At 30.8% G+C, this 72089-nt stretch overlaps 2 protein-coding genes and 2 long non-coding RNA genes across 4 annotated transcripts; 2 read left to right on the top strand and 2 right to left on the bottom strand.

Annotated features, from left to right (window-relative positions):
- Positions 1–8026: 8026 nt before the first annotated feature.
- On the bottom strand, positions 8027–8530 carry LOC150038496 (uncharacterized). Its single transcript, XM_090313413.1, has one exon. It carries the CDS (start codon positions 8528–8530, stop codon positions 8027–8029), a length of 504 nt encoding a protein of 167 aa, XP_090169539.1.
- A 13174-nt stretch (positions 8531–21704) lies between these two features.
- On the top strand, positions 21705–24930 carry LOC120070260 (glutamine synthetase cytosolic isozyme). The gene is made up of 12 exons (XM_039022154.2): positions 21705–21878; positions 22501–22540; positions 22651–22754; positions 22856–22904; positions 23019–23125; positions 23338–23425; positions 23540–23668; positions 23763–23837; positions 23923–23976; positions 24130–24167; positions 24254–24413; positions 24542–24930. Exons 1-12 carry the CDS (start codon positions 21805–21807, stop codon positions 24692–24694), a joined length of 1071 nt encoding a protein of 356 aa, XP_038878082.1. The 5' UTR covers positions 21705–21804; the 3' UTR covers positions 24695–24930.
- Positions 24931–61302: 36372 nt separating this feature from the next.
- Positions 61303–62163, top strand: LOC150038495 (uncharacterized). The gene is made up of 2 exons (XR_016532073.1): positions 61303–61411; positions 61554–62163. It is a non-coding gene; the product is annotated as an uncharacterized LOC150038495 (long non-coding RNA).
- A 75-nt stretch (positions 62164–62238) lies between these two features.
- Positions 62239–63621, bottom strand: LOC150038494 (uncharacterized). Its single transcript, XR_016532075.1, has 2 exons — positions 63428–63621; positions 62239–63308 (listed from the first exon to the last, which is right to left on the bottom strand). It is a non-coding gene; the product is annotated as an uncharacterized LOC150038494 (long non-coding RNA).
- Positions 63622–72089: the final 8468 nt, after the last annotated feature.

Here is a 72089-nt window from a genome sequence, read left to right as displayed (position 1 = left end):
TAACCAAAGTTTGATTATGATTAGGACATTATACTGCCATGTCCCTTGTTTGGTGAAGGACAAACAAGTCAACAAGATTATTGTAATGTTTTATTTTCTTTAAAGTCACGAATACTATTAAATATAAATTATTACGTAGTTGAAGTCATTATTAATAAAATATAATTACTACTAATCAATATTATTGTATAAATATAAGTAAATAATAAAAATATTATATTTCTTAAAGGCAACTCTAACGATAAAACCAGAAAACCATTCCATATTACATAAGCATAAGCTAATAGTATTGTAATATATATATATATATATATATATATATATATTGTAATACAATAATGTTGGTAGTTGCAAAATTTAATGAGTTTCAATGGGGAACAGTGGGTGTGACATAAATGCAACTTTTTTCAACCTCATATTTTTCCACTTTGATATTTTTGTATGCTTATTAATAATGATAATATAATAATAATGTTCCTATTAAAATGACATTTTAATAAAATTTTATGAGAACTCCTTTTCTCTCTCTCTCTCTCTCTCTTTTCTGATAAGGAATTACTCTTTTTCTTATTTTGGTCAATCAGTAGGAGTTAATTTTAACTCTAAATTTTAAATCGTATTCAAAATTAGCCTGCTTTAGATTTTTTCCCCTTTTTTTTTTAAGATTTGTGACCAATAATTATGAGTTTTTTTAAAATATATATATTTGATTATTTTTGAGGTCTTGGTTTTTTTAATTATGTTGCACACTTTTCGCTAGATTTAGACATTTTAGATCTCTTTTGATAATTATTTTATTTTATTTTATTTATTTTTTAAAATTAAATCTATGAATACTACTTCTACCTTCAATTTTCTTCCTTTAGTATCTATGTTTCGCAAATGATTTAAAAAATCAAGACAAATTTTGAGAATTAAAAAAGTTGTTTTCAAAAAATTCTTTTTGTTTTTAGAATTTAGTTAAGAATTCAACCATTGTACTTAATAAATATGTAGATCATTGTAAGACATGTGAATGAAATAAACTTAATTTTAAAAAACGAAAACAAAAAACCAAATAATTATCAAACGAAGTCTTAGTGTTGAGTTTGTGCAGTTTTTTAGGTTACAGTATCATTTTAACTTAGTCTCAATATTAGAATTTTTGTTCCATTTTAGTTTCTATATTTTTTATTGTCTAATTATAGTCCATGCAGATGTAAATAAATATTAAAGATTAGTTGGTGCGGTAAAGTTTTTTATTGTTGAATTCTTTAAAAAAAATAGTGTTTATGACTATGAAATTCTGTTCACATTCTATCTTTTACTCCATGAAATGAAAATTATTGTTATGATTTAACCAATTTCAATCAAAAATAATTTCGAATGACTAAATTTAAAATTTATTGAAAGTATATAAGTTAAAATTGGACAATTAAAAATATAGAGATCAAAATAGAACAAAATTCAAATTACTGAGACCCAAAATGATACAAAAAAATTTAATTAGTGCATGTTTGAAAGTGATTTTGAAATTATTAAAATCACAAATCATGTTCAAAACACGTCTTTAATCATTTAAAATTTATTGTTTAATTTACATTTTTAAATGCAATTTTCATATCATCAAAAATTATTTTGAATGATTAAAAACATGTTTTAGAATTATTTTGAAAATGAAAAAAGTGATTTTAACCATGTTAGAATCACTCTCAAACTTACTCTCAACCATTTGTTTTAATCTGTTAGGCCTGGTGTTAACCATTTATTTTAATCAATTAGCCTTGTTAGGTAACTATTTTTTTTTTTATTTTTTATTTTTGAAAATTAAGTGTATTTTCTCTAAACTTCTTACAATTGATTACATATTTCTTAAACAAAAGAGTTGAGTTATTAACCCAATTTAAAAAATAAAAACAAGTTTTTAATTTTTTTTATTTATTTATTTACAAGGTAAACAGTTACAAAGCAAGAAATTTAAAAGATAGAATGGGTGTTTGTAAGTTTAATTTTTAAAAACTAAAATCTAAAAATCAAATAATTACTAAATAGATATTAATTATTTAGTTTGATTTTGAGAGTTTTGCTAATGGGATAAGTATTGAGATCTTGTTTCTATGTACTCCAAAAAAAAAAATAACAATAAAGTAAATATTGTTTCCCCTTTGCACTAAAAAATAAAATAAAATAAATATTGCTTCTTAGGGTTTTAAGCTTTAATTTTACTTCTATGTTCTTATCGTTATTTTTTGTATGTTCAACAGCATTACATATAAGATAGAGGATTCAAATTTCTAAACTCTCGATAGAGGATAAATATCTTTACTAGCTGAACTAAGTTCAAGTTGACGAAAAAGTAAATATATCTTAACAAATAAGTTATACTCATTTAGATTTTTTAATATGTGACAACAATTCATATGTTATACATATGGTCGATTATGCTAAATAATTGTATTAGAAGAAAAAAAAATCGAGTGTATAAAATATTGTTAGAACAATTTTGCGAGGTTGAACCAAATTACATGGACCCATTTGAAGTTCTAATAAAATTATACTAATTAATTCAAGCTAATTAAACAGGGAATGTATTAATTAAATTGAAACATTAAAAAACATAGAGATGAAGTTAAAATCATGTTTAAAGGTGACAAATTGTAATTTGACTCTAACTTTTTAATTAAAAAAAAAAAAAAAAGAGCCTTACATTTTGTCAAACATTAAATCATGCATAGCCACTTATTTAGAATGAATGGAAGGAGAAGGTTGTTTTGGCCATTTTACAAAGTTTTTTAGAAAAAATAAATGATGTCACAAAAGCTGAAAATGAGAATCTTGGCACATGCATTTATTATCATTATTAATATTATTATTTAAAAAAAAAATAAAAAAGTAAATGGAAACTTGTATAAATCAAACACTTTCAATTACTAAAAAAAAATAATTAACCAATCAAATGGTGTCACTAAGAGTATGTATTAGCTAATCATTTATTTAGTTCAATGAATAAATTGGTACATTGACTAATCATTTAATACATTTATTTAGTTCAATCAACAAATGGGTACATTGACTAATCATTTGATTGGTTGGTTTTTAAAATTAAGTTTATTTCATATACATTTATTTCGAGAATTTTTTTTTCTGAAGTATAATGATTAAATTATTAACCAAATTCCAAAAAATAATTATAACTTTTTTAAAGCTATTTTTTTAATTCTTTAAATTTGACTAGGTTTTCTAAAATTAACCGGAAAAAGTAGATAACAAATGAAGAATTTTGGAGATATATACTTAATTTCTAAAAATAAAAAAATAAAAAACAAAATAATTACCAAACAGAAATTAATATTTTAACAACTAATTAATCATGGACAAGTTAAGAGCCTTGTGAACTAAGGTCATTGATATATGTGTGTGTGTGGAGAGAGAAAGGTCTAAATATAAAATAGTTTGTTAAATATTTAAAAGTAAGATGTGTAGCTTTATTCACAAAGAAGAATATACTGCAAATATTGAATCTTGAATTCAATATTCCAATTTTATGGTCTTTAAATGAAATTGGTTTTCTTAAATGTTTTTTTTTTTATTGAATGGTAATTGTCTCATGTATGATTTCAAACTAACTCACAAAGTTATTTTTAATATATATATATATATGAGATTTTTTAGAGGAAAATTAGTCGAGCAGCTATATAAGCTAAGCTTGAAGAAGAAAAAAGTTGCAGCAGAAGATGAAGATTTGGGAGAGTAATTTCTATTCACTTTTCTGTATATTTGATTTTGTATATTAAATCTTTTCCCCACACATAATACAGGGTAGTGATGTATAGATATATACACTTAGGTTTTAGAATAAGGACAAAAAATAACTAACAAATCTTCTGTACAGCTAGTAGAGAATAATTATATGTCAGAGGCTGTTAGGAGAGCATACACATCAGCATCAGCGAGAGTATACACACCAGCGACACCAGCGATAGCATACACACCAGCGATACCAGTGGGAGCATACACACCAGCGAGAGCATACACACCAACGAGAGCATTCATATCAGCTTCTACATGGCTCCTTATCATCTGCTGACGAGGCAATTTGTTCTTCCTTGACATCCTCCCTCAAGTGAGAGGGTAAGTTTTTTAGTCCGAGCTTGCTTCGAAGGTAGACAAATGTATCAAGGGGTAAAGGCTTAGTTAGGCAATCCACCAATTGTTCTGCAAAGGGTACATATCTAACATGAAGTTGATCTTGAAGGACAAGGTCATGAATGAAGTGCACGTCTATTTCAATATGCTTAGTTCGTGCATGAAAGACAGGGTTGGCAGCTAAGGCACCTGCACCCATGTTGTCATACTAGAGAACAGGTATACCCTTTGAAGAGAAACCAATCTCGGTTAACAAATTTTTCACCCAAATGATCTCGGTTGCAGCATGAGCAATAGCTCGATACTTGGACTCAATACTAGAGTGAGCCACTGTCATTTGTTTCTTAGATGACCAAGAAATGAGAGTCGATCTAAGATAGAGGTAATAAGTAGGTGTAGATTTTCGATCATCAATACTTGAGGCCTAATCTGCATCAGAATAGGCTGTTAAATTGAGGTGAGTATCACAGTTGATGGTTAGGCCAAAATGGAGAGTCCCTGCAAGATATCTAAGCACACGTTTGACAGTTGACCAGTGAATATCAGTAGGAGCTTTGAGGATTTGACTAAGCTTATTAACAATGAAGGCAATGTCCGGTCTTGTATTAGTGAGGTATTGGAGAACACCAACCGTGTTGCGATATAGAAATGGGTCATGGAGGGGTGTTCCAATGCTCAAGGACAGAGAGGTGCCAGGTACTCCAGGGGTTGGACAAGGTTTCATATGGTTGAGGTTTTGTTTAGAGAGAAGTTCAGCTATGTATTGAGCTTGATGCAGATGTAGGCCGGAGGGTGTATAAGAGATTTGGACACCAAGAAATTGGTTGAGCTATCTTAGATATTTGAGAGAGAACTGTGTATGCAGTTGGGCAACAAGATGATCGATGTGAGTTGGATCACTACCGGTGAGTATCAAATCATCTATATAGACTAGCAGCAGAGTGATAGAGGATGAGGTATGCATATAATATAGAGAAGTGTCTAGGGAGCTTACTTTGAAGCCGAGTTGACAAAGAGATGCTTTGAGCTCATCATTCCACGCACGAGGAGCCTGCTTGAGACCATAGAGAGCTCTATTGAGCTTGCAAACGTAATGTGGGTAAGTTTTGCTTTCAAAACCCGAGGGTTGAGACATGTAGACAGTCTTCTTCAGCTTGCCGTTGAGAAAGACATTATTGAAGTCAATTTGGTGAAGTGGCCAGTGATGAGACACTGCCAAAGTAAGCACAATTCTAACAGTAGACATCTTGACAACAGGACTGAATGTATCAAAATAGTCAAAGCCAGGGTGTTGATGAAACCCTTTGGCAATAAGACGTGCCTTATACCGTTGAATAAGTCCTTGAGCATCACGTTTAATACGATAGACCCATTTGCAACCAACAACAGTTTGATCAGATGAAAAAGGTATCAGTAACCAAGTATTTGTACGTTGCAATGCAACAAGTTCTTCATTCATAGCTTCTTGCCACTGTGGAGCTGTAAGAGCCTGAGAGACTGAAGTTGGTTCACTCTAAGTAAGGTCTTCAATACATTCAGCAACCCAAGCCTTGGGTTTGAAAATACCAGCCTTCCCTCTTGTGACCATTGGATGAGTGCCAATGAAGGATTGAGTGGTAGGTTGTAGGGATTGCTGTGGAGGGGAGGGTAGAGGTGTTGTTAAGGGTGACACTGTAGGGGATTGAGAAGTAGTTGAGGGAGACAGTAATGGGCTAGGATGTAGGGAAGGTAAACTTGTGGCTGGTGTAGGAAAAGTGTGAGGAGATTGAGGTTGGATAGAGGGATTTGTTTCAGGTGAGGGTTGTGGAGAGGATGAATGGGCAGGAGGTGAAGAGAACCATGTAGAGATTGATGGAGCTATATTTGTGGGAGTAGAGGTTTGAAGGTTTGCAAAGCCTGTTTGGAATGGAAATTCGTCTTCATTAAATATGACATGGCGAGAGATGATGACCTTCTCATCTTCAGTAAGACATCTGTGACCTTTGTGTATTGGGGAAGGGCCAAGATAGACACATTTGCTGCTGTGAAAGGCAAACTTATGGTGCTGGTATGGACAAAGGTGTGGATAGCACACACACCCAAAGACTCTTAGAGATAGCAGGTCCAATTTGCTTCCAAGTAACACTTCCATGGAACTGTGACCCTGAAGGATAGGAGAGGGAAGAGAGTTAATAAGATAAACAATAGTTTGAAAGGCATACCACCATAGGTGCAGTGGCATCTTAGCCTGTGCTAAGTGAATAAGACTGGTTTCAACAACATGGCGATGTTTACATTCAACTCGTCCATTTTGTGCTGAAGTGTAGGGGCAGGAGACCCTTATTTGAATTCCAAGCTGATCACATAAATGTGCCACTGCTTTGTACTCACCCCCACCATCCATTTGCAATATGTGAATGGATTTGTTGAATTGATTAAGAACAAAGGCTTGAAAGTGTCTAAAGGCAATTGTAGTGTCACTTTTCTGTTTTAACGGGTATAGCCAAGTAAATCGACTACAGTCATCAACAAACAACACATAGTATCTATATTCATCTGCAGAAAGCATTAGGGCTGGCCCCCATAGATCAGTATGCACTAGTTCAAAAGGTGTGCTTGCATGGGAAATAGAGTCATAAAAGGGTAAGGCATGAGACTTTCCAAACTGACAAGCTTCACAAAATGACTTCTCATTATCAGTAATTTGTAAATTACATCCACTAAGTACTTTTGACAAAACTTTAGAGGATGGATGGCCAAGTCGCCTGTGGAGAAGCATTGTGGTTACTGTCTTGCTGGTTTGAAAAGCAGACTGACGTGAGAACTCTTTGGATGGAGCAGTCAAGCGAGCATCTAACAATCTTGAAGTAAGTGGTGCATTATTTATAGACTGGTTGACATCCTCCAGCTGGTATAGCCCATCTTTAAGCCAGCCTTTCAGGATTGGTACTCCCGACTCCATGTCCTTGACCACACAAAAGTCAGCATGAAATTCAACCACTATATTGTTGTCTTTGGCAAGTTTGGATACACTTACCAGGTTCTTAGCTATGGCAGGCACATAAAGAATATTTAATAATGACAGAACACCAGAACTAGTAGGTATATTTGTATGTCCATAACGAGATATAGGAAGGGATTTATCATTCCAACCACTACATTGACATTACCTGTATAGGCAGATGAGGATTGGAGGAAGCTTGGATTTTTGGTGATGTGTGAGGACGCCCCACTGTCTACATACCAGTTGGGGTCAGCAACTGACTCAGATGAAGCTACAGCTGAATGAGTAAAAAAAACAGAGGTGTTCTGTTATTGACTTCGATTTGGTGGGAGTTGAGTAGATTCAATACGGGTGTGAGTTTTTCTAGGTTTGTTGAACTCCTTGTTGTATCTGAAGTAGCAAACATCAGTTGTATGCCCAAGTTTTTCACAAGTTTGGCAGGTTGGTCTAGTTGTGGATGCATTATTCCAACGACCACGACCCCTGTTGCGACCTCCTCCACCCCTAAAATTTGGTTGTTGTGTATATCTAGAAGAGTTTCGAGGGGTGTGTGCTGAAGGATTGGACTGATTATGCACAATGTTGGCTGAAGGTGGGCTGGGTGAGAATGAGACATTAGCTATTTCGGTAATTCCTGTCTTGACAGTAAGTTGATACTCAAGCCTTTTCTCATATGTCAGCAGGTCAGGTTGCAGATCAGACCAATGTGTTGTTCCTTTGCTTTGGATTGCTACTACAACTGGGTTATACTCTTCATCAAGACCAGCTAGCACTTGTGAAGTCAGATCAGAGGAGGAGACGGGGGAACCTGCAAGGGCAAGACCATTAGCAAATCGTTTCATCATAGCAAGGTACTCACTCATTTTCAATGCGCCTTTGCGAGTTGTACTCACTCATTTTCAATGCGCCTTTGCGAGTTTACTGAAACATTCTTTTGAGGTAATCTATTTCAGCTCTGGATTGGACTCCAACCAACTCTTGGATTGCTTCCCAGAGTTCTTTGGAAGTTTGAAAACCCATCCCTTGTGTTGCTATCTTCTGGTTCATTGAGTTATAAAGCCAGCTCAAAAGAAGTTGATCCACTGCTATCCAGGCATCATAAGCTGGATTTGATTGCATTTCGACATCAGGGACTGAGACAGTGGTTGGATCTGCACTGGAGCTTTCACCGGATCGACCACTGGTTGGAACTTGAATAAAACGATCTGGGCAAGGAGTTTCCCCAATTAGATAACCTTCCAATCTGTAGCTTCTTAGAATTGGCCACGCAAGATTCTGCCAAAGCAAGAAGTTCGACCTATCCATTTTGATAGATGTCACTTGGTTGAGAAGTTGATTTAGGGGAGGACCTGCGATGGTTCCACTGCTGGCAGCTCCAGAAAAAATAGGTGAGAAAAAATTTGTAGAAGGTTGATTTGCCATCGCTTACCTGGGGCTCTGATACCAAGTCGAGCAGCTGTATAAGCTAAGCTTGAAGAAGAAAAAGGTTGCAGCAGAAGATGAAGATCTGGGAAAGCAATTTCTCTTCCCTTTTCTGTATATTTAATTTCGTATATTAAATCTTTTCCCCACATATAATACAGGGAAGTGATGTATAGATATATACACTTATGTTTTAGAATAAGGACAACAAATAACTAACGAATCTTCTGTACAGCTGGTAGAGAATAATTATATGTCAGAGGCTGTTAGGAGAGCATACACATCAGCATCAGCGAGAATATACACACCGACGACACCAGCAAGAGCATACACATCAGCGACACCAGCGAGAGCATACACACCAGCGATACCAGCGAGAGTATACACACCAGCGACACCAACGATAGCATACACACCAGCGAGAGCATTCATATCAGCTTCTACATGGCTCCTTGTCATCTGCTGATGAGGCAATTTGTTCTTCCTTGACAAAATTAACATAGTTTAGTTGGTATATATATTAACATTTGACTAAAAGATCAGAGGGTCAAATTCCACCCTAAAAAAATAATTGAAATTTACACTATCACTATTTGTCAATTATTGATTATTATATTAAATAATTATCCTCTTTTTTACATTATGTAGAGTGTGGAGATTGAATCTCTGATATCGAGATCAATAGTATATGCTTAATGTTAGTTCAAGTATGACTTATTTTAACTATCTAAGCCAATATTTAGATTATAAAATGTGCGTTTGAGATTGCTTTTGAGAGAGATAGAAGTGATTATAAAAAAAACTTGCCTTTTGGATTTGGTAAAACATATTTGAATTAAATATGTTAGAATCACTTTTTAAAAACATGACAATTTCACGTCTATTTTAAAAGCAGTATCCTACAAGCTTGTAGATTCTCCTAAAATTATGTAGAGTTTTTAATAAACATTTACTTTTCAATTTTATACTTTAAAAATGAGATTTATTTTATATATTTATCAAATCAAATCTATTTTCTAAATTTTCACAAGTTTAATGTATCATTTTTTAAAAACATATTTTAGTGATTTTTTTAAAATAAAGTTATTCCCTTTAATATTTAAAAATTAGTCTATAACAAACAAAATATAACATTCTAAACAATTATTTAAAATTTTAAATTAAAAAATAAAAAGTTATTTATAAATCTATTTTAGTTATTATATCTCAAATATGTTGTTTTTGTATTTATTTATCAAACACTATAACTTACTATAATTTACTTTTTCAAATTTAAGCTGTAATTTACTGAATACCAATTTATTTCATTCAACAATTGATTTTTCTAGAAGCACATTTGACGGTAATTATTTTAAAAATTACAGCAACTTCAAACATCGATATCTAAAAACATGGGAAGTTATGCTATAATTAATACTTACCCAGGTACCAGTATTTACTGAAAGTTACTAATGTAAGCAAGTTATTCACTTGTTTTACTTTTACCATAAAAAGTCTTCGGCGGAGTGGTGAATGAGACACGGAAAAATGTTTGGTGACCGACCTCATGTCCGGAGAACGAGAGAACAAAAATATTTTTCAAAAACTTCATTTTTATTTAAATATTTTTGATAAAATCGTTTAAAATACATTTCAAAAGTTAAGTATTTATCGAATACTCTAATTTTTTTAAATAATTAAACATTTGAAAATGTAATCCAAACATATTTGATTCTAAATCCAACGTAATGCAAAGTATTTACTTATTTACATCACTGGACAATCTAAAGTTTCGAGATGGTATAATTCTTTACATTTTAAATTTTATGTATAATAACTCATACATGTCTCACATTTTTGTGAATGCCCTAGAACTCGCAGTTTGTATTAAACATTCTATTTTATCAATAATATTGACTTGTTGATTTTGCATCTTGTTATGAAAATCCAATAAACTTATCATTGGATATAGTCTGAATGCTGTAACTTTATGTAATGACATAAACAGGATCAAGTTGACAGTATATAGCCTAAATGGTCTAATAAGTATATGGATGAAATTGAGTATCTCATCCTGGTAAACACTATTGGATATGACCCATTTTGTAGTTGTTACAAGAAGTTGTAAGGTGCTACAAACGATGTGATCCACAAATCGTTTATGTTGAGACGTGAGAGTGGGGGCATCTTATGCAACAAGTTTGCATATAGACTGGACCACGAAAATAGTCACTTTTCTTTCTAACGACCGTTTACTGTTAAAACTGATATTTCATTTATTATATAACCTAAGTTAACTCGATTTTAATCCTGAGCTAGCTATGAACTTCTATTTGTTCTAGATTATCCTTTGATCTGCAAACCGTGAAAGTAGTCCAACAGCACTACTCAATAAGCTTACCATTTTGGGATAAGACCAGATGAATAGCTGGGGACATAGCCTTGCAAGATGAAATTCACTCCTACCTTATTTAGGGTTAGCAGATAGGTTGTTCTCTTAAGTATTGATTCCAGGTCTTGAACAATCGATGCCCCGCCTTCTTATGATAGAGAAATGATTTGATTCATAAAGATTATGAATCAAGATTGTTCATTAGAGGATCTACAGTGAGGGAATTCAACTATGGGCTATAGTGGAGTGTCCCATTAGTTAACGAATGGGGGTTAGATTGTACTAATGAGTTTAGCCGATTAATCTCGAATTGTTAGAGCCCATGATCTGTAGGTCCGTGAGGTCCCCATACTAGCTCGCATATGGATAAGCTTTAGACTAGCTTGAGAAATTAATTTGAAACATTCAAATTAAACGCAACAGGAGAATATATATTTAAATATAATTTAAATATATGAAGATGATTATTGTACAAAATTGATTTAATATTTGATATTAAATTAATTTATGAAATTAAATTTAGAAAATCATTTTTCAATTTTATTATCAAATTTTTTTGAAACATTTGGTATTTTTAAAAGAAAAGTGAAAATTGGATTTTGCATGTTGCACAAAATGGAGAATTCATTTTTTCCATTAACTTCATCTTCATGCTCATACAAAAGCCATTAACTTCTCTTCATTAATTCTCCAAGCATGAGCTGCAAGCCATGCATTTCACTTCTTTACATGTTCATTTGCAATATATAGAGAAGTTTGGAGTCATTTGAGAATAACTAATGCATAAATTTTGAGAAAAAAATCTTTGTGAGAAGAAACTGTTTTTCCTACCCGACTGCTGTGTGTTCTTCACCGTTCTTCACCATTTCAAGTTGTTCTTGAGTCCCACAACTCTGTCTAAAGCTCCAAGAAGATAGTAAGGAAGACTTTGAGGTAGTTCATGGTGATCTCTGGTGAAGACTGCTGCTCATTCGGATTCTTGGAGTGTTCTTCAAAGGTATGATCTTAAAACTCACTTTTTAGAAAAACATGTTTTAGTTTCTGCCAAAATTAGTGAATTTGAATACTTATGGATTCTTGATACTTTCGCGGCATGTTATTTAACTCTTTCAATCTATTAATTTTCGATTTTGCATTCTCAATAGGTTTGATACATATTCAATTTTTTTAAAAGTTATTTATTTTATTTGGCCAATTAATTTTGACAACTAATATATATAGGCGACCAATTGTATATAAACTTAAAACCACAACAAACTATCAATCACAAAATAAAATAAAAAATTAAGATTTATTACACGCATTATGAAGTTCAGAATCATATACATACACAAATTTAAAATACATGAGTTAAATTTCAATATTATATGAATTTGTGCTTTTAACATGAAGTTTTTAAATCAATCACTAGTGTAGCCCATGCAAGTATTCGATCATTGATAGAAATAATGCACAAAAATGTACAAAATATATTTATATTCAAAGTATTAAATTTTTGTCGACATGTCAATATTTTCACATTTACATGAGTTCGATATCTAAATGAGGGGTGAATTGATATTTCGTAAAAAATCCACGAAACATAAAAAATAGACATCAAAATACTACTAATATAAATAATAGACATGTTAACTGGATTGACAATCATAAAACATTTATTTGCTAATTTAAATTTATTCTTTTATATATTTTTTATAATTTTTTTAAAAAATATCCATCAAAATCAATATATAATCGATATTTTTATCAAAATTTTATAACATTAAAACTTCGATATTTTTCATCAATCTCGATATTTTAAACGTACCAATAATTCTTTTTCTAATTGATCTTTTCTATCTCAACCATATTTTAACTCAAATATTAATATTGGAGAGAGATGCATCGATATTCTAAAGTCAAGCTTGCTCACGTAAGCCACGAATTCACAAAAGCAAATGGGGAGAATCAAGTGAAGAAATAATAATAATAATCAATAATAATAATAATGTGTCAGGTTTACTAATATTTGAATCTTATTCTATGATTCTTACACTTTCAAAAAATAAGTGTTTTAATTTTTAAACTTTTAAAAAATATTTATTTTAGTCTTTATTATTAAGAATTTATTAACTTTGTGATGAAATTACATCTAATATATACTGAGAAAAATGAAGGTGAAATAAAATATCAACAACCAACGCGTAAAAATACTGAACGGCCAAAATCTTAAATGCAAAATGACCTTTGACTTCTATAAAAAATCGTTTTACCACCTAATTTAAAATTGTAACCCCATATTTTTTTAGCGTGACTAACTTATTTGATTTAAAAATATAAACATTTTCATCATTTGGTACGAGAGTTTTGAATTTTAATAGTAGAAATCAAAGTAAACATTTTTTAAAAATTAGTTGACTATATTATATATTTTTATAAATTTATGAACTAAAATATAACAACATGGTTTAAACAACAACAACAACATAATAATAATAAACAGGGCCCACAAATGATGAGAATTACCAGACCTGTCCCTCCTTAAAAAAATCAAAATTGAGATTTAAGGATTCCTTGATAAACACGTCCACTTTTTTTTTGTTCTCCACCGTACAACCACCACGTGATCCCCCCACCTCCACTTTTTTCCAACCGCCATAATCTATATACTTTTAATTAATATGTGATCGTGAATGGAGGTGTTCAAAAAATTCGATAACCCAAAAAAATTGATTAACTCAACATAATTCGTGTAGTTTAGGTTGGATTATCAACTCATTTGGATTAGTTTGAATTTAAATAAATGAAAATTTTATGGGTTGGGTTGGTTCATAGGTTCACCTAATATAACTTAAACCAACCCGAAACAACCTAAATTTATTATTAACTTTAAAATATATATTTTTTTTTATTTATAACACAATTATTTGTATATATATTGATTTTAATTTTATTTAATTCTAATTTTTTTAATAATTTATTGTTCAAAAACTCTTAAATAGTTTCTTTATAATCTATAAAGAAAATTTTCACCATATAAAATGAAATTGGGTTGTTAATCTTAATTCAATATATGAAAATAATTAAATTAGATTTTTACATATTTACGTTTTGCTTCTTTTAATAACAAAATTTTAAATAAATGACCTGATTAACCGAACTAGCTCAACCCAAATATTTCATGTTGGGTTGAGTTGGGTTCATTTTTTAATAAGGGTTATTTGGATTGAAGAAATTTACAACACGAACAATTGTGTTAGGTCTAACAAAATTTTCAACTAAACCCAATTCAATCCATGAACACCCGTAATCGTGAACAATTGAAACTCATTTTATGGTACAATATAAATATTATACGAGTTAACCTAGACTCATTTTAGATGTAAGATTTATCGAAAACCTTAACAAAGTGAGAGTTTTTTCTCTGATACCATTTTAGATGTAAGAGAGAAAAATGCACAACCAATTTTATTCAACACTTCCTCAAAAACATATACAATGTTACAAAGAGATAAATAGCATAACAACTACGAACGGACACATGTCCTTATGCCATTGGATACAACTTAACAAATAAAATATATTTAGTACGATACAAATTGAGCTATACTCATTTTGATTTTTTTTTCTTTTTATCCTTCACGTTATATATCGAAGAGTTCGAATTATCGAAGTGTAAATATGGTAGTTTAATAATTAATATTCTAGTCATTAACCTAAGTTTAGATTAACTATTTAGCCTATCCTCTTGTATTGAACTAGAATTATAAGGTTTGGTTTGAAATGATTGTAACTATTAAAATAATTTGTTGATAATTATCTTTTAGAAAAATAAGCTGACAAATATAAATACTAAATTATTGTATTTTAAATATAACTAGCTTACTTTTAAATTTTGCATTTTTTGTAATTTATTTATTTTTTTAAATAACGGTTTAAAGTGTTATATTTTCTTGGGTCTAAATTAATGGTTATGTATTGAGGGAAATAATTTTAATATTTTAATAAAAAAAGACATCAATATGGTATGATTTTAAAATAATAATTATAATAATTGACTTATGAAAAATATGAGATAAATTCGTTATGTGAGAATTATAACAAATATGTAAAATAAATTTTAATTTTGAAAATTTATTAAAGTGTCCTATGATTATTCTTTTGGAATATAAAAGAAAGTATCGACTTATTTTTAAAATGTTGTGAAATGAAGGTGTGTTTGAGGAATGGTTTTAATGAATGTAGTAACAATCTCTTATATTAAAGAAAGTATTTCAAATACGCTCTAAAAAAATATATTAACTGAAGCCTATACTTTGAACTTTTTTATATTTTAATCCATATATTTTTCGTTGTCTATATTTGGTCGGTATACTTTCAAGAAATTAAAAATTGATTTTATCAAGATTTGGTCAAAGAAATAGTATTAATTTTCATTCAATAAAAAATAAAATGTAAATATTTCGTCACCTTTTTCCCACTCTCTAAAAAAATTTGAAACAAAAAATACAGGCTCTTTTCATAGTGCTTGAAACCCTTCACTTTCTTGAATATTTCCGATGTGGGACGAGTCCATTTTTAATATTTTGTCAAAATTTAATAATTAACAAGACACTAATAATATGGATTAATTATTTAAATTTACAAGAATTACGATAGAAGTCTATAACATATCATGAACTAAAATGGTGTTTTAACAAACTTTTTTTATTAATATAAATTAACTAAAATTGTTGGTTTTAATATAGCCTAATTGATTAAGTGATTATTAACCTAATTTATAAAAAAAATGTAAATTCCTAATCTTATATTGTAAATACTTCTCTCTTGTTTATTTATTTATTTTTTTTCCCATTTCTTTCTTTTGGTTGGAAGGGGAAGTACATTTAAATACAAGTCCAAGGTAATAATAATAAATAAATAAATAAAAATCATATTTCTTATGTTTAAGGAATATCGGAATTTTTATAGATAAAAGCAGAATAAAGTCAATAAACAATAATTTTACCAAATTTATTTGTAATTAAATTACAAATTTAATCTCTAAACTTTTGATCTTAAACAAAGAAAAACCTAAATGAAGAATCTCTTTCTTTATTTTATTATTTAGCTGAAAATTATAGACTTAATAAAAAAAAAAAAACTGAAAAAGTCATCTATAAATTATACAAAATGACATGTAGTCATAAAAATTCAAGAACTAAAAAAGAAAAAGTAGCTTTCGGAATTTGAAACCTCCATGTCATTCATAAACATACAATATTTCTGAAATAAATGATTTTCAAAATATATCTTTTTGATAAGATATCTCATTTGATTATAAAGATTAAAAAAAACACACAAAATAATAACCATTATAACAAATGGAAGGAAAAATTATCTTTTTAGTTCCCAAGTTTCAAATAATATATGCATTTGATCTTGGGTTTTAAAAATATAATTTTTTTAGTCCAAAGTTTATAAAAACAGGTCTATTTGATCCCGAGTTTTCATAATATACCTTTTTAATTTCTAAGTTTATAAAGATGAGTTTAAAAGGTTCTTGAAGTATTTTTTGTTTGATTTTTTAAAAAATAATTATATGATTTTAATTTGGAAAAAAACTAGTTTTAGAGAGAAAGTGATTTTTAAAATTTATTCTTCTAATATAAAATGTAATATAATTATTCAAAATAATAATATAAAGTTATTCAAAAGATCTTTTAAACCTATTTTTACAAATCTGGAAACTAGAAAAAATACATTTTAAAAACTCGTAAACTAAATGAGTTTATTCTTATAAATTTGAGACTAAAAAAAGTATATTTTTAATATGCATGGACCAAACATATAGGGGTGTTTGGAGCAAGTACTATCATAAAATTATAATAACCACCTCTTGTTACAATAAATACTATTTCAACCTTAAATTAGCTACCATCAATACTATTTTAGAATCTCAATTTGTTACGATATTTACTCTTTGTTACAACTTTTACTATTTTACATTCCCTCATTTTTCTTTATTTTTTACTATCGTGTTTACTATTTTTTTAAAAAAACTAAAATAATTTACACCTCAAATACATGGTATTATAATCGAAACTAAAATAGTCTACACTCCAAACACAAACTATTAAAATCCAACTATAATAACTTTAGACTATAATAACCAACTCTTTGTCCCAACCGTATATTTTTCAAAATTCGAAATCTAAAAAGGTAATTTTCCCTCCGTACAAAAATACCAACGAAATAGAAATAATCTAAATTAATGGACATCCTAAATAAATAATAACGATGATGTAAACATTTACTAACCATAATTAAAGGGATGAATGTCCGTACGGTAATGGTGTAAATTGGAAGTAAAGTTGTCGAGGAAAATATATACTTCACCACAATGATTAATTGTCCTTATTTTGGAAAATTGAAAACTCATCATTGTCAACATATGATGTGATTTTGTTTTAAATAGATTATTTGTAAATATCTTTCTTTAGTTCTTCTCCTTTTGTTTTAATTTTATTTTTAAAATTAAAGGTAGTGATACTTTATGAACTTTAGAAATTTGTTCTAATTGGGGGGGTAATTTCAAATATTTAATTTTAAGTTCTGTTGTTATCGTAAATCTTAATTTAGATTTTTTTTAAAAATAAAATTTGATCAAATGATAATATTTTTAATATTTATAGAAAGTAAATAAACTAAAATGAAACAAATTTCAAAATATATATAACAAATTGGTATTTGGACCTATTTAATATCACAGAAAGTGTAATAAAAATAGAAAAACTTGTTTTTTTAAAAAGGGAGTGATTTATGATTTTAAAGAATTAAAATCTTGTTGAGATTGACCAGTTTGTAATTTGTTATGATTTTTGGAACATGTTGGATGCAAAACAATGGTTTATTATTTTTTTTTTTTTAAAAAGACATATTGAGATTAAATCCGTTAAAATTACGTTTAAAACACATTTCTTAACTATTTGAAAAATAGTATCCTACTAAATTCTCTAAAATCATATATAATTTTCAATTAATATTTAGTTCTCAATTTTATGCTTAAAAATAAAAATTAATATTCTCAATATGTCACCTCAAGATAATGTATCTTTTGGTGATAATATGGAGTTTCATCTCAAAATTTATAATGTGAGATCTTTTGAATTTTCCAATATAAGATTTTTGACTATCGATTAATCTAAAAAAACATTTAAGACTAGTCAATCAATAAAATATATTTTCTTAAATAATAATAATAATAATAATAAATCCATAAAATTTATTACTTAAGAATATTTTTTTAAGATATGAAAAATGTAGAACCATTTATTTTAGGACAAAAAAACAAATGTTTAAAGCCATACCAAATATAACATGTGAAAAACAAAACAAAATATCATATATTTAGGAAAGTTGTTTTTTAGAAGTTGAAAAGTGATTTTAGATCAATCAATGAAGAATCACTTTTACGAGTTGAGATTCTTCTAGAATTATTTTTTTACCTCGATTTCAAATGCACTATTAATTAGATTTTGATAATCAACACAATTAAAAATTTAGACTCCGTTAAATAACTATTTCATTTTTAGTTTTATATTATTAAAAATTAAATCTATTTTCTCCTCATTTTTTACAATTATATGCGTTTTTCTTAAATATAATGGTTGAACTCTCTACCAAAATCAAAAAACAAAAACAAATTTTTAAAAGCCATTTTTTAGTTTTTCAGTTTGGTTTTTCAAAATCGTTGGTAAAAAATATAATAAATAAATAAATTTGGAGGTGAAAGTAGTGTCTACATGCTTAATTTAAAAAAAAAAATAAACAATAAAAAACCAAATGGTTACCAAATGGGATCTAATTATATCAAAATTTATCCCTTCATTTAATAAAAGATTAAAAACGATCCTATACAATAGTTCGAATCTCCTAGTGTCTATTATATTTAAGGGAAAAAATCATTTATCTTATATTAGTTTTCATTTAAAATTCGAAATGATTATAACCTTCTTAATGCACATTTTTGTCGTGTAAAAATATTTAAATATTATATTTATAGATATGATTTCATCTCTATTTTTTGTTTAATTTTCATTTGATCGCTAGATTTCAACATATGATTTCAGTTTAGTCCTTAAGGATTGGGTTATAATAATCTGTGTTTAGAGCTATAACAATATATATTTGAAGTGCATACTATGTTAGTATATGTTACAAATAAAAAAGAAAATGGTTACAAAATAGCTTTAAATGTATCTAAGCGTTAATACAATAATCGAGAATTTCAACTATTACAATGGACAAGCGAGGCATTAAGTGAGTTATAATACTTATTCCATCTATGCAAGCTTAAGTTTCAAATGGTTGTAATTATAATCTCGGATTTTGTTTTAATTTGGTAGCTAAATTTCAACAATTACATTATTAACCTCGATTTTTTTACTAAAAACTCACCAAATCTTTAATATAAATATCTATTATTAATTTAAAATAATAATGAATTAAGTTTTAAAATTAATTTTAACAAATAATGAAAAATAGTGAAATTTAATTTATTATAATTAAAATATTAAAAAGCTAAGTGATTATTTAATAAAAAATTGAGGTTAAAAACTCTGAAACAAAATTGAAACAAAATAAAACATAAAAAGTAAAATTGCAATATTTTCAAACTTCCCATTAAATCTCGAAGTTAGACTCAAAAGTGTAAAATTTTAAATTTAGCAATCAAATACAAATTAGTCCCAAAATTTGTAATATATAAATATATTTAAAAAAAAAAAAAAAAAAAAACAAAGAAAAAGAAAAATAACACGATCCCAACCATGTGGCAAATGACACGTATTGGACAATGTTTATGACACGTGGCAGTTAATAGTGGACACACATTTTTATGCAGAAAAATAGATTCTCTTAGTTTTTTATTTTATATTTTTTCATTTTGATTCGTTCGACCAAAATAAATAATTCATTTTAAAAGTTTTAAGCGTTTTTTTAATGAAAAATACCCCACAGATTTTTTTCGACCATGATTGTTTTGAGTTTTAAATCATTGGGTTGGGTTATTGGATTCAAATTATACTTCTAATCAAATATTAAAAAAATAGTTATCTTTGATAATTATTTTGATTTTAGTTTTTAAAATTAAAATTTATTTTTTCTCTAATTTTTATGATAATTTACATTTTCTTAATTACAATAATTAAATTTTTAATCAAATTAAAAAGAAAAAACAAAATTTTTAAAAACTTTAGGTAAATTTTTAAAATTTAACTTGATTTTTTAATGTATTAGTAAAAAATAGATAACAAATGAAGAATTTTAGAAATAGTCGTATTATCTATATGCTTAGTTTTTTATTTTATCAAATGCAGACTCAATTTTTATTTAATATATTTTTCTTATTTATGAATTTATTTATTTTATTATTACCAAAATTTGAGTCAACGTTTTCAAAAGTAAATCTGTTTGATAATTATTTACGAAAAAGTATATATTTTAAAAATGAAGGGATCTTCCTTGATTTTTTGAAAATTAGGGGATCTTTCGATAAATATTTGATTTATTGTTTATAGTCATTGAAAATTAAGCTTATAAAAATTCATTTATCTCTCTCTAATCATTTAGCTTTTATCAATATTTTAAAAATAAAGTCGAGTTTCGAAAACTAAAAAAGTTTTTTTTTTTTTTTTTTTTTTTTTTTTTTTTTAAAATTTAGTTAGAAATTCAATTTTTTACTTAAGAAAGATGAAAACCGTCATAAGAAATTGAGAGAAATATGCTTAAATTTTTTTCTTTTAAAAAAAATATGACTCCGTTTGGTAATCATTTGATTTTTTTATTTTCGGTTTAAAAATTGGCACAACTTTCATCTTCAAATTTCTTAATTTATTATCTAATTTTTTTTTCAATAGTTTAAAAAATCAAGCCAATTTTTTTAAAATTTTTAAAATGTAAATTTTTATTTTTGGAATTTTGAAAAAAATCCAACCATGATATTAAGAAAGAAGTCATTATGATAGGAAACCGGGAAGAAATAGAATAAATTTTCTAAAAGCAAAAATAAAAAAAAGAAAGAGTTACTAAACAGACCAGAATTATTACCAAATATAGTTTAAAAATAAGTAGATTTTAAAAACTAATTTTTAGTTTTGAATTTTGGTTAAAAATTAAACTACTATTCAAAAAGTTTAAATACTATTTTGATCCTTGGATTCTGAATATTGTTCTACTCTAGTCTCTAAACTTTAAAAAATGTCTGTTTTGGTCATGAACTTTTAAAAGTGTTCATTTTGGTCCTTGCTATTTAACTTTTAAAGATGCTATTCAAAGATGAAATTACATTCAACATGGGTAAAGTAAGATGAATGAAGTAAAATGTCGCTGACCAGCGCCCAAATAGTGAAACTACCAAAATCTTGAACCCAAAATAATTATTGAAACCCTATAAAAATCGCTTTACCACCTAATTCAATTTTGAAATCCTAGATTTTTTAGCATGACTAATTTATTTGGCAACATAGAAAATATAAGTCATCCCAATATTTTGTTTAAGAGTTAATTTTAATAGTTAAGATCAAAATAAACAACTTTTAAAAATTTAGAAACTAGAATGGATACTTTTAAAAGTTAAAAGGAAAAAAGTAGAACAATATTCAAAGATGAGGATCTTTAAACTTATTTAAAGATATGAAAATCATTTATTATTAACCAAATTATTATTATTATTTATTTATCTATGAAAAGTAAACTTTTGAATAATAGTTCCAAAAGAATGGTAGTGCCTTTTTTTCTACGGAGCTTCTCTATAAAATCCACGCCTCTGCTCTTAATTTCTCTGCAAAATTTCAACGTCGGCAAGAAGAGCGGGAATCGAATCATTCCCTCTCTGAAAATTCATTGATTTGTGTGTACTCTTTCGTTTTCCTTACAAGAAACTATGTCTCTGCTCTCCGATCTCATTAACCTCAACCTCTCCGACTCCACCGAGAAGATCATTGCAGAGTACATATGGTTAGTTCTTTTTCAAATTTTCATCCTCCGTTCTTTTCCTCCTCTCTTTTCGCCGATTTTCTTGATGGGTTTTTGTTTATGAGGCTGGCAAACTCACCCTCTTACTCTTACCACTACGCCGGTTTCTTTTTATTTTTTCTTCCTTCTTTAATCTGTTTTCTTGCTCCATTTTTGTTTTTGTTTTTTGCTGTTTGTTTCCCCAAAAAAGATTTTGGGAAATGGGTTGGAGTTGAGTGTTTGTGTTGTTGGAGTTTTGAAACTTCGATTTGGGGGAAATTTTTCTAGCGATTTTGTGTGCTCTGTTTATTTCGGACGATTTTGGGAAATGGGTTGAAGTTGAGTGATTTTGATTTGTGGGGGGTTTTCCCTCTTATTTAGTACATTGAGTACGTTTCTTGTTATTCTTAATGAACTTTTGTTACTGTAACCCTTCTTCAGTGATTGTGTAAATTTCTGCATCTGCTTGAGTGTTCTGGCTTTGTGTTTATTCTGATGGTGCAAATCGTTGAAGTTGAAGAAGGGTCACCATATTTCCTGGGATTTCTTCTGATTTTATTGTGGTTTTGCCTTTGATTTTTGGTTAACCATGGCATTTGGTCTGTTTATTGTTCCATTTGAACAGGATTGGTGGATCAGGCATGGATCTCAGAAGCAAAGCAAGGGTAATTTCTCTTTATTGTGAAGGAGAAGCTATTTTTAGAACATGATTGATTAGCTTTATTGGTTTTGTTTTCTCTAAATTATATGTTGGTGTTTCTTTTGCATATGAAAGACCCTTTCTGGCCCTGTAAGTGATCCTTCTAAGCTTCCCAAATGGAATTATGATGGATCCAGTACAGGCCAAGCCCCAGGAGAAGACAGTGAAGTGATCCTTTAGTAAGTTTATTTTGTCTTCTCTTTTCCCAATATTCTGCAGAGAGTTTAACCATTGATTGGATCTTAACACCTTTTCTTGTTGTTGAATGATGAAATCACAGCCCACAAGCAATTTTTAGGGATCCATTTAGGAGAGGCAACAACATTCTTGTAAGTTTTTAAGTTTTCAATGGAATTCATTTGGGATTGCAAGTTTCTGTCAACTGTTGTTATATACTTATTTTGAGATGGATTGAGCTTTACACTGATAATTTGACTGCTTAGGTTATTTGTGATGCTTACACACCAGCTGGTGAGCCGATCCCCACAAACAAGAGACATGCTGCTGCCAAGATCTTCAGTCATCTTGATGTTGCTGCTGAAGTACCATGGTGATTATCAAATTTTCACTTCATATTTCTGATTATGAGATGAAAATAATTGATGTCCACTAATGACATATATTGAAAGTGACCTTCCACCTTAAGAAAATTATCGACAGGAACGTCTAAATATATGTGATATTGTATAGTGGTAGATAGTTGTAGTTTTACTCTACTTAGAATCTCCATCCTGATTTGGCTCATTTGTTTTGTAAAAACAGGTATGGTATTGAGCAAGAGTACACCTTGTTGCAGAAGGACGTAAAATGGCCGATCGGGTGGCCAATTGGTGGTTTCCCTGGGCCACAGGTAATTGAAACTTACTCTCTTCTTAAAGTTCTTAGTGCATTAGTTGAAAAGTAGAGTTAATTCCTTAATCAAAGCTATAAGTAGTATATGATTACGAGTTTCGTTTGTCAATAGGGACCGTACTATTGCGGTGTTGGTGTTGACAAAGCCTTCGGTCGTGAAATCGTTGATGCCCATTACAAAGCCTGTTTATATGCCGGTGTTAACATCAGTGGTATCAACGGAGAAGTGATGCCAGGGCAGGTATAGCTCTTTCTGTTCTCCCTGGTTTTGCAATGTGTTTGATTATGAGTATGTTCTTATGTTAACTTTTGTGCTTTCTTTTGCACCAATATAGTGGGAATTTCAAGTTGGTCCTTCAGTTGGTATTTCTGCTGGAGATGAATTGTGGGTTGCTCGTTACATCTTAGAGGTAACTTAAGTTGTAAAAGATTGCTTCAAACACCGAACTTTTGAGATTATCGTTGGTTTTTATGGTTTCGATTTTGTATTAACAGAGGATAACAGAGATTGCTGGCGTAGTCCTTTCTTTTGATCCCAAACCAATCCAGGTAGAAGAACTAAAAACCTCTTGCTCTTCATCTTTTCTTTTGGAGGGAGTGTACTTTTTTTTAAAAATAAAAATTATTGTGACCTCCTTTCTTTCTTGTTTATCATTTTTTTTTGTTGCTTATTTCGTCTTTTTTCTTTCTGAATTACACCAGGGAGATTGGAATGGAGCTGGTGCTCACACAAACTACAGGTAATGAAACACTTTCTCTGTATCCTTTTTGAACCATATACTGTGATGAGGCATTAAACTAACAATGTTTGGTAATTATTTCTCAGTACGAAGTCGATGAGGGAAGAAGGAGGTTATGAAGTGATCAAGAAAGCAATTGAGAAGTTGAAGCTTAGGCACAAAGAACACATTTCTGCATACGGAGAAGGCAATGAGCGCCGTCTCACTGGGCGACACGAAACGGCAGATATCAACACCTTCTCTTGGGTATAAGCTGTTCCCTTTTTCACATCTTTAGAAAGCCTATGTTACATGAAACCTATTGTCAATATGCTTATTCTGCTCATCATGTGGAGGTTTAAATATCTATATGTTTGGATAAATAAACGTGATAGGGTGTTGCAAATCGTGGTGCATCTGTTCGAGTAGGACGAGACACCGAGAAAGAAGGAAAAGGATACTTTGAGGACCGGAGACCTGCATCGAACATGGATCCATATGTTGTAACTTCCATGGTTGCTGAAACCACCATCTTGTGGAAGCCATGAGGAGGAAGGGAAGGATCACTACTCTTCCAGATTAAGAGTTTCAAATGGGATATTGAAATTTTAGAAGGGGAAGTGGGCGTTCCATTATAATCCTTGTTTTCATCTTCATAGTTAATTCTCATCCTTCTGTATTATTGTCATTTTTACCCTTCCATTTGAGGTTTCCAAGAGCAAGTTTGCCACTCCCCATTGCTCCATTTCTGTATGAAGTAATAAATAATAGATGGTTTCTATTAGCTCTCTTTTATTGCTATTTCTTTCACATTCACTATTTTAAGAGTGAGTTGTCTTGTGTCCCTAAATTGAGAATGTTTTCTACTTAAAGACCAAGCAAAAAGTATAAGACCTGAATAGTCCTAATATTAAATAAAAATTGATAAGATTAGTCTTGTTCCTATGTAATTCCAATGTAAAAGAGAAAGTTGGAAATAATTAGAATTTTAAATTAATATACAAGTCACCAGGGTCAATCTCAATATTTGGAACAAAAACTTTGGTCCATTTCAATTGAGGAAACCTACTACCTCAGTCGCCAAATTTGACCAAATTAACCAAACAGAATTAAATTCAACAATCATATCAAATATAGAAACTCATTGACTTGACAGTCAATTCAATTTTGTCAGGTGTTAGCTTCTAGCTTGCACAAATTCAATGAAGACAATACATTAAAGTACTTACAATTGGAATATTATGAAAAAAGAATTACAATTGGATTTTGTTTTGTTCACAAGAAACAAAAACTACAATTGAAATAGCGGAATTGCAAATTTCAAGATAAATAATTTGCTGTAGGGCAAAACATAACTTGAAACTTCCTCCAATTTTGCAATGCAACCAAAATCTTGAGACTTTTATGCTCACCATTGTCCAAGTCCCAAGATATCTGAGGTGTTTTGTCCCCTAACAAGTCGTATCAGAATAAGTCATGTCGATAGATCCTCAAGTGTATAACAAAAAAGTGGAGAGCTTTAGATGATGTAGTCATGATAATATCCATCTGGATCTGAGTTTTCAAACAACTAGTGTGCTCAAGTGTAACTAATTCAAATAGATGTGACTAACTATATGAGGGGTGACTCAATGGTCTCTTGTTTAAAGGGAGAATTTTTAGGAATACAACCAAAGACCCACATTGGCTAAGCCAAAATTTGAAAACTAAAAGAAGAACTTTGAAAAACTTGTTTTTAGAATTTGTAATTTGGAATTTGGCTAATAATTCAACCATTGTATTTATGAAAGATGCAAACTACTGGAAAAATGGAAAGGAAATAAGTTTAATTTTAAAAAACAAAAAACGAAGGCTCCGTTTGGTAACCATTTGATTTTTTATTTTTGTTTTTGAAAGTTATGTCTATTTCATTCACATTTCTTATCATAATTTGCATCATTTTTAATTACAATGGTTGAATTCTTAGCCAAATTCCGAAAATGAAAACAATTTTTTGAAATCTATTTTTTTTTAGTTCTCAAAATTTGGCCTGGTTTTTTAAACTATTGGTAAAAAGTGACAACAAAAGAAATTTTAGAAGCGAAAGTAGTGTCCATAGATTTAATTTTAAAAAACAAAAGAAAAAAACAAAATGATTACCAAATGGGACAGAAATGATTATCATACCAAAAGCAACAATTAACTTTTAACTTTCAAAATTAGAATTTTAGACATTGGGTAAGCAAATACTATTCAAAACAATTAGTAAAAGAAGTCTTCCCTAAGCCCCCCAAATGTCTTATACCCGGCCAAAGTTGTTAGTCAAATTTTACACACGTACACATTGTACTAAAAATAAGGTATATATTCGTTACATTTACCTACCTCACTTTTGTAACAATTAGAATTTTATTAATGAAAAAAACTTAGCCATGCAAATATGTGTTGAAAAAAATCTCCCACTACTACTACCATGATGAACAAAGAAATTAAAATAAATCAATAGAACTGAAACACAAGAATTATCATAGAAAAACTCCAAACCAGAGAAATCGCAAACTAAAATTTCACCTTGTGAAAAATCAATACAATCATACTGAAATCTCTTTTCGACCCCAATTACAAGGGCCTCACTTAAAATATAATTCAGACAATTTAGCTAGTATACCAAACTTAAGGTGCTTCAAATTGAGATGATTAGAAATTTAAAGACATATACTCATTTAAAGTGTTTGAAACACATCACACTATAAGAAATTATACTTTTTCCGACCGAAAAAACTGTCGAAAAAAGTAAAAAAATATCGGGAAAGGCTCTCTCAACGCTTTTTTGACCGTCGACAAGATCATCAGGAGAACCCTATCCCGACGTAAAAAGGTTCCTTCGTCGGAAAATTTGATCCTACGACGGAGATATGCGCCGTCGCCAAAATGGTGGCATCGACACAAGTCACCTTTTCTGACACCAATAAACCACCCTATTGGTGTCGGCAAAGGTTGGATATATGGGAAAAAAACTTGTCTTTACAACAAATTCGAAAAATAAGCGTCGGGAGAGGTTACCTTCCCGACACCAATCTAGTAAACCCCTAGATACTTGCAAAAACAAATTTAAATTGTTTTAGTGCTACTAAATAATTAATTTATGCATCATTCACTTACCGCTATAAAAATAGCAATGTTAATACAAAACTTAAACGTAACAATGTATTTATCATATACTAATCTCAAATTCAATATTTCCTAAACTTAAACTTAGTAACATTAGTAACTTCGAATAAAATCTAGAACACTCACCCTCACCTACCCCTCCCCCTCTCAACACACTCAAAACTTAAAATTCAACTTAAACCAATTTCAAACTCAATACTTTACAAATACGTCAAAACTTGTTTGAATTTAAATTTGACAAAAGAACATAGAAACTATACTTTATAAATACGTCAAAACTAAACATCAAAGGTATTACAATTCAATTCAAGCTTAAACATAACTATGCACTTAGCCCTTATACCAATTTGAAACTCAATATAAAGCTTCAAATTCAACCTAAGAACAATTAACAACTTTAAATATACTCTAGTACGAAAATAAAATTCATACCTCTGAAGATATAATCGGATACTCAATATTCCATATATCGAAAAACACAATGCTCTAGTTTCCACGTTCAAAATCATGAGAGAAACAACCATTTTTGGTACCTTGTTGGTCACTTCCTTACATTTTTTATGCATAACTTTTTTTTGTTTATACCAATCATATGCTTAAGTGAAAAAAATAAAATTTTTGCATGTAGGTTGAAAGCTAAAATGTAAATTTTCCAATTTATCATTGCTTTAGTAAAGTGTCGCATCTTTTTCTATCAGTACTAACAGAACAAATAAACTCTAAAGTGAAACAAAGAATTTTCAAAATTATGTTCATGATTGCAATAAATAAATAAGTTTGTATATGTTAACTTCTGTAGTTTACTATAACCTTCACCCATTAGAATATGGAAGCAAGAAAACATAACAAATATAAAGATTGCAGTGCGTAAGAAAACATAGTCGGGAGAGCATCTTTTTTCCAACGGTAAGGTTTTTTCCCAATGTTTTTTTTTTTTCATCAAGAAAAAGTAAGTCGGGAGCGACCAAATTTTTTGTAGTATTCACTTTTCTTGAACCTTTTAAATGTGAGACAACCATAATTCTTGTATTTTATCAAAATTCAATAATACTCGATATTATAAAAACTAAAATGTTGGGTGATGATAGAATATTCCAAGTACAACTTTACTAGAGTTTCAAAATTTTAAAATTGAAAGTGCAATGTTGGCTTTTCTATCATCTCAAATAATGATGGGGAATAGTGAGAGAAAAAATCAAGAGTAATTTAACTAGATAAATTTTACACTCTGATTTTTTTTTTAATTAAAAAAATACTTTTGATTTTTGAACTTTGATAAAAGTAACAATTTAGTTCCTAGACTCGTTTGTAACGATTTAGTCGCTGCATTTTCAATTTTCTAACAAATTAGTCCCTAAGCTTTAGTATGTAATAATTTAGTCCTTATACTATTAAATTTGTAACAATTTAGTACCAAACAGTAGACTTTGTACTGATAAAAATATTGTTTAAATACTACTTTGATCTCTGTACTTTTGGTTTTAGTTCATTTTGGTCTATATATTTTCAAAATGTTCATTTTGGTCTCTGTAATTTCAAAATGTTCATTTTGGTCTCTGTACTTTCAAAATATTAATTTTGGTCCTTATACTTTTAACTTTGGTTCATTTTGGTTTTCAACTTTCAAGAAATGACAAGTTTAATTCCTAAAAATGAAGGGACGAAGATTGTCTTTTTTTCAAAGTACAATGATCAACACAAACATTTTGAAAGTATAGAGACTAAAATGAACCATAGTTGAAAGTATAGGGCTCAAAATGAACACGTTCAAAATATAGGTACTAAAATGAACTAAAATCAAAATTTCATTAAATCTTCACACTATTTCCATGGTAGAGATTAAATCATTATAAATTTAAAATTACAATGACTAAAATGTTACCTACTAAAGTTCCGGGACTAAATTATTACAAAATTGAAAATACAAAGACTATATAATTACAAACTAAAGTTCAACGACTGAATTGTTATTTTTATGAAAGTTTAAAGACTAAAAGTGATTTTTAACTTTTTTTTTTCTTTTTACAGAAATCGAGATTAGGGTCGTCTCCAAAGATTAAAAGATTGAATTTGGCATACTTTCTAACTGAATTGGATTCTACTTCTAGTAAACGACAATTAATCGAATTCATAGTCAAATTCTAACGATAAAAATAAGTTAAAGACTTCATTTGATAATAATTTCGTTTTTAGTTTTCTGTTTTAAAAATTTACGCTTATCTCCTTCTAAGTTTTCAATTGTTATTTTTATCCTTAGTTTTTTTTTAAAAAAAATACTTGAATTATTAGATAAATTCTAAAAATAATAACATGTTTTTTAATACTACTTTTAAGGTTTGATTTTTATTTTTGGTTTGTTAAAATAATACTACTTTATCATGATTTTTATTTTTCCTAACTAATCATTTGATTTGAATTCTAATCCAAATTAAAAAAAATTGGCTTGATATTTTAGAACACAGTTGATAACAAAATAAATAAATAATGACTAGAGGAAGTGTTTATAAGATTTATTTTTTTTTAAAAGAATCCTAAATGGTTATCAAACGGTACGTTAAAGTTCAAAACTTAGCTTAATTTTTTAAAATAATAGTGAAAGGGGATATAAAACCTAAAAAATTGGGTTGAAATACTTAGGATTTGTTTGATTGGTAATCCAATTCATGTTTTATGTTTTCAGATTCAAATATTTGTTTGATAAACAACTTGAATTTTGTTTCTGAAAACTATTTTTTTTATTTTATGTTTTAAAAAGTGTAAATTCTAAAAAAACATTTTTATGTTTTTGTTGTATTTAGATTTTGAATTTTAAATTATAAAATGTATAATTATATTAAATAAAGATAAACACATTTAGAGAGATGCAGTATGTCGTATTATAAACTCAATTCATTTTTTAAAATTTAAATTATGTATTATATAATGTATTATAAATTATATAGTATTACAAAATAATAATGATACAAATTTTTAAACACTTAACATTTCATAAATAAATTAATAATAGTTTATTGTGAATTAATATCTAGTGACTGTTCACACGAGCTTTCCGAAGAAAAAACGTGTTTCGTGGAGTTGAACTTGGGTTGGTGTTGATGTTGGAGTTGATTTGATGCGATGTGGTTCGATCTCTAATATTTGATCCTCTGATTCTCTCTCAGTTGGGTGAATATGCTTGACTTGGAGAAGAAAAGCACCGAACGTTCTTGAAGTAGAAGTCTTGGAAGCTTGGAGTAGAAGTCTTGGAAGAGTATTTGTGTCTTCAAAGGTCTTCTGCCTTATAGGAGTGCAGCTTCAGGAGTCTTGGAAGTTTGAAGTAGAAGTCTTGGAAGAGTATTTGTGTCTTCAAAGGTCTTCTGCCTTATAGGAGTGCTTCAGGAGTCTTGGAAGCTTGAAGTAGAAGTCTTGGAAGAGTATTTGTATCTTCAAAGGTCTTCTGCCTTATAGGAGTGCAGTTTCAGGAGTCTTGGAAGCTTAAAGTAGAAGTCTTGGAAGAGTATTTGTATCTTCAAAGGTCTTCTGCCTTATAGGAGTGCAGCTTCAGGAGTCTTGGAAGCTTGAAGTAGAAGTCTTGGAAGAGTATTTGTATCTTCAAAGGTCTTTTGCCTTATAGGAGTGCAGCTTCAAGAGTCTTGGAAGCTTAAAGTAGAAGTCTTGAAAGAGTATTTGTGTTTTTAAAGGTCTTCTGCCTTATAGGAGTGCAGCTTCAGGAGTTTTGGAAGCTTGAAATAGAAGTCTTGGAAGAGTATTTGTGTCTTCAAAGGTCTTTTGCCTTATAGGAATGCAACTTCAGGAGTTTTGAAAGCTTGAAGTAGAAGTCTTGAAAGAGTATTTGTGTCTTCAAAGGTCTTCTGCCTTATAGGAGTGCAGCTTCAGGAGTCTTGGAAGCTTGAAGAGTCTTCAGGAGTCCTCTACTTGTTAGTGAATTCTCTCTGGGTCTTTTGAGTGTAGAAAATGATGCCCTTACAAATGAAGAGAACTTAGTTCTCAGGTGGGCTTCGTGGGCTTGGTTGGTCCATGGGCCTGACCCTTGGGCCCAATTAGTTGGTTTTGGGTCTGATCTTGAATTTGGTCCAATTCAACTTTTTTTTTTTTGTAGTTTGGACTTTAAGCCCAAATAGTAATATTAAATTGGACCAATTTAATATTCATTCGATGTCATCGAAACTTGTCTTCAATTCAATTCGGGACATATGTCAACTTCTAATTGACCCAAAGTCAATGATTTAGAAATTCGTCGTTAATTTAGCAAACGACGTGGTGACTTGTGATTGGTCCAAAATTTCTCATTCAAACTAACTACAATTAGTTTTATGATTTATGAATATAGTATCAATCACATTTTAAACTATTGTTAAATTAAAATCTAATTTCTGAATCTGCTATTGAATACATATTTGAAAACTTGAAATACAACTCGATTTTCATTCAATCCCTTCTTTTCGAAAGTTCATTTTCAGATTTCAGACCAAACAAATTTTTTATTTAAAAAAATCGAATAATTAGAAAATTGAGCCCACAAGAATTGCAAGATTTGGAGGATGGTGTTAAGATTTCAGTTTTAAGAATGGAAAAGATAAAAATCTAAGGCTTTGTTTGGTTCGGATTCATTTTCGTTTTTATGTTTTCAAAAATAAAAAAATACAAGGAAAACAATTCAAACGTGTTTGGTATAATTATTTTCAAAACGAATTTTAAAAACAACGCTTAAGATAACCCATTTTCAAAACCAATAAATTATCGTTTTCTTTGTTTTTAAATTTTGTTTTAAAAAATTATGAATAGAAATTATACTTAATATATTTATGTCAAACTACATAAATCATAAATGGAATATTTTAAATTTTTTCTTCAAAGCTGAGAAACTTACTTCTATCTACAAATTGTATTTCTTATCAAATTTTATTGAAGAGTTTTTGTCATTAAATATATGAAGGAATATGAATATACCACTAATTTAAATTGTGCAACATCTTTCTTTTTGATAAAAAGATTTTTTTAACTATCTTGATGAAAATTATTTATATTATTTTCTCATAAACAATTTTTTATTCTCTTACAAATTTTATCATTTGTATTTCCACAAATAAAAAAAACTTCTCCCTTATGCAATCTCTCTTCACTACTTTTCTTTCCCTTATTAACAACCAACAATTCATTATAATATTAAAATAATTAAATTATTATTTAGAATAATGAATTTTACCTAATACAGATGATTTTTCTCTCGCATTTTCAAAATCACAACCAAACACAATTTTTGAATTTTGAATTCAAGTTTCAAAATTTTAATTTGAAACCCAAACATGTATTGGATATTAATTACATAAAAGAAGAATTCACTTTTGTTTTCTACTAATTCTTTATTTCCAAAAATAAATTATCGGATTATAAAACACGGGCCTAAAAGTTTTAAATTTGAATTTTGACAAGCAAAAACTGAAAATAAGATTTAGAAATTCAAATATGTGGAATGGAAAATCTAGAAAATTTAGACAATGATTTAGGTCCCGTTTGATAATAATTTGTTTTTTAGTTTTATTTTATTTTATATTTTTTTTGAAAATTAAGCTTATAGACAATACTTTCACCTCTAAATTTCTCCATTTATTATCTATATTTTATCCATGGTTTTAAAAAACCAAGCCAAATTTCAAAAACTAAAATAAGGTAGCTTTTGAAAACTTGTTTTTGAAATTTGACTAAAAATTCAACCATTATATTTAAGAAAGATGCAAATTATAAGAAATATGAGAAAATAGGTTTAATTTTCAAAAATCAAAAATAAAAAACGAAATGGCTACTAAACGAGACTAAGTCATAAAGCAAAGGCGTGTTGGTTTTATAGGTAGGGGTAAATATGGAAGAAAAGGCAACCAAAATCTATTGTATATTTGCAAATTGCATCGAAATTATTATTGTCGTCGTCGTCATCATCATCATATTATTATTATTATTATTATTATTTGTGAAAATACATTTTTGGTCTAATTTCTATTTAGTCAATTGATTTCAAAATGTTATACATTTAGTCATTAAGTTTCGAGTTTTATTTTAATTTAGTCCCTATGTTTCAAAATGTTACAATTTTACCATTGACATTTGAGTTTATTTCAATGTAGTCTCTATGTTATAAGATTTACACTTTTAATATTGATTTTTCACTAAATACTCACTTTTTATCTTTAGAGTTAATTTATGTTAATAAAGTAAAAATTGTTAAAAGAATTATAACCAATTAAATTCTACTATTTTTTGTCATTTTTAAAATTAAATTTAAAATTTCACTTCATAATTATTTTTAATTAATTAATTGAAATTGATATCATTGGTTGAAAGTGGGTATTTAATGAATATTTAAGATTAAAATTGTATAATTTTGGATCCCATGTACCAAATTGAAACAAAACTCAAATTTCAATGGTAAAATTGTAACATTTTTAAATTTATGGACTAAATCAAGACAACTCACAACTTAAAGATTAAGAGTGTAATATTTTAAAATTTAGAGACCAAATATAAACTAGATCAAATAATTTAAGGATCAAAACGTATTATTATTATTATTTTTTTTTAAACCATATTTCAAAATGATCTCAATAAAGACTCAAAGGATTGAGTTCGATCTATGGTAGAAACATATTAAAATTCAATGAATTTACACACATTTTTTTTTTAATGGCGTTCGTTCTAATTTCCGATGGAATAAAAATAAACGAATAAAAACTAATCGGGCCTAGGATTCATGAGAATATCTGGCCCAATTCTAGGCCCAATTGCATGCTTAGACTTGTGAGACATGCTAGGCTCATCGTGGGAGCGTCAATTATGGCCCATCACACAATTTTTCTTTTTCCTTTTTTTTTTCTAATAATTTTTTTTATTAAATTAAAATATAACTATATTTAAATAAAATTGAGTGGGCCACCTCTTCAGCTATGCAAATTAAATGGGCCGGTTCTTGAAGCCCAAGACAGAATGGAAAAAAGTTTTAAATGAGGGGGAGATGGAGATTAAACAGATCCGCCATCTAGCAATGCAAAATATAATGGAGGGGCCTGACACTACCAACAACAACATTATTATAAAGGATATCACCGACAAAATGTAAAAGATTGGCACGGAACAATACCGACCAGCGGGAGAATTTTCTATGACTTTGGCAAGGATCTGGTTTGTGGAAATCACTTTGAAAGATGAGAGGAATAGGGAAGAAGAATTTTAGAGAACACTTCTCTAAAATCGAGAGAATTTTCTTAGAAGATAATTCTCTTCAGAATGACTATAGAGATCATGTTATAAAGCGTGGAAGTATAGGAGTAAGTTCCATGAGAGCTCCTAGGGCCCTATTTATAGATCTATACTGTTAGGATTGATGTTCTCAATCTCTTATATTCTCATAATTTGTAAACTTGTATAAACAAATTGTTGTTAATAAAATAAATGTTATTTTATATGTGCATTAACCAAATCCAATAACTAAGATCCTATGTTATTTTGTGTAGCTTAAATATGTATGTAGTGACACACAGGTGAATCATGTTTAAATTGTAGAGATCATGTTGTAAAGCGTAGAAGTGTATAAGTAAGTTCCATGAGGGCTCCTAGGGCCCTATTTATAGATTTATACTGTTGGGATTTATGTCCTAAATCTCTTATATTCTCATAGTTTATATACTTGTATAAACAAATTGTTATTAATAAAATAAACGTTATTTTATATGTGCATTAACTCAATTCAATAACTAAGATCCTAGGTTATTTTATGTAGCTTAAACATGTATATGGTAACATACAGGTGGATCATGTTTAAGTAATAGCCTAAATGGTCTATAGTAAATGGATAAAGTTGGTTATCTTATCCTGGTGACACTACATATACAACCTACTTTATAATTGTTACAATTGTTGTAAAATATTACAAATGATCTGATCTTTATCATTCATGTAGAGACATGTGAGTGGGGGTATCCTATACAAAGAGTTTGTATAAGATCGGAGCACGAAGTGATTAGTCTCTCTTTATAACACCGTTACTTGAAGATACTTACATTTCACTAGGATGACCATAGGTGACTTGACCTTAATCTTGAGTGAGTTGTGATCTCCTGTCTATGAGGGCAGGGTTGGGGTTGATGCCCTAAATCTCATAGGGTCCTGTAGTTTGTAATTGTATTGTACAAATATTTTATTTATTGAATAAAATATGAGATGTTTTATTAGACATTTAGTAGCATTAAACCCACAAATCAATAAAATAACATCCAAAGTTATCATCCGTAGTTTATACATACATGTGGATCATGTTTAAGCGATAAACTAAATGGTTTGTAGTAGATGGATAAGACTGGATACCTTATCCTGGTGACACTACGAGTACGACCCGTTTTGTAGATGTTACAATTGTTGTAAAGTGCTACAAATGATCTAATCCTGATCATTCATATGGAGACATGAGAGTGGGGATATTCTATACAAAGGAGTTTATATAAGACTAGACCACGAAACTGTTGGGAATGACATAAACTTGCAGTTCGTCAATGTTGTTAACATATTCTATTCATCAATAAAAATGTTGTTGAGTTTTTTATTCAATAACTTATTATTGATATTGCATCATTTTATAAAAATCCAATAAATGAATCCATGGCTATAATATGAATACTTTAACTTTATATGGTGACATAAAAATAGATCAAGTTTTAGTATGTTGCCAAAATGGTCTATAAGTATACGGATGAGATTGGATACCTCATCCTGGTGATACTATTGGATGCGGCCCTTTTGTATATTGATACAAATGATGTGATCCAAAAATCATTCATGTAGAGACATGTGAGTGTGGGCATCATGTGTAATGAGTTTGCATAAGACCGGACCTCAAAATAGTCACTTTTCTTTATAACAACCATTTACTGTTAAAACTGACTATCTCAAACTCAATGACCTAGGATAACTTGATCTTAATCCTGAGCTAACTATGAACTCCTGTTTATTCGGGATCATCTTTTGATCTACATAGGTTAGAGTAGTCCAACAACACTACTCAATAAGCCTCCCATTTTGGGGATAAGACCTGATAGATAGTTGGGGACATGACTTTGCAATATGGAATTCACTCCTACTCGATTTAGGGTTAGCATATGAGTTGTTCTATTAAGCGCTGATGTCTTGTCTTGAACAATGGGGTCCGCCCTCTCATGGAAGAAAGGATTATGATTTATAAGTTGGACTATAAATCAACTGTTCAATGGAGGATCGGTGGGAGCATAAGGAGCAAGATGTATTTACAAGGGTAAAACGATAATCTTTAACCCAACTGTAAATACGAACGACATGTGACGAACGACCTGTGAAGGATTGACTTACCGATTATGGTTAAAATGGATAAAAATATATCTACAGTGAGGAGAGTGCAACTATCAAGCTATAGTGGAATGTCTTGGTAGTTAACGAATAGTAGTTAATTCAGTTTAAAGAGTTTAACCAATTAATTACAAGTTGTTGGAGCTTATGATCAGTGGGTCCATACAGTCCCTCTTCTAGCTCGTAATTTGGATTAGTAAATTGAGTAATCTTGATAAGATTTGAAATTAGGGTTTAGAATTTGAAATGTTCAAATTCAATTAGGGTTTTTATTTATTGTATTCAATACAATTGAAATATTTAATTTTATCGAAATTAAAAGAAATTGGAGAAACAATTAATGTTTAAAATATGATTTAAATATTAATTTCATTATGATGGAATTGTTTTTTTTTTAAAATTTAATATTAGATATTAAATTAACAAAATTAATTAAAAGGTTTAATTAATTAAGTTTATTTAGAAATTAATTAATTGAATTAATTTTTATAAAACTAATAAATCAAATTAAATAAGTTTAATTTAGAAATTGAATTTGGAAATCATTTTTTGAAAAACCATTTTGAAAATCAAAACTCAAAGGGGAGTTTTCCAAAAGTTGGAAATCTCCACTATGGTGCAAGGCACCTTATTTACTCAACTCCATTTTCTCCATGAAGTAGAAGCTAGCCTTCATGCAAGCTTTGAATTTGCATGATGAAAGCTCTATAAATTGAAGTGTTAAGCTGAATAATTGATTCATGTTTACAAGAACTTCTTGAAGAACTCTGCAGAAATTAATAACCCTCCAAACCCTCTTCATAGCTTCTATATATCCAGCTCAATTTGGTGTTTCCACCACATAATCTTTGCAAGAGAATAGTAGAGAAGATTTTCATGGTGGTCTACTTGTAGATTGAAACTCTTTCACGTGGAACTGAGCTGTTATTGAAGAGGATTCTTCAAAGGTATTGTGTTCAGCAAACCACCTTCTGTAATAGTTACTTTGAAGCATGTTTTAAACTCAAATTAAATATAATTAGAGTGTTTATTGATTCTGATTTTCTCTGCTGCACGTTAATATACTCTAACAATTGGTATCAAAGCATGATTTAAGCACTCAATTGTTGTTAATTTGAGTTTGGTGGGTGTTCTTCATGAACTGTATGAAGATGGTGAACTGATATGTTTTTTTAGTGTTTTGGCATTTGAATCCTTTTCAATTATGTTGTAACTCTTGTAATTGGCTCTTGTTTAATGAGCTTTAATATGTGTTTAAGATTTTGTAATTCGTTTGGAGTAATTAAAATTACAATTAGGATGTAAATAAAGAAAGAAGCGAAGAAGGTCGAAGCAGCAGGAATTGGACATTCAAATTTCTGCTAGATACTCGATGCTTAATGGAATACTCGATGGCATACTCGATGATATTTCATGAAATACTTGATGCGTGATGCCATATTCGATGGTACTCGATGCATTTACTCAATGATATTTCATGAAATACTCGATGTTGATGCTATACTCAATGGTAATTGATGCATTTACTCGATGATATTTCGTGAAATACTCGATACTCGATGCATAATGCCCTACTCGATGGCCGATGTCATCTACTCGATGGTATTTTTGTGAAATATTTGATGTTCGATGATGCTCGATGTCATACTCGATGCACACTAGCGCACTCAATGCTGGTTGCTTGTTGATACTCGATGGGTTTTGCCCAGTTCAAGGTGGTCAAAGCGGCCCAAAAGATTATTGAAGCCGGTTTTGCTGTTTATTGTAATTATTGTAATACATAATTTTTTTCTCAGAAAAAAAAAATCTAAGTTCTCTCAATCTCTTAACTCTCCTTTCATCTCTAATTCTTTCCCTCACCAAAAAGTCATAGCCTACAAAACTCTTGGATTCTTATCCTAGAGAATACAGAGGAAACCAATTAGTGCTATCCATTTGGGATAAACAACGTTTTGAGTTCGTGGCCTTTTTGGCAAAGGAGACTTCTCACGAGAATAAAATTTCTTCAAGGGTTAGTGTCTCTTCCCTTATTATTATTATTATTTTAATTGTTTATTCCACATGTTGTATTTTCTGATTAAATACATATTGTTTCTGTAAAATTTGGGATTTGGGTCCGATCTCGTTTCTGCTTAATAACCTTCAATGATTCCTTTAAGCTTTTATATGATCTGCATGGTTGAGAGTGACCATATTCGTCGACTTATATGCCTACCATTTTGGGGATTTGTTTGAATGGGGAGCTAAGAACTCAACTACACAAGATGGAATTCACTCATTCTCATTGATCGGGAAAGTAAATGAATTGCTCCCTTAAGGGTCGATCCGGGTCTTAAACAATGAAGGTCTCACCCTCTCATTGGCCAGAGAGAGGTCTAGTTATAGTGAGACTATTATTAATTGTTCATTAGAGGAATTAATGACACTTGAGGAATTAGATGTAACTATAGGGGTAAAACGGTAATTTTGACTCAACTGTACTTACGAGCAATTTGTGAAGAGTCAATGCACCGTTGATTGGTTATATCCAATGGACACAAAAAATATATCTACAATGTGAGTGCAGCCGTCGGTCTTTAGTGAAGTGATCGACAGTTAATGAATGCTGATTAATTTTCAAAAAGTTTAATTAATTAATCTTGTATCATTGAAGCTTTTAATATGTAGGTCTATAAGATCTCCCTGCTAGCTCAATAAGGATTTAATGAAAATCAATTTGGATTAATTTGAATTGTTTAAATTATTTAAAGGGAATTAATAATATGAGATATGATTAATATAATGTATGTTGATATATTATAATATAAAGTTTATTGAGAGAGATAAATATTTGAATATGATTCAAGTATTAACTATATGAATGAAATTCATATAAAAACTATATGTTAAAATTAATATGAATATGATTCATATTAAAACTATAAGTTAATATTAATATTAATATGATTCATATTAATGCTATAGGTTATATGAGAGAACATAAACTATAGATCATATTATATATGATATAATATAAACTATAGGTTATATATTATACGGGATATAATATAGAATTGCATTTAATTATGTTAGTGTAACATAATTAATATAAAAAATAACTAATAATGAGTTTTCTTTTTTAGAGTGAGTTATGATATAACTCCCCCATCTCTCATATAGGAAAGTAAGGCAAAGGAGTTAAGTGGTTGATTCAATTTTGATACATGAAATTGAATATGGCAGAAGAGTTCTCTCTCTCATCTTCCTCTTCCTCTGTGCTTTTCTCTCAAGATCTCTCCTTTCCTCCCTTACCAAAATCATAGGCAAGACCACACACTTTGCCTTTGATTCTCTCTTTCAGGATAGCAAGGAAGATTTCTTGTGGTGGTATCTAAGAAGGACCGTGGTTGCATTCGTGCTTGAGGTATTCGAATAGAGGAGAAGATATCGTGACTACCAGAGAGAAATTCGTGAAGAAAAGTTCTTCAAGGGTATGTTCTCAATTTTTCTTTCCTTTCTATATGTAATATGTAGAAAAACATGCTTATGGATGTATGTTGTTATCCTCTTAATTCTCTATATTTCTTTGTTTTTCATTAAGTTTAAAAAATGAATTCTTAGATACAAGGCGATCATTTGCTTCCTATGCGGGAATTCAATTCCCTTCAATTGGTATCAGAGCCAAATTGTGTCTCTTAATTTTGTTTTGTAACTTAAAATTCAGAGAAATGGTGGGTGTTTTTCATTGCATTATGAAGGGATTGCACTTTAGATGTTTAAGAAATTGGCATCGAATTTATCACTTTAAAGTGTTTAAAATTGTAAGAGTTTGGTATTTTGGGCATTTAAATTGCTGGCATCGAGTCTGTAAGTTCGTGTCGATCGTCATGCAAAAGTTGTTGAGGAGTTCAATGCAAATTGGAGCAATTTCAACCGTGAATCGAAGCAAAATTTTGCTTATATGTTAGAGCATAATAGGCAGCGTTACACTGCCCTTTACGCTATTACACAGAATGATTAGTGTTGCTATGCTGCCTTGAGGGTAACGCTATGATGTGATAATTTTTAGCCTAGCGTAATTACGCCCCCGACAGCATAATGTTACACTGCAGCAAGTTGGAGACCAACGTAATATGCTGTCAGCGAGCGTCATTACGCTCAAACGATTCCTCGCGTGCGTCCTATGCAGTTCAAGGTTATGGGTTCGAGGCTGAAGTGGTTTTTTAAGCAGTTTTTGTGTTTTATTTGACTTGTATTGTAATTTGATAATTTTTAATTAATTAAATTTATATAAGTGTTATATTAATTTAATTAATTGATTAGAAATGCCAATTTTTGGTCCAATTTTACTGTTTATTAATTTATACGTGTGACATATGATTTAATTTAATAAATTGCATATTGTATGTCATATAGTTTAAAATCCCACCATAGGATAAACATAATATCATGCATTTTTAATATAAGTGTTATATTATATAGTTATATGATATATTAAACATGCTCATATCACATTAAATATAAATATTATATTATATGAATGTATACATAGTAACGTGTCCATGCATCATACTATAATATAAAAGTTATATTATATGGTTTATAATATAAGTGTTATATTATATGGTGAATATATTATATTTTCATTAGTTTCTAATATAAGTGTTATATTATATAATGAAAATGGAATTGCATGAAGTATGACATTACTTATAAATTATAAATGTTATATTTCTATCATGTGATCTAGATGCATGATTATAAGTTTTAATTATTTCATTAACTTTATAAGTGTTATAAGTGTAATGAATTAAACTTAAAAACTATAATCAAGAATTGTATACAAATATAGGTTAAAATTAATTTTAAATTGTTTAATATTGATTTCACTTAGACCTATGTTAATATATTCCTAATGTGATTAGAAATAGGTTAATCTTTTTTATAAGGATAGCAACCCTTCAACTACTTCACAATGGTATGATATTGTCCACTTTGGGTATAAACCCTAATAAAAGATAACACCAGAACGAAACTAGATACAAACGCATCCTAAGGTGATGATTTCATTGATGGGTCAACTAAATTAATTGTTCGAATTCATTTTATACTTTTTGGTTTACAGAAACATGCAGCGAAAGAAAACAAGATCATTAAGCATTCTAATTCCTCAATTTTGATATTAAATTAAGCATGCTCATGGGATATCAAGAGGGTTTCATTACATACCTTTGAAGATCATCTTCAAACTCGAAATTCGGCTGCAATCTTCTCCAATTCTTGATGCGGACCACCATTAGAGCTTCCATACTATTCTCTAGGAGCCTTAGATTGAGTTGTGAGACTCAAAACAAGCTTGAACTTAGAGAATTGGAGAAGAGGTTTCTTGGTTTTTCAGCTTGTTGAAGAACAACTTCTTCAATCTTAAAATACTCAGCAATTCAGCAATTGTCTCTTCACTCAATCAAAAGTGGTTTTATTAGATGACTCTCATGCAAACTGATCACTTGAAGTGATTCCAGCTACTCTTTGAATTTGGTGGTGGAATTATGTGTAAGAAGGTGACTAACCTTCTTGCTCGAAAGTGGAAAATCCCACATTGGGATTTTTCTCCATTTCAATTTCCCTTTTTGATTTTGAAACTGATTTTCAAAATCAAAACTTTTTCCAATTTTAATTCTTTAATTAAAATTGAATTTTTATTAATTTTACAAAAATTAATTCAATGAACAATTTTTCTAATAAAATTAATAATTAACAATTAATTAAATAATTTAGTTAATTCTATTTAACAAATATTAAATTAATTTGTCACCAATTCCATTACCATAAATCCCTATTCATGAAATTAATATTTAAATCATATTTATATATTAATCGATTCTCCATTTACGTTTAATTCCAAAATTAAACGTGTAATTATATCACACATAATTACTAATTTCCTTAACTCGAATTTGAGCGTTTCAAATAAACTTATCACGTTATTCTAAGGTTAATCCGTTTGTGAGCTAGTAGGAGGACCTAATGGACCTACAGATCATGGGCTCTAACGATCCGAGATTAATTGGCTAAACTCTTTACACCGAATTAACCCTCATTCGTTAACTACCTAGTCACTCCACTGAAGCCTAGTAGTTGCACTCCCCTCACTGTAGATATATTGTGTCCACTCGATATAACCATAACTAGTAAGTTAACCCTTCACGGGTTGTTCGTAATAATGGTTGGGTCAAAAAACTGTTTTACCCCCGAGATTACCTCTTGTTCCTTAAATCCTACTGATTCTCTAATGAACAACTGGTTTATGATTCGATCATCAAATCGAGTCCCTCTCGAGCAAATGAGAGGGTGGGGTCCTTATTCAAGACCTGGAATCAGCATGCAAGGGAATAACCTCTCTACTATCCATGAAAGCTGGTAAGAGTGGATTCCATCTTGCACCCTATGTCCCCAGCTATTTACTTGGTCTTATCCTAAAATGGGAGGCTTATTGACCCAGTGCTGTTGAGCCGACCCACACCCATGTAAATCTAAGGATAATCCCGAATAAACAGGAGTTCATAGTTAGCTCAAGATTGAGGTCAAGTTACCTAGATCATCGTTTTGAAATAGTCAGTCTTAAATAGTAAATAGCGTTAGAAAGTAAGAGTGAGTTATTTTCTTGGTCCGATCTTATACAAACTCATTGCACAGGACGCCCCCACTCCTCATGTCACCACATGAACGAATCAGGATCACTTCGTTTGTAGCATTTTACAACTCCTTGTAACAACTATAGAGTGGGTCGCATCCGACAATGTTACCAGAATAAGGTACCCAACTTTATTCATATACTAGAGATCTTTTTGACTATTTATTCGAATCTTATCCACTCTTATGTCTCAATATAAAGTTCAGGTACTCATGTAATAGTCATGGATCTTTTAGTTTATGAGATTTATTTCTAAAACGAAATAAACAATTCTTATATTCAATAACAAATTTATCGATTTACAAAATGAGATTATTGCTTACAAACCACTAGCTTTAGGACATAAAACCTAACAATACTCACCATAAATCTAAGAGTCTTTTATCCAGGTATCCTCTATCGAGCTCAACCCTTTCTCAAACCTCATTATCAACTCACTCACATGCAATTAATTAATTAGGTGCAATATTAGGATCCTCTAATATCGACCTCTATTAACCTCCTATCATGCTAGTTCCAATCGAATGCCCTTTCTCTCAAGCAAGACATCAAATTAAAATCATTCAAACATTAGTTAATTGTTCAAATGCATTAAACAGAAGCATACCAAAATACTTTGTACATTCCATAAATTCAAGAACAATCAACGAAGTTTCACAATCCAAAAATTATGTCAAAACCCTAAGGACTACAAATCAATTACTCATGGCAGTGATACAAATAAAGATTGTTCATATCCTATCCAAAATACAAAGAAACAGAAAATAAAATAGGGAAGAAAATGCAAGTCGTTCTATTGACTATCATCCTCAAGCTTGGTATTACTCTTCAACAATCTCCTTGATCCACCACTCCTTTGGTAGTTTTGAGATGTCGACTCTGTCTAGGAATTGGCTCCCCATGGAAGCCTTTGCGAACTCTAACTAAAACCCTAAAAACAACCTCCCTTCTTCTAGTCGACATCAGGCTTATTTTATATGCAGCGCTTGCAGCATAATTACGTTGGGATGAGCGTAATTACGCTAGCTTTTATTTATCGTAGCGTAAGGTGCAGCGTAATTTGCTAATGTGTTACGCTCTTTGGATGAGGCACACGTGTTTTCTTCGACAAAGTTCATAGCGTAGCTATGTTATGCTCTTGAAAGGGTAACTACGCTCGTTCTAAGGGCTTTTTAGTTATTTTATCCTTGAAATTACTTGTTTCGATCCAATTACTCGATTTCCTACAATTAAACTTAAAAAGCATCAAAGATCACAAATTAAGCATAAAACTAGCTAAATTCTAAACCTAAAGAACACACTTTTTTAGTGTCTTTCACCACTCCAAACTTAGAACTTTACTAGTCCTGAGTAAAGAAAGAACATGGTAAAGGAAAATTCAAACAAACATACAAATGATTCAAAACCTCATCATTTGAAATAGCCATGTTAGATCCATAAGTAGAAACATTTCAGGCACATCCTAAAATTAAGAGATTTTGAGGCCAGATCTTATGATCCCTCACATGTATGTGTGCAAGCCTTTTCAATTAAACCTAAATGACTTATCATGATTTTAAATGAATCCCTCCAGTTTCTCCCTACTCTTGTTCAATGAATCTCATTATAACTTTCTTTATTTGATTGGTTGCAAGAGGAACAACTTGATTGGTAAATTATTATTATTATTATTATTAGTTTGCCAAATCAAAAGGAGAACTTCTCCTGACACACTACCTTCGTTTTGGCTTAACCCATAGGTTTCATGAATGACATCCAACTAAGAATAGTGTCTAAATCGAAGTGCAAAACTTACTCACTTTCTAAGCTATGACAGGAAGGAGGAGTAATCTTCTTTTAGACTATTTCCTTTCACTCAATTTAGCATAAAGATCAACACAACCAATAGAGAATTTTCTAACTTACTTCAAGACCTTTTAGGATGACAACATGATTAATTTAAATAAACGCATTCTTTACTAATAAGAACCTAAAAGAAAATGGCTATGTGCTCATATATGCAAGAGAATCAAGGAGGGACTTGAAGATAACTTAATTTAGGAATATGCTATCCTATTTCTATAGCAGATTATCTAATACACATATTTCGAATAACTCCTAGGCAATCATAATCGTCACATGCCCATCAAATTTCACAATTAAACCACAACTCATATTTTCTCACTCAAAATCTAAAAAAATTTCTCCAAAATTCAGCCACTCAAACATATTCATTCAACTAACATGCATAAGCTGATTTTTCCTAAATAACATGCAGGGTAAATACAGACAAACAATCAAAAGTACATAGTACTTCTCCCACCCCAAATTTAGAAACATGTGTTGTCCTTAATGCAACGAAAAGAAAATAAAACACAAAGAGTGAGCAAAACTTGCCTGATTAGTGAAGTAATCTTTGTGTGTCAGGGCTGCGAACAACTACTTTATTTGAGGGTTCCTATAAGACAAAAGACTCAAAAAATATAAGATTGAACACCATGGGAGCTTAACCAAAAACAAAAATAAATAACTTAAAACAATTGAAAGCAAGTAAAACTTGGGTTACCTCACAAGAAGCGCTGGGTTTAACGTCTCGAACTAGACGACATGGGAGATTATACGTCAAGGCATGTAAAAGTTCTCCCATTTTTCAGGCCTCTTCTTACTTGAATCAATATAACCTACAAATTCTTGTAGGCTTCTCTTTTCGTGAGCACTAGAAAGCATAAAATTATTTTTGATATTTTTAATTTATAGAAAATAAAAATATTGAAAATTAAAAGAAAACTCATATTTACACGGCTCACGAGAAAGAGAAAATTCAAGAATGGGAGGGGTCTCAAGAGATGGAAAACAAGGCTCTTCAACTTCAATCTTAGTTACTTGAGTTTCCTCATCTAAATTAAGCAAACTTTCCCTTTGAATCTCACAAATCTGTTCTTGGTGTGACTCTAATACTTTCAACTCATCCTCACCATTAGAATCTAAAATAGTATACCTCTTTACCGCAGTGGCTTTGGAAAAATTCTCCTCAAGCAAGACTCTAAATGCATCAACTATCGGACAAAGTTGATCTTCTATATGCTTAAGGGTTGCCTCATTCTCTACTACTTGAGCTTCTATCCTATCCAACCTCCCCCTCTCTCTTTCGTACAAAACCTTCTAATCTTGGACTCTAGAATAACTCTTTCAACTAGTTCTCTAATGAAGGTTTGTCCTCTATTGGGGTTGGATGAACATAATAACTTATATGGTCATGGGAATGATAACTGATGGGATAAGAGTATGGTTAAAAAGCATTGGTGATGGTGGTGGACCTAAGCTAGGTTTTTTAAACCCATAAGGCCATAAAAAATTATTGTAAGACACGATAAAGCAAATACCACAAGATTCAACCAAGAGAAGACTCAAATAAACGAACAAAAAAGTAAAATAAAATAAATAAAACTAATTTACACCCTAAATTAAAATTAGTTAAATCTCTTGAATATTAAAAAAAATAAAAGCACAATTCCTTAGCAACAGTGCCAAAACTTGATAGAAGTGCACACGTCGAGCTATAATATAGTAAAACAGTCAAGAGATTGAGTATCGTCCTCTGAAAAATTGGTTTGATTCTTCTAGCTATCTAGAGATCCTTCTAACTGCATCTAGAGGATTGAACTATGATGAGAATTTAACTAATCTAATCCTTAAAAGCGGATAAAATATAACACTAGGGTGAAGTTGGACACAGACACGTCCTATAGTGATGATTTCGATGATGGATCAACTAAATTAATTATCTAGACCTTGAATTTATTTTATGTTAACCATAAACCTAAGCGCCTTTTATCCAGGTATCCTCTATCAAGCTCAACCCTTTCTCACACCTAATTATCAACAATTAATTAGGTGCAACATTAGGTTCCTTTAATATCGATCTCTGTTAACCTCCTATAATTCTCATGCGTAGTTAATTAATAGTTTGACATGCTAGTTCCAATGTAAGGCCTCTCTCTCAAGTAGGACATCAAACTAAAGTCATTCAAACAGTAAATAATTGTTCAAAGGCATTAAACATAAGTATACCAAAATAGATTGTACATTCAATAAATTTAAGCAAGCAACAAAGTTTCACAATCCAAGAATTATGTCAAAATTGTAAGGACTAAAATTCAATTACTCATGATAGCGATACAAATAAAGTCTGTTCATATCCTATCTAAAATACAAAGGAACAAAAAATAAAAGATGGAAGAAAATGCAAGTCGTGTTATCCTCGAAATCAGTTACGCTCTGATGAATCTCCAGCTATGACCTTTCAGTGTAACGTTATGCTCTTGAGAGGGTAATTATGCTCAGTCTAGGGGCATTTTGGTCATTTTATCCTCGAAATTGCTTGTTTCGGTCCAATTGCTTTATTCCTACAATTAAATATAAAATACTTCGAAGATAACAAATTAAACATAAAAATAACTAAATTCTAAGCCTAAAGAACACACTTTTGGAGTGTGTTTCACCATTACCACATATTATGACTAGGAGATAAGGCAAATGGACGTCAAGACTGTCTTTTTGAATGGTAATCTTGAAGAGACCATCTACACGAATCAACAAGAGGGATTCGTTGAGCAAGGTCAGGAGCAAAAGGTTTGCTCTTAATCGGTTCATATATGGATTGAAACAAGCTTCTCGATCATGGAATATAAGATTTGATAATACGATTAAATTTTATGACTTTGATCAGAATGTTGATGAACCTTGTGCTTAGAAGAAAATCATCAACAATTCAATAGCTTTCCTTGTGTTGTATATGGATGATATCTTATTCATTAGGAATGATGTAAGTTTATTGACAAATGTAAAGAAATGGTTTGCCACCTAGTTCCAAATGAAAGATTTGGGTTTGTTCGAGGGATCTAAATCATTAGGGATCGTAAGAAAAAAATGTTGGACTTATCTCGGGCATCATATATTGATAAGATATTTGTTAGATATTTTATGCACAATTCCAGGAAGGGTTTATTGCTTTTCAGCTATGGAATTATCTTGTCTGAGGAACAGTATCCTAAGACTCCTCAAAAGGTTGAGGAGATGAAACAAATTTCCCTATGCATCGGTTGTTGGCAGCCTTATGTATGCAATGTTATGTACTAAACCTAACATTTGCTATGCAGTAGGAATTGTTAGTAGATATTAATCCAATCGAGGATTAGATCATTGGACAACGGTCAAAATAATTCTCAAGTATCTACGGAGAACGAGGGACTATATGCTTGTGTATGGAGCTAAGGATTTGATCCTTGCAGGATACACTGACTCTGATTTTCAGATTGATAGGGATTCTAGAAAATCTACATCAGGATCAGTTTTCACTCTTAATGGAGGAACTATAGTCTGACAAAGCATCAAGCAAGGATGCATCACAGACTCCACAATGGAAGCTAAATACGTAGCTGCTTATGAAGCTGCTAAGGAAGTTATTTGGCTGAGGAAGTTCCTTATTGATTTGGAAATCGTTCCAAATATGTCTTTGCCCATCACACTTTATTGTGATAATAGTGGTGTTATGGAAAATTCAAAGGAACCTAGGAGTCATAAAATAGGTAAACACATTGAGAGAAAATATTACTTAACCCGGGAAATTGTGCAACGATGTGACGTGATAGTTAGAAGATAGTTTTGGAGCACAACATTGTTGATCCGTTTACGAAGGCTCTCACGGCTACAGTGTTCGAGGGTCATATAGAAAGTCTAGGTCTACGGGATATGTGATACATTATTTGGGGCAAGTGGGAGATGTTACTTAGTATAGTGTATGCCCTAGTTTATTGTATTGTGTACTATATTTGTATTGTGCACTTAACTCCACTAGCTTTAGGACCAGCGAAAAATTATTGGGATTGGTGTCCTAAATCTCTTATATTCTCGTAGTTTGTAAACTTATATAAATAAATTATTATTAATAAAATAAACGTTGTTTTATATGTGTATTAACTCAATCCAATAAACTAAGATCCTTGGTCATTTTTGTTGGGGTTGATGCCTTAAATCTCATGGGTCCTGTAGTTTGTAATTGTAATTTACAAACAATTTATTTATCTAATAAAATAAGAGGTATTTTATTTGATATTTAGTAGCATTAACCTACAAAACTAATAAACTAAAATCCAAGGTTATCTTCTGTAACTTAAACATGTATATGGAGACATACAAGTGGATCATTAAAAGATAACCTAAATGGTATGTAGTAGATGGATAAGGATGGATACCTTATCCTAATGACACTACGAACATGGCCCGCTTTATAGCTATTACAATTGTTGTAAAGTACTACAAATGATCTGATCTTGATCATTCACGTGAAGACATGTGAGCATGGGTGTTTTGTACAAAGAGTTTGTATAAAACCGGACCACAAAATAAATACTCTCACTATATAACCACTGATAGAAGAGATTTACATTTCTCCAAGATGACCATAGGTGACTTGACTGAAATCCTGAGTGAGTTGTAAAACTCCTGCCTATGAAAGCAGTCCTTTGATTTGCATAAGTGAGAGTGGCTTGTACCGCTAACTCAATATGTTTTCCATTTTGGGGATTCGTCTGATTTGGGAGATGAGAACACAACTTTACAAGAAGGAATTCACTCATTCTCTATAGTTAGAGTAAGTAGAGCAATTACTCCCTTAAGGGTTGATTTTGAGGCTTGAACAATGTGGCGCCACACCCTCTCCTAGCCCGAGAGAGGTTTGGTCATAGTTGGACTATGACTTATTATTTATTAGAGGGATCAATGGTACTTAAGGAGTTAGATGTAACATAGGGGCAAAATAGTAATTTTGGTCCAGCTATACTTTCGAGCAATTTGTGAAGGGTCAATGCACCGTTGATTGGTTATATCCAATAGATACAAAAATATATCTGTAGTGCAAAGAGTGCAGCTGTTGCTCTTTAGTGGAGTGACGAGAAATTAATGAAAGTTGGTTAATTTAATTAAAGAGTTTAATTAATTAACCAAGTATCATTGGAGCTTCAATCTATAGGTCCATAAGGTCTCATCGGTAGCTTAACTGAGATTATTGAGAATCAAATTAATTTTGGATCAATTTGAATTGTTTAAATTAATTGAGGGATTAATTATATATGATATAATTAATATAAGTTAATTATTTGTGATATAATTAATATAATGTATTTGATCCATTATAATATAAAGTTTTATTTGAGAGGAAATAAATATTTGAATATGATTCAAATACAAATTATATGATTTTGATTCGTATAAAACTATAGGTTAAATTTAATATGAATTTGATTCATATTAAAGGTTATAGGTTGAATGAGAGAATATCAAACTATAGGTTATAGTATATTTGATATAATATAAACTATAGGTATATGTTATATTAGATATAACATATAGTATAATATATATTATATTATATATTAGTTAAATTTAAAAATTAGTTTTTTAATTTAATTTTGAATAAAAACGAGAGAGTTAGAAGATATAACTCCTCTCCCATTATTTCTCTCAGAAACGTGGAAGTGGGAGGTTGTACATTGAGATATTCATCTTCTCCCTCCCATTCAATGTAGAAGGGTACAGAGCTCTCAGTCCAAGAAATCTTCTATATTTTTATTCCTCTCAAAACTCTCCTTCTCCCTCTTCCAAAATTATCACAATGACACCCGCTGAGTCTCTAATGGAAGAAGAAAGGATTTTTGGGTTAGACGTATGGAATTAGCTTTGTTGAGCTCTGTCATCCCGCTCGAAACCTATCCCTCTCGTGGATTCTAACCCAAAAGAGAATACAGAGGTTTCTTTGTGGTCGTGTCCAGCCAATTGGTTTTTAGCAGTGCTGTGCGTTTTGAGAGTTCGTGATTCAAGAAGGTTCATGATCAGAGAGGGAATAGGTGAAGAATTTTGTGAGTTTTAAGGTAAGTATTTGAAAACCCTACTTTCCTCTATTTCCTTGTGAATAGCATGTTGTAAACTAATTGCATATGAACGTTTTCAGATTCTAAACATTCTCGTTTTTGTAAAATTGTAAAAAATGGGATATGATCCACTTTCGCATGGGTATTCACACATCCTTTAATTTTATGTAGCTTAAACATGTATGTGGTGGCATACAGGTGGATCATGTTTAAGTAATAGCCTAAATGGTCTGTAGTAAATGGATAAGGTTGGGTGCGTTATCATGATGATACTACGGATATGATCCACTTTGTAATTGTTACAATTGTTGTTAAGTGTTACAAATGATCTTGATCTTGATCATTCATGTGAAGACATGTGAGTGGAGGTATCCTATACAAAGAGTTTATATAAGATCGAACCACAGAATGATTAGTCTCTCTTTATAACACTGTTACTTGAAGAGCCTTACATTTCACTAGGATGACCATAGGTGAATTGATCTTAATCTTGAATGAGTTGTGAACTTCTACCTATGAAGGTGGTCCTTTGATCTGCATAGGTGAGAGTGACCAGATTCGCCGACTCAATACGCCTACCATTTGGAGACTCGTCTGAATGGGGAGCTAGGAACTCAACTACATAAGATGAAATTCACTCATTCCCATTGTTAGGGTAAGTAGATGAATTGCTCCCTTAAAGGCTGATTCCTAGTCTTGAACAATGAGGGCCCTCACCATCTCCTTGGTCAGAAAAGGGTCTAGTTATAGTGGGACCATGACCAATTATTCATTAAAGAAATTAGTAATACTTAAGAAGTTAGATGTAACTATAAGTGTAAAACGGTAATTTTGACCCACCTGTACTTACTAGCAGTTTATAAAGGGTCAATGAACCATTGATTGGTTATATCCAGTGGATACAAAACTATCTCTGCAATGCGAAGAGTTCAGTTGTCGGTATTTAGTGGAGTAATTGACAATTAATAAAGGTTGATTGATTTAATTAAAGAGTTTAATTAGCTAATCTCGTATCATTGAAGCTTCTAATCTGTAGGTCCATACGGTTCCTTTGCTAGCTCAATAAGGGTTTAATGAAAATCAATCAATTTTGGATTAATTTGAATTGTTTAAATTAATTTAAGGAAATTAATTGTATGAGGTACAAAGTTAAATGAGAGAGATAAATATTTGAATATGATTCAAGTATTAACTATATGAATGAGATTCATGTAAAAACTATATGTTAAAATTAATACGAATACGATTCATATTAAAACTATATAGTTTGATGAGAGGGTCTGTTATTTGAATATGATTTAAATATTAACTATATAATATGATTCATACAAAAACTATAAGTTAATATTAATATGAATATGATTCATATTAATGTTATAGGTTATATGAGAGAACATAAACTATATGTTATATTATATGAGATATGTTAATGTAACATAATTAATATAAAAAGTAACTAAAAAGGAGTTATTTTTGAGAGGGAGTCATAATCATCTTTTATATAGAAAAGTATGGCAAAGGAGTTAACTGGTTTGTTCTATTTTAATATGTGAAATTCAATTGTAAAGAAGATGAGGGAGGGGAGTTACAATAACTCCCTACCCATGTGAACTAGATTAACTCCCTTATGATGGGGAGTTGAGTTTAATATTATATTAAATATAATATAATATGAATAATAAATGATTAGTTTATTAACTATTAATTAATTAACCATATATTATGCATCTTAATCATATTAAAATACAACCCTCTCTTATAACTTATAATTTTAATATGAATCTTATTCACATTAAATTTTAACATATATTATTTATATGAATCTCATTCACATAATTAATATTTGAATCTCATGCAAATATATTACTCTCATATATAATTTTAATTATAAATCATACTTATAATTGACTATATATACCAATGTATCAATATACATTATACTTTATAATAATCATATCAATATAATCAATACATCCGTTTTCCTTAAATAATTTGAACAATTCAAATTATTTTAAAAATCATTTTTCCTTGTTTTATTCTTAGTGAGCTAGCAAGAGATCTTATGGACCTACAGATTAGAAGCTTTAGTGATACGAGATTAACTAATTAAACTTTTTATTTAGATTAATCAACATTCACTAGCTTCATGTCACTCCACTAACGACTTGTTCGGGTTGATGCCCTAAATCTCATAGGGTCCTATAGTTTGTAAATATTATTGAACAAACTCATTGTTTATTTAATAAAATATATGATATTTTATTCAAACTCATTGTCTATTTAATAAAATATATGATATTTTAGTTGCATTGACTACAAACCAATAAAACAAACATCCAAGGTTATCTTGTAACTTAAACATGTATGTAGAGACATACGGGTGGATCATGTTTAAGTGATGACCTAAATGGTTTGTAGTAGATGGATAAGGTTGGATACCTTATCCTGGTGACACTACGAGTATGGCTCGCTTTGTAGGTGTTACAATTTTTGTAAAGAGCTATAAATAATCTGATCCTGGTCATTCATGTATAGACACGTGAGCGGGGATATTCTATATAAAGAAGTTTGCATAAGATCGGACCACAAAATGTTTAGTCTCATTATATAACACCGTTCATAATAGAGACTTACATTTCACTAGGATGACCATAGGTAACATGACCCGAATCTTGATTGAGTTGTGAACTCATGCCTATGAGGGCGATCCTTTGATTTGTATAGGTAAGAGTGGTTAGATCGCCGATTCAACAAGCCTACCATTTTGGGGATTCGTCTGACTGGGGAGTTGGGAACACAGCTACATGAAGGAATTCACTTCTTCCCTGAGGTTGAGATAAGTAGATAAATTGCTCCCTTAAGGGTTGATTCCGGGGCTTGAACAATGTGGCGCCACATCCTCTCCTAGCCCGAGAAGGGTTTAGTCATAGTTGGACTATGATATATTACTCATTAGAGGAGTTAGATGTAACTACAAGGGCAAAAAGCTAATTTTGGCCTAGTTGTACTTACGAGCAATTTGTGAAGAGTCATCGTACTATTGATTGGTTAATATCCAATGGACACAAAAATATATCTGTAGTGCGAAGAGTGCAACTGTTAGTCTTTAGTGGAGTGCCCAATAGTTAACAGATGTTGAATAATTTAATTAAAGAGTTTAATTAATTATTCATGTACCGTTATAGCTTCAAGCTATAGGTCCATAAGGTCCCCTTGGTAGCTCAATAGGATTAAGTGATAATCAGTTTTTGGAATAATTTGAATTGTTCAAATCAATAGAGGGATTTAATTATATATGATATAATTAAGTTTTTTTTTAAATTATATGTGAAATAATTATTGTAATGTATTTGATACATTATAGTTTTTTGAGAGGAGATAAATATTTGAATAAGATTCAAATATAGATTCTATGAATTGGATTCACAGTTGTTAAATTTAATATAAATGTGATTTATATTAAATGTCATATTAAAGAGAAAAAAACTATAAATTATATTGTATATGATACAATATTAAAACTATAGATTATATATGTTGTATTTGATATAACATATAATTTAATATATATATATATATATATATATAATATGATAAATTAGTTATCATATCTATATTTATATTAAATGTCATTTTTTAAAAAAAATAAAAAATGACTCACTCTCCCTCTTTTCTCTTATGTGGGCGGTTGATATTTTTGACATTCTAAAAAGAAGTCTTTGGCTTCTTGCTTGGTTGATCGATTTTGACAGTGAAAAAAGAGATAGAAGAGTTCTGTGAGTAATTGGATTTTGTTCGTGAACAATGTCAATTCCTTCTTCCTCTCCACAAAATTTTCCTCATTCCAAAATAGCCAGAGCCCACCACTCTTGGGTTCTCTACCTAAGAATACCAAGGAAACTATTGTGGTTGTGTTCACGTTCTTGATCGAAGTTTTCTTGAAGAAAGTCTTCAAGGCGTTCGTATACTGTTCGAGGGATACTTGAAGAAAAGTCTTCAAAGGTAAGTTTCTAAAACCTTTTTGATAGCATGTTGTAATTTACATAAATGCATATCTTATTATTTATTTACTGTAAAATTTACATTCAATGAAAAATGTATTTGGGACGATCTTGCTTCCGCTCAAGGTTCCCTTCAGTACGAGATCCTTCACGACCCACAACTGCACTCTTCTTATTGTAGGTATATTTCTATATCCATGGATATAACCAATCAACTGTAAGTCGACCCTTCACGAATTGCTCGTAACTACAACTAGGTCAAATTGTTGTTTTCACCCCTATAGTTATATCTAACATCTTAAGTATCATTGATCCCTTGAATGAGCAAAAAATTATAGTCCAACTATAAACTAATTCCTCTCGAGCCAGTGAGAGGATAAGACCTCATTGTTCAAGTCCCGGAATCAACTATTAATGGAGCAATTAATCTACTTGCACTACAAAAAATAATAGGTACGATAGTTAACGAAAAAAATTATGGTAGACCTTTTATAGCCTTTTTCAAAGGTTCTAACAATCCATATTATTAAAAGTTTGGGACTTTATTTAGAGTTTTTCTTGAGCTACGATGGATGCTATTATAGAGTGTGAAGATATGATTTATATATGTTGCTATAAAAACATTTGATAACATTTTTTTATTAAAGATATTATATCTTTATATAGCTAAAACAATGTGTTATCTTTAACATATAATAACCTTTTCTCAAAACTATAATATAGTATTTATAACTGTAAGTGTATGCTATAACAATGTTATTTATTTTGTAATAATTACTAGATAATTGTAATAACTCTTTGATAGCATTTCTTTTCTGCTATATAAATTTTCTATAACTTGTACTCCTTGCTTTAAATGACATAACTTTTTTCTCAACAATAATGTAAATTAATTAGATTTTGATAAATTTTACTTCAAATACTCACTTTTAATTGAAACACACACATGAAATACTTCATAGCGCACTAAATATCATAACTTCCATTCATAATCGATTAAAATTACAAAAATAAAGTATACAATAATTTCCTATTATAAAATTGTTGTTCAAATAACACACGCTAGATAAAGTATTCACTAAATGTAACTACCAAAAATAAATTAACTCTCAAAATATACAATTTATCAAGTGTTCAAAAATAGATTATCATTTAGTTGAGTTGTCATCGTTGGTTTTCTTTTACTTTGGTAAGGTATCATTCCATTAACCTACATATATATATAAAATATATCAATATATCATCATGCGGACATAAATAATAGTGAATTAAACAAATAGAGCCTTAACTAAACAAAGAAATGGTCAAAATTTTGACTTGAAAGATTTGCCAAAATGCCAACACGAATATAGCTCAACTAGCATGGTGTTTGTACTATCAACCTCGAGGTCTGAGATTCGATTCCCCCATCCCACACTTTAATTACAATACCTTTGCACAAAAAAAAAAAAAAAAAAAAATTTGGCAAACTTACAAGGCAAATGGTAAAGAAAAGTGAGCCAAGCATCGAGAACACATTGTTGGGAATGTCCTAAAACTCGCAATTTGTAATCATGGAAACATATTCTATTTATCAACAAAAGTATTATTGAAGCATTTATTCAATAAAAGTGTTATTGAAATTACATTATGTAATAAAAATCCAATAAATGAATCCATGGCTATGCAAACACTTTTCGAAGAGAGGCCATGCATAGGGCGACACGAAGCCGAGCATGGATCTCATGGTGTGAACTCTTAGGGATGTGAGAGCTGAAGTTTGATATATCACATATACCAATTTCTTCCCACTAAAATATTCTAATATTTTTAGGGTTTTATTATACTTAGTTTAAAAATCGACTAATACATTTATCAAAGTATTTTTAATTTGCTCAATATAACATTTATATTGAATGATTGATCAATACTCGATTTCATTGATTAAACTCTTTAATAAAATCAATAATTTATTGCATGCTTATAAAGTGTTACCCAATTCATCTTCCAGGTCGGTTTCCAGGTAGATGTGTTCCATTTCCGTCAGCTTAAATATTCACACCTAGACAGAACGTTCCTTAGACAAAGGTCCCTTTATGGACAATTATTTTATAAATTTAATCTTTTAATTAAATCCATTTTAATCCGATTAAAACAAATTAAAAAGATTAATCTATTTCTAATCCAATTAGAAATAACTCCAACATAAGTTTAGGTTGATCAATTTTAAATAATTTTAAATTAATTTAAACCATGTTTACATACAATTTTTGATCATAGATTTTAAACTATTTCATTAAAACTATAACATTTATATTTTAATGCTTTATTAAAACCTATAAATTTGCATCTAATGATATTGATTAAATACAACAATTATATTTATATAAGTAATGTCATGCTCAATGCAAATTCCATTTTCATTTGCTAAATATAACACTTATATAAATCATACCTGAAAATTAAGCATTCACATACACCGTTCCACTATGTATTATAACAATTTTAATATAGCATGATGCATGGAGACATGCTTAGTGTAATCATACATCATTATAACATAACATTTATATCATGATGCATGAACATGCTAATTTAATCATGCATCCATAAAATATAACCCTTATATTTAATTATGATGCATGTACATGTTTATCCTAAGGTGCGATTTTTGAATCTATATGACATACAATAGGTAATATGAATTCAAATATTAATCTAAACATACATCTAATGCATAATTAACTTAATTTAACCAGCAAAAATTGGACTAACTTTGGTACCCTAATGCAAAAATAATTAATTAAATTAATATAACTATTATATCAATTTAATTAATTAATATTAATTAAATACAAAAGCAAAATTAGGTCAAATGCTTCAATAGCTGCATCACTCCTCGTGCGCTCGCCGCCATGATTCTGTCAAAGTTCGTAGTGTCACAACGCCAAGGGGTAGTGTCGCGACACTACAAATTCCATGTGTTGCGCTGTACCACCTCGCCTTTCAGCGCTGCAACGCTGCGATAGGCAGAATGCTTTTGTTTTGCACGTTTTGTCTCCAAACTTCCCCCCATGTTTCTTCTGATCTCTTCAACAATAATTGCTCTATCAATCGACACGGACTTACAAACTTGAAGCAAGAATTAAATTTGCCTAAAAAATACAACGAGCCCTTACATTTTAATCATATTAAAAGTAATCTAAATGCCAAAATCGAAAACATCCAATCTTGCAAAACTTTATTCAAAATGCATATTTAATAACCTATCTCTAAACTGATTTTTGTTTAAAAAAATACGAAGAATGAAGATGCAAAAAATTGGTCTCTGATACCAATTGATAGAATTCGAATCCTGAGGGAAGCATGTGAATGCCTTACATCCTGTAAATCGATTTTTACATAAACAAAATCAGTGAACTAAAACAGAATATGTGTAGAATAAACATGTAAAATAGCATGCTTTAGAGAAAGGAAAGAACCATTTTCACCTTTGTAGATTCCAAAGCTTCTAGAACGATCCTCTTGATATTCCAACAAACGACTCCTCCAACGATCTTGAACACGAATGTCTCATCGAACAATCTTGAATACTATTACGAGAATAACCTTGTTATTCTCAAGGATTCCAATAGAAAGATAGGTGGTATCCAACTATTGGAAAAGGATGAGGAGGAAAAACCTTTGGGAGAGTAGAGCAGATTTCTTTTTGTGGCTTAGTTAAAATTTTACACAATGAATGCTTACCCCAAAAGGGCCATAAGGAAGACTTTATAGAGAAGGGTCAACCCCCTTATCCTAGTCTTTTTCCAATTTTTCCTTGTGCATAATTAATTAAATAATACTTATTTAATTAATTAACACATTAATTAAATAACTATTTATACATTAAATCCAATTTAACGTATATATATTTAATTATCATAAACATCGTATGTTTATATACAACACCTTTCTATTTATTAAATAATTCTTTGTGAATCTAATTCACTTGACTTAATTATTTGAATCTCATTCAAATGTTTTTTCCAACTGAATTTGAATTATAGATTACATCTATAGTCAATTACATATTAATCATATCAATATACAATATCCTCAAATTTTATTTGAACAATTCAAATACTTCCTTTTTAATATCCTTCAGAAGCTCCAACAATATGAGATTAATTGGCTAAACTTATAAACCATTTTAATCAATATTCGTTAACTGTGAGTACACTCCACTAAAGACCTACAACTGCACTCTTCTCACTACAATATATTTATGTGTCCATGGATATAGACCCAAGTTAGTCCTCCACGAGTGTTTGTAACTCTAACTAGGTCAAATTACCGTTTTACCCTTAGATTACCTCTGACTCCTTAAGTACCAGTGCTCCTCTAATGAACAACCTGTTTATGATCCAACTAATAAACAGAAACCCCTCTCGAGCCAATGAGAGGGTAGGGTCCTTTGCTCAAATTCTGAAGACACCACTTAAGGGAACACTCATTTACTAACCCTAAAGACAGGAATGAGTGAATTCCATCTTGTATATTATGTTCCCAACTGCCTATTCGGTCTTTTCCCCAAAATGGTAGGCTTATTGAGTCGATGAACTGACCACTCTCATCCATATATATCAAAGGACAATTTCTCATGAACAAGAGTTCATAATATACTCAGGATTAAGACTAAGTTACCTAGGTCATCCTAGTGAAATAGAAACCTAACTAGTCAACTGTGTTACATCTAATGGTTATTATTTTGCGGTTTGGTCTTACGCAAACTCATTGCATATGATACCTCCACTCGCATATCATCTACATGAATACGTTGGACTATTGCATTTGTATCAAATACAAAGTGGACTGTATCCATAGTGTTACTAGGATAAGGTACCCAACCTTATCCCTATACTATAGACACTTTAGGTTGTATCTTGAATATTGATCCCTGTATGTCTCTACATACAGTTCAAGACTCAAAAGACAACCTTGGATTTTAGTTTATTGGATTTAGAGTTATTAAGACATAATAGAAAACAACACAATGACCTTTATTGAATTAACATCTATAACCCTTTATTGATGACGGTCAATTAATAACACTTACTATCTACGCGTTTTAGAGCATAAAACCCAACAGTTTTTCCTATTTAACATTTTGGAATTAGATCTTGATGTTGGGCAAAAATTCTGATGTTTCGTCGTTTTTTAGGAACGCTTTTAGGGGACCCTGAGAAATAACTTTCATTTGTCTTAAATTTCTCGTTTTATAACTAGTTTTGATGTTGTCATATTTATTTATTTAAATTTATGCCCTATGGTCGTGTTTGTTATGTTTTCTTTTTTAAATTTGAATTCATGGGGTAATGGCACTAATAGAGTCTCTGAAGAGCCGGGTCGTTACATTTTGGATCCTCCATAAATCACTAAGCCTTCATTGTTGCTTTCTTCGAGCTTCAATTTTCTTTTTTTCATTTTCTTCTTGAGAGAGATATTTTATGTTGTGAAGATTAATTTGTTGAATGCTACAACTTGTAAATCCACTATTTTAGAGAGTTAGTCAAGACGTGCTCTTTATTTTTTTCCCAAACTTTTGGAAGGGTTGCTCTTAATCCCGAAAAAAGAGTTGTTGTAACGGTTTAATCCTCAAATGTGAAAAGGGTCGGGTTTGTTCTTGCTCCCAAAAAAAGAACTTGTAGCAATTTGACTCTAAGTCATGAAAAGAGTCAAATTCTTCTAGTGAATTATCCATGAGGAGCTTGGAAAGTGAAGTAGACTAGTTGTACTGAACTACTATAAAATTCTTGGTGTCAATTTCTCTACCTCTTCTCCTTTTTAATTATGCAATAAATTTTTTATGATGTCTTATTGCTTGAAATTAATTTCAATTTTTGTTCTTGAAATTAATTGCTCGGTTTATTTTGATTGGTAGTTCTTAAATTTTCATATCATTTACCAATCTTATTATGAGAATTAAATAGGATGCTTAAAAGTGTTAGTTTTAGTTTCTTGATTACTTTGAGTTGAATTTATTTAGATGAAATTCTTTTTTAAATTATTTATTAGTTAAAAGTATATTGATTCGTTCAATTGAGTCACACATTAAAAAAAAAGTTTCAATAGTTTGGATAAACATATTCACCCCCCTCTAATCACCCGATGCAAGAGTTGAGCTAGGTCGGGAGGGAGATGGCTGAGGTGAGCTTTCTTTTTCTCTAGTCTGCGATATTCTTCTTCGTCTTAAGATGCCACTTTTTGATTTTCGTGTCACAAACCCTTAGATGTGTCAGATATGTCACCTTCTGACTTCATTTGTTGACCTTTGATTTGCAATGTCTAGGTAGAATCGGACCATCTGAGAGTGGAACTAGGTCGCCCTCAATTTTAGTTGGCAGAGGAAAAGATCGTGTGAACCAAACTGGCAACTAACTTGGAGACGGAGAAGAGACAAGCTGAGACTGAAATTTAGCTGTCGAAAAAGTCTGTTGATGGCATTATAGCTCAAGCTTTCTAAAACCTGGAGATTGACGATGAGCATAAGCAGTGTGTCAAGGTCATTGAGGCTACTTTCATTGAGTTTCCAACCTATAACATCTTGTTTCAATAAGTCTTCGCCTTTGACTTTGTGATTCAAAGGGTTCCCCAGCTAACATCGTGTAGGAGGCTCATGTCAGGGTGCTCTTCAAGCATTTTTTTTTTTTTTTTTTTCTGAGGAGAGGCCAGCGAGAGAGTTTGCCAAGTTGGGGACGATTAAAACATTGAGAAGGTGGCTCCATAGTCGACAACACATAGGAGCAGTCCTAAGCTCTTCGTTTTTATGGACTAGACCTTAGGACTTGGTCTTTTCTTGTATTTTTTCTTGTTTTGGTTGGGCTCATGAGCCTAACTTTTCTTGTACTGAACTTCGGCCCCTTGGGCCATCTTTTAATGAAGTTCTCATCTTTGCTTCGATCTCTATTTTTTTTTTTTTTTGGCTTTACTTCAAGCTTTAGCTTATTTGAGGTTGACTAGTTCAATTGGGACTCGAGAAAACTTCAAGGCATTCGAGCTGGGTTCCTTGGCCCATCGCTTCTCTTTGTACGAGTTCAAGCGTCTAACGTTCATTTGGTTCATCCCTTGAATGGCTTGTTTGGGTCAGGGGAGCCAAAAGCCTAACTCTAACTTATACTGACGGGGTGTCAAAGAACGCCTATAGAAGGTGTTCAAGTGATGTTAGGACTCCAAAGGTCGCTAGAAACCAAATCGTTGCAAAAGGAGGCAACAGGTGAACTTTCAACGGTTTTGTTATCCGCAACATTTATTGCCTCGATCCTCGAGGTATTCATGCATACCACTTCAGAAGTCGAAATTGATTCTCGTTTATTGGATTGTATTTCAATTGGATGGTTGTGGTCATATGCACCTTAGTATAAATTCTGTTCCATTAGAGATCTCGGTCATTAGTAGAAGTGGTTGCTTCTTACTTGTTCTATCTTGAGTTGAGTTGCACACCTACACTCTCGAGAACCATATTTGAGTGTATTGCTTTTGTGTGGCTAGTTCGAGACCTTAGCTGAGTCTTTGTCGAAGTAGTTACCTTCTGCAACTATTCAAACTTGTCTAAGAGTTTGGATTGCTAAGAGTCTGAATTGTTGCCTAGTTGGGAAGCACGATCAATTGAAACGAGGCCTGTGTGCGTGATTGATAACTTATTTTTTGCTTTGACCTCAGTTTCCTCGCCAACCTTCATAAGCTGGTGCCCTATTCTTCTTTTTCACTTCAACATTTACCCCCATGATGGTAAGACCAACTTGGAAGTTTGTAGGATGGGGTTTATCCGCTCGCCTATGGTTCTTGCAACTTGAGTGGTCCTACTCTGTCAATTGATCTTTCTTTCTCAGGTTCATATGTGAGTTTCTGATGGGCGAGACAATCATTCATGCGGTCCCATTATAGTGGGGGTCTAGTTTGTCTTTACATCTGGGAGGTTGTTGCTTCTGATGGATTTTTTTTCTCTTGTTCGGTCGCTGCCTCGAAGGTCAGCTTATTTTGTAGTGTCATCAACATTCAGTAGCTTGTTCTGTGAGGATCGAATCCCAAGAGATCGCCTTACATTCTGTTTTTCAATTTAAAAAGAAACAAAAGATAGTAAGCTACTAAAACAGAGTGGAATAGGATAAATATCATACTAAGCATGCATTATAAAGGAAAAATAAAAGGACGAACGATTCTTACTTTCCTAGATTCCCAAACTTCTCGAAATACCTCTTGTTCTTCACATGAACGTCTTCTCAATGATCACGGACACTACCACAAGAATAACCTTGTTATTCTCTAGAATTCCAAGAGTTTGATGAGTGATCTCCAACACTTGGAAGAGGAAAAGATAGAGAGAGTGTAGAGAGGAATTAATTTTGGAGGCTAGGGTATAATTTTTGCACACCCAAAAATGGTTGTCTTAAATGGGCTAATTGGATGAATTTATATAGATAAGAGTTTAACCCTTCTCCAAGTATTTATTTTTTCACCCTTGGTGTTAATTAACTAAATAACCCCTTATTTAATTAATTGACACATTAATTGAATAACCGCACATTAAATCTTATTTAATATATAGTTAATTAATTAATATATAAATATCACATGCTTATATGCTTCCACCTCTCTAACATTATAGTTAATTAAATCTTCATGAATCTAATTCACATGAATTAAATATTTAAATCTTATTTAAATATTTTTCTCTACCATAATTTGAATTATTGAATACATCTATAATTAATTATGTATTAACCACATTAATATACAATTTCCTTAATTGATTTGAACAATTCAAATCATTTTTCATTAATATCCTTTAGTGAGCTAACAAGGGGACTTGGTGAACCTACAGATCAGAAGCTCCAACGATATGAGATTAATTGGCTAAACTCATTAACCAAATTAGTCAATATTCGTTAATTGTGGGTACACTCCACTAAAGACCTACAACTGCACTTTTCTTACTATAGATATATTTATGTTTCACCAATATAGATCAATAACAACAAGCTAGTCCTTCATGAGTGTTCGTAACACCAATTGGGTCAAATTACCATGTTATTGTAGGTTACCTCTGTATCCTTAAGTACCAGTACTCTTGTAATGATCAACCTATTTATGGTCCAACCATTAAACAGAAACTTCTTTTGGGCCAGCGAGAGGGTAAGGCTCTTTGTCTAAGTTTTGGAGACACCACTTAAGGGAACATTCATCTACTTATCCTAAAGTCAGGAAGAAGTAAATTCCATCTTGTATTATTATGTTCCTAGCTCTTCACTTGACCTTGTCCCCAAAATGGTAGGCTTATTGAGTAGGTAAACAAGCCACTCTCACCCATACGAATCAAAGGACAATCCCTCGTGAACTCGTTTATAATACATTCAAGATTAAGACTAAGTTGTCTAAGTCATCTTATTGAAATAGAAACTTAATTAGTCAATAATGTTACATCTAGTGGTTACTATTTCGTAGTTCGGTCTTATGCAAACTTATTGCATAGGATATCCCTACTCACATGTCACCTATGTGAACACGTTGGATCATTGCGTTTATATCAAATACAAAGTGGACTGTATCCAAAGTGCCACTAGGATAAGGTACCCAACCTTATCCCTATACTATAGACCCTTTAGGTTGTATCTTGAACATTGATCTCTATATATCTCTATTGGGGTTGATGTCCTAAATCTCGTGGGTCTTGTCGTTTGTAATTGTTATGTACAAACAATTTATTTATTAATAAAATATGAGATAGTTTTATTCGACATTTAGTAGCATTAACCCACAAAACCAATAAAATAACATCCAATGTTATCTTTTATAGGTTAAACATGTATGTAGAGACATACAAGTGGATCATGCTTAAGTGATAACCTAAGTGGTTTGTAGTAGATGGATAAGGTTATCCTGGTGACACTACGAATACGACCCACTTTGTAGATATTACAATCGTTGTAAAGTGTTACAAATGATCAAATACTAATCAATCATGTGGAGACATGTGAGTAGGGGTGTTCTATATAAAAGGATTTGTATAAGACCAGACCACAAAATGAATAGTCTCATTATATAACGCTGTTAATAATAGAGATTTACATTTCACCAGGATGACCATAGGCGACATGACCTGAATCTTGAATGAGTTGTGAACTTTTGTCCACAAAAGGTGGTCCTTTGATTTGTATAGGTGAGAGTGGCCAGATCGCTGACTCAATAAGTCTACCATTTTGGGGATCCGTTTGATTGGGGAACATAGTTACACAAGAGGGAATTCGCTCCTTCCCTAATGTCAAATAAGTAGATAAGTTGCTCTCTTAAAGACTGATTTCAGTGCTTGAACAATGTGGCGCCACACCCTTTCTTGGCCTGAGAGAGATTTGGTCATAGTTGGACTATGACTTATTGTTCATTAGAGGGATCAACAGTACTTAAGGAGTTAGATGTAACTATAGGGGCAAAACGGTAATTTTGGTTCAGCTGTACTTACGAGCAACTTGTGAAGGGTTATCGCACTATTGATTGGTTATATGCAATGGATATAGAAATATATATGTAGTGCGAAGAGTGCAGCTGTCGGTCTTTAGTGGAGTAACCGACAGTTAATGAATGTTGAATAATTTGATTAAAGGAGTTTAATTAATTATTCAAATACCATTGGAGTTTCAATCTACAGGTTCATAAGGTCCTCTTTGTAGCTCAACAAGGATTATTGAGAATTAATTTTGGATTAATTTGAATTGTTCAAATTAATTGAGGGAATTACTTATATGTGATATAATTAATATAATGTATTTGATACATAATAATATAAAGTTTATTTTGAGAGAAATTAAATATTTTAATGTGATTCAAATACTAATTATATGGATGAGATTCATATAATTAAATTTAGTATTAATGTGATTTTATTAAATGTCATGCATTATTTTTAGGAGGGAGTTATAACTCCCTCTCCCATTTTTCTCTCAATTAATTGTGCTAGTGGGAGGTTGGTTTTACATCTAATTTATCTTCTTCACAGAAAGAGTCTCTGTGAGTTCTATTGCTTGATCTCCCTGAAAAATTCCCTTCTCAATACTCTCCATCTCACAAAAGAACATAAAGCCCACACCTCATGTGATTTTCATCCCCTACAGAGAATCTAGAGGTCTCACTTATGGTGGTATTTTGGTTTTGGTTTGATTTTCGAGGAAGGCACTCCGCTTGGCAATGTCCTGTATGAATTGTTCGTGACCAGTTCGAGGGATTTCGTGAAGATATTTAGCTTCAAGGATATGAATTTCTAACCTTAATTCTCTATTCTTAGCATGCTGTAAAATTATTTAATGTTATGCTTTTTTTTTGTTCTGTAAAATTTGTACTTTTGTGAAATCTAGAATTGGGAATGATCCCCACTTCCGCACTGGACCTCACAATTCCTTCAGTCTCCATATATAGTTCAAGACTCATAAGACAACCTAGGATGTTAGTTTATTGGATTTAGGGTTATTAAGACAAAATAGAATACAACGCGATCAATAACATTTATTGAAATAATAACATAACTCTTTATCGATGACGATCAATTAATTACATTTACTTTCTACAAGTTTTAGAGCATAAAACCCAACATTTTCTACCTCCACCTAAAGCTTTTGGTTTCTTAAGCTCAACTCCTATGTACACATTAAATACATTTATAAAAATGTTTTTTCTTTTATTTATTTATTTTTTTTAATGTCAAGTCCCACTTCTGCTTCCTTACTATTTTTTAAGCATGTTGTCACCCTTAAGACACCATAGTGGGCCTGTCCCTAAAATTTGGCTTAGGTTTACTTTAGGCACAGAGGGAAACTAAGGAAGAAAAGGGAAGAAGTGAAATACCTAGTGTTAGTCTAGAGCAAAAGTAGAATAAGACCATAGGGAAGTTCTAAATAAACATGCAAATGATTCAAGCCTCAATAATAAGAACAACATGCTAGATTCATAAGTAAAAACATTCAAGTACATCTTTTGTTAAGAACATTTCAAAACCAAATCTTTTCATCCCCATGTGTGTGGCGCGTAAGTCACATTCAATTCAAAACTCAGAAATTAGCTTTAAAATTAACAAAGTTTCTCTAGTTTTCCCCTACTCTAGCTCATACATCAATCATCAAGCATTTAAAAGAACTCAAGAAGATAATATCTCAACTAAGGTGTCTGAAAATAATATACTCAAGGGATCCTTAAACTTGCATTCTTTTATCTAAAGGCACTAGGTTTTATACATTCAACTTTGGGACTCGTAACCAGGATTTCATGGGCATCCTAACTAATCACAACAAAAACAACTCTTTTGACCTCTATCCATGCATACTCATTATAAGGCTATTTTTTTTTTTTAAGTCTCTTTCAACAGTTATTCTCTTACTCATTCAATCCTTTGTGCACAATCATTTTTTTCAATAGGAAAATAAATTATTTTTCTTTCCCTTAGTATAACATTACCGATTATCATGAAAGACAACTCTCTCTAACTAGCAAGGACTTTTGAGGTGACAACCAAATTTATTCAAAATAATTCATTATTCAGTTAAAGGTTCTAAATTAAAGAAATACGTGCTCAGAATATGAGAGACTCCAAGATAGAATTAAATAGATCATAATTCAAGAGTATGTAATCCTATTTCCATAGCAGATCATCTAACATGCATATTTTGATGGATCCCAATGAAGGGTCCTTGAGCGGAAGTGATGGATCGTCCCAATCTTCCCAATTTTACAAAATTCAATTTTACAAAGAAACAATATACAAAAATACATCATGCTAATAAATAAAAATACAGAAGAATAAATTAGGGTTATTGAAACCCTTATCTTTTGAAGAACATTTCTTCAAATGGGAAAAAAATCTCCAACCGGATACTAACACGAATGCAACCTCGATAATCTCAGGTGAGAATCCAGGAGTATGTGGTGCTTTGGTGATTTTGGTGAAGGAAGGGAGAATTGAGAGGAAGAGATTAAGGAAGATAGGAATATGTTCTCACAGAACTATTCTTGTGTAATCTGTCTTCCCTCTCTTTTTTGTAGGAAGAAGAAGAATGTCAGGAAACCCCAAGACTTCCATGTACGTGATGTAGAGAGAATTAAGGGAGGAAGGTTCCCTTTAATTTAATTTAATTTAAAAATAAAATAAAATAATATAATATAATTTTAAAAATCAAAATCTTATATATATATATATATAACAAATTTATTATACATATATATACATAACTATATGTTATATCATATATAACATATAACCTATAGTTTTTATATTGCATCAAATACAATATAACCTATAGTTTCAATTCTCTCTCACAAGTGACTTTTAATATAAATCACATTTACATTAAATTCAGCTACATGAATCCAATTCATATAATTAACATTTGAATCAAATTCAAATATGTATTTCCTCTCATAAATACTTAATATAATGTATCAAATACATTATAATAATTATATCATATATAATTAAATAATTAATTAGTTATATCATATATAATTAATTTCCTCAAGTAGTTTGAACAATTCAAATCAATCTAGAAACTGATTCTCATTAAATCCTGTTGAGCTACCGAGGGGAACTCATGGACCTATAGCTTGAAGCTTCAACGATACATGAATAATTAATTAAACTATTTAATTAAATTATTCACCATCTGTTAACTATCGAGCACTCTATTAAAGACCGACAACTGCACTCTTCGCACTATAGATATATTTCTGTATCCATTGGATATAACCAATCAACAATACGATGACCCTTCACATATTGCTCGTAAGTATAGTCGAGCCAAAAATACCGTTTTACCCCTGTAGTTACATCTAACTCTTTAAGTACCACTAATCCATCTAATGAACAATAAATCATTGTCCAATTATGATCAAACCTCTCTCAAACTAGGAGAAGATGTGGTGTCACATTGTTTAAGCCCTAGAATCAGCCCTTAAGGGAGCAATTTATCTACTTGGTTGATTCCCTTTAATTTATCAGCCCTTACGAGCAATATGCTCTGATACAATGTCATCAATCATAATTAAGACATTGAAGCCAGCAATAAAACAAATGAGCATCCTATCAGAGCATATTGCTCGTAAGGGCTGATAAATACGATGACCCTTCACATATTACTCGTAAGGTTTTGTTGAGTCAACGATCTGGCCACTCTCACCCATACAAATTAAAGGACCGCCTTCATAGGCCGAAGTTCACAACTCACTCAAGATTCAGGTCATGTTACCTATGGTCATCCTAGTGAAATGTAAGTCTCTATTATGAACGACGTTATATAATGAGACTAAACATTTCGTGGTCCGGTCTTATACAAACTCTTTTGTATAGAATATCCCCACTTATATGTCTCCACATGAATGATTAGGATCAGATCCTTTGTAGCACTTTACAACATTTGTAACATCTATAAAGCGAGCCATACTCATAGTGTCATCAGGATAAGTATCCAACCTTATCCATCTACTACAGACCATTTAGGTTATCACTTAAATATGATCCACCTGTATGTCTCTACATACATATTTAAGTTACAAGATAACCTTGGATGTTAGTTTATTGGTTTGTAGTGAGAATGCAACTAATTTTGAAATAAAACATCACATATTTTATTACATAAATAAAATGTTTGTACATTACAAATACAAACTATGGGACCCTACGAGATTTAGGGCAACAACCCCAACATATTCAACATACATCATAGATTATCATCATCAAAGACATGCATAAATATCTTCTCACATCTTTTCTACTCATAAATCGAAAACATTTCTCCAAATTTTAACACATTCAATTTACATGCATAACATCTATAATTACCCATAAACATGCATAACGGGATAAAAAAAATACAAAAGTACGAACTACGTCTCCCAACCCAAACTTAGAATGATGCATTGCTCCCAATGCATAAAAAGAATAAAGTAGCCACTCAAAGTAAGTGATATAAGCTTGGGAGCATATAGGAATTCATCAACAAGCTGGCAAAGTGAGTACAAGTTGATTATTACTCCTAAAATAGTAACGATAATAAGAGTGGCTCTGTTAAAAGGAAAAACAACTTAAACAAACACAAACTAAAAGCAATAAAACTTGGGCTAGCTCCTAAGAAGCACTGGATTTAATATCTACTGACAACTCTTTTTCCTGTGAAAGTAAGTCTTGTGCTATTGAGTTAATTAATGATTTGTAAAGCTATATTTGCACAAGTCACGCCTATTACGTTAACTCAAGTATAAATCATTGCAACAACAAATAGTACTTGGAGAATTCCAAAGTCATTTCCTTAGGGATACAATATGGCTAAGATTCTTTCAAACTATTAATAAGACTTCTTCCAGTGTTATATAAACTATGAATTACCAAGATTTGTTGATTGTGTGATAATGCTATAGCTTTACTGCTTTAGTAAAAGTAAACGACTGTATGATTGTTGGGATGCAATTGTATAAGAAATGTATTGTACAATGTGTCAAAAGTATACAAACTTGACAATTAGATTCTCAATGCTTTTCATAACTATAACATTAATCAAATTGTTCTTAAACCACTATATAATCTCTAAGCGAGAAAACCTACTACACGTATCTTCTGATGCGACATAGGACATCAAGTTAGTTGGACCATCTGTCATCTGTACTAACTCAATGTGTTTACTCCTGTTTACTTAATAGCTTATGAGTGTCCTTATTATCCTTGTAAAAATTAGTTGCTTTAAGTTTCCAAACACTTTATTGTCAAAAGATTCATGTGCAACTATTTTATCTCAATTGACCAAATGGAGAAAAACAATTTTAAGTAAAAATATTGTAAAAAAAAAAGATATGCATGAGATTAAAGAAGTACTCGATTTCCACTATTAGGTATTGCAGCATAAGGATTCTTAGCCAAGCCTTTCACTAGATAATTTAGCAACACATAATCATGATGACTAAACCAAAGAATATAAATAACGTGTAAATTTAGCAAAAATTAAATAAATAGTCTGCTCGACTGAGATGATACACCCTTAATTCTCAGAGGGTTGCTCTTCCAAGGAACTTCAGGTGATTTGCACACCTAATCATGATGCAATGTGGCAGACTATGATGTGGATTTAAATATTTATTGTCTTAAAACATGCTATTGAACTAATAAAGATCTATGTTTTAAACTAATGAAAGCTTATTTTCATAAGAAATCATCTTTCCAGCTAGACGAGGCTCTCACTTCACACCCGATTCTAAGGTGGTTTTACTCTATCGTTATTCCTTCCACATAATGAGATAAAAAAGTCATAACAATCATTCCTACTTGATACACTATTACAGTCACCAGGGGCTTATTAGTCGACTCATATCAGTTAGGATTAACAGAAGTAAGATTTATTTTCTTACCCGAAGAATCATCAGACACTACAATTTGATCATGCTTAGAGGTAATCTCATATATACTCTCAATCCTATGACATATGCGTATCTTGTTCAGGCTCTTGAATGATCCATGAATACTAAAGACTACCTGCTCATCATGGACCCTAAAGGTCAACTTACCTTCCTCCACATCAATTAAAGCCTTTCAAGTTACAAAAAAATGGTCATCCTAAGATGATAGTGATCTTAGATTCTTTCTCCATGTTTAGGACTACAAAATCTGCAAGAAAGATACACTTGTAAATTTTGACTAACATATCCTCAATTATACCTCGTGGATAAGCCGTGGATCTGCCAGCCATCTGCAAGGATATTGTAGTGAGGTTCAACTCTTTAAGTCCTAACTTCATGTAGAGAGACATAGACATTAAGTTAATAAAAGCACCTAAATCACATAAGGCTTTCATAATAGAAAGAG

This window comes from Benincasa hispida, chromosome 1 (assembly GCF_027475165.1).
Source record: "Benincasa hispida cultivar pf3 chromosome 1, pf3_genome.v1.1, whole genome shotgun sequence".
NCBI lineage: Eukaryota > Viridiplantae > Streptophyta > Magnoliopsida > Cucurbitales > Cucurbitaceae > Benincasa > Benincasa hispida.
The sequence above is the reverse complement of the archived record's forward strand: the minus strand, read 5'-3'. Positions and strand labels throughout refer to the sequence as shown.

What these genes read in the sequence shown, in the direction of transcription:
- LOC120070260 (XM_039022154.2), top strand. Translation starts at nt 21,805, where the DNA reads ATGTCTCTGCTCTCCGATCTCATTAACCTCAACCTCTCCGACTCCACC. An exon ending in GACAGTGAAGTGATCCTTTA is followed by an intron (nt 22,755 to 22,855) that starts GTAAGTTTATTT and finishes ATGAAATCACAG; the next exon opens with CCCACAAGCAATTTTTAGGG. An exon ending in GGTGCTCACACAAACTACAG is followed by an intron (nt 24,168 to 24,253) that starts GTAATGAAACAC and finishes ATTATTTCTCAG; the next exon opens with TACGAAGTCGATGAGGGAAG.
- LOC150038496 (XM_090313413.1), bottom strand. Translation starts at nt 8,530, where the DNA reads ATGGCAAATCAACCTTCTACAAATTTTTTCTCACCTATTTTTTCTGGA.